Genomic DNA, 59514 nt, shown 5'->3' with positions numbered 1-59514 from the left:
CTAGTGTAATTGAATACCCAATTCAAAGTCAAATTTCCTGTCTAAAAAAATTTATACTATTAGTTTGTTTGTTGAAATAAGGATCTGAACAAGTTTCACTCTCTGAATTGAATTTATGTCTCAAAGCTCTTTTAAGTTACTTTTTTCTAGAACAGATCTTCAGTCATGTAGAACATCCCACATTCTAGATTTGACTGATTACTTCCTTGTTTCATTTTTAATTTGTCTATCCCATGCATTTCTTACAGACTGGAAATTAGATCTAAAATCTTGATTAAATTACAATTTGATCGGCTGGGAGGGCAAGGGGTGCCTCTTGCATGGAATCAGGATATATACAATGTCTGAATATCTCCACTTTAGGGGTGTAAAAAGACACAAGTGACTTCAGGAAGATTCACTTCCTTTAACTGCCCCATAAACGTATCCCTAGGAGAATCCACCCACACTCCCCCCCCCCAAATTGCTCTTCCTTATTTATTCATCTTCCAGACAAAATGTTCTGAGATATTTCGCATTCTTCCCTTTTCAATGATCCCCACATTCCAGTTGGTTTCTAAACAAGGAGCATTTCTTATATCGGATTCTTCTCTGTGCATAGCACACTGCCCTAGCCAGAGAAGGTTCCAGAATGGAGAATGTTGAGTAGGCTTGAAACAAATAGAACTAGGAACACAGGTTCATCCCTCTGACTCTCCCAGAGAGTCAGAATACTCATCAGCTTTTATTCCTCTGCGATTGGATTTATCCCATTATATACTTACTGTCTATTTCTCTTCATATCCAGCGTGGAAATCTTTCTAGAAGATTTATTCGCTGCCCTAAATTCCTTACACCTGATTGCGTTAGATGCTCACTGTTGAAAGACTGTTTCCCTTACAGACAATACTAACATGTGAATGAGTAGGATAAGAATTTGAATAAGTAGTGTATTTCTAGCTCTTCTTTATTAGTGATTGGATTATATTTAATATATTTATGTATTGAATATAGCTAATATAATAAAATGTTTAAAATCTTAAATTCAGTATGTGCTAGTAATCTTAATCTGATGTCAGACGTAGGAAAAAATTTACACGGCAATATTTCACAACTAGAACAAGGCAGACTAGAACAAGGATGCTCGGGAAGATATGAGGCCACATTTGTAATAAGCGTGAATGCGGTGTGGGTCCCAGCCTGTTGATCATGACGCTCTTGGCTGGCAATGCCTCAGGCACTTGCTCTACTGTATTACCCACAGGGCCAATGTTATGGCTGGACTGGCCCTTGTGATTCTTCTGATTGCAGGACGCACTTCAGAAAAAAAAAAAAAATCATTGGGGAACGTGGAGTAACAAGATTTTTCTTAAGTTTTTATTTTAATTCCAGTCAGTGACATACAGTGTTATATTAGTTTCAGGTGGACAATATAGTGAGTGCACATACATCGCGTGGCATTATACTCTCTAGCTCCATCCGTGTCCCCGCAAATGGTGAAGAACAAGATTTATCACTCACAGGTTCTGGAGGGTGCATGGTACATCCGAGCAAGGTCATGGAAAGCGAAGGAGAGACATACACACACATGCGGAGGACGCAGGTGCTGCGTTTCCTAGGGTTTTGTGGGTTCCGTCTTTATTAGCTAATTTAAAGTTGTAGGAGCAGGAATTAGGGTACAGGAAGGGAGAAGCAGGGTGACTCAGGAGGTCAGTTATCTAGGTTATCCAGGGCTTTCTGAAAGAAGGAACTTCAGGAACGGGGGCAGCCAGTTTCCTCATCTGGTTGTTTTGCCGTTAATTGTGTCATGCAACTGGCAATATATGGCAATATCCAATATGGACGCCTTTTGAAATGGGTGTCCCAGGAATAAAAGCTTAATGTCAGCCACTTACTTCACAATCAAAAAGCTTATGTCAGGCTCTTACACTACAGTTAACTACAAGGTCCATAGGACTCCACAAAGTTCCTGGTCATATTCAGAGAGACACAGGAGTTACTCTAGATCAGCAGCATATAATGGCCAGTGGGTACATGAAAAGACACTCAACATCACTGCCCCTCAGGGCAATGCAAATCAAAACCACAATGGGATATCACCTCCCACCTGTCAGAATGGCTATTATGAGAAAGAGGAGCTTAGTGCTGGGGAGGATGTGGAGAAAAGGAAACCCATCTACACTGCTGATGGGAATGTAAATTTGTTCAACCATTATGGAAATCAATATGGAGGTTCTTCAAAAAATTAAAAATAGATCTACCATATGATCCAGGAATTCCACGTCTGGGTATACGTTCAGAAGCAATGAAAACGGGGCATCAGAGAGATATCTGCCCTCCCATGTTTACGGTAGCATTATTCATAGTAGCTAAGATATGGAAACAACCTAAGCGTTCATTGATGGATGAATAGATAATGAAGATGTGATGTATGTAGCCTAAGAATCTGCCAAAAAAAAAAAAAAAAAAACCTTTTTGGATCCATAGGCAACATCAGTAATTTGTTGGATATAAAAGCATTACGTGTAAGTGAATGGTGTTCATATATACAAGCAAAGAATATTCAGAGCAATGATAAAACGCTAAGGCATTAAGGATAAATCTAACAAAAAATGTGCAAGGCCTTAATAGATAAATTTATACATTTTATTAAAAACTTTATATTTTAAAAAGTTGATTTAGTTATCTTGAGAGGGGAGAGGGATTAGGGGAGGGGCAGAGAGAGGGAGAGAGAGAGAACCCAAGCGGGGCTCAAACCCACAAGCTGCAAGATCATGACCTGAGCCAAAACCAAGAGTCGGACACTCAACCAACTGAGCCACCCAGGTGCGCCACATTTTATTAAAAACTTTAAAATGGAGTGATACAGAATTTTCATGGATTGAAAGACTCCATATTTTAAGGATGGCAACTCTCCCCGATTAATTTCTAAATTCTATGCAGTTCCAATAAAAACCACAGCAGGATTCTTTTTTAAATTTTTTTAAATATTTATTTATTATTGAAAGAGAGAGTCAGAGCGTGAGCGGGGGGGGGGGGGGGGGGGGGGAGGGGGGGGGCGCAGACACAGAATCCGAAGCAGGCTCCAGGCTCTGAGCTGTCAGCACAGAGCCAGATGCGGGGCTCAAACTCACAAACTGTGAGATCAAGACCCGAGCTAAAGTCGGACACTTAACCCACAGAGCCACCTAGACAGACGCCCCACAGTGGCATTCTTATCAGAACTTTAAAGCTGTCCCTGGTATTAATTTGCAACTAGAAGAACCCCAAACTGGATGTCTGTATTTTAGTTCTATTTTAGTTGTCTTTTCTTTACTAACTGCTTTTCTTAGGTGTTAGTGCTTCTGTTTATTCAATCTGGGGATTCTCCTTTGTGTGTCTGTTTTAATTTTTTTTGATATTCGTTAGTATGTCTGCTTCTTTATTTTTAAGATTTCTTGTTCTCCTGCCTCCTACTCCCCCTAAGCACCACGGGTTATTCAAATACAGCACAACTTCCTTTTCCCGGACATTTACACCAAAGGCCAACAAACTTTTTCTGTAAAGTTGCCGATAGTAAATATTTTAGGCTTTGCAGGCTGGATATGGTCTCTGCCATGTATTCTTTGCTTTAAAAAAAAAAAAGTTTTAAATATAAAAATGTAAAATGTAAAAAAACCAAAAAACCAAAAAAACAAAACCACCATAGTGAGCTCACAGCAAATACAAGATAGCCCCAGGAGAGTTTGGTCATGGACCATGGTTTGCTGACTCTTTTTCCGATTGTCCCCTCGTTCCTCCAACCTGAGGCAAATGCCTCTTTCCCGTTGCTTACCATAGGTGGAAGGTGAAAGAGAGGACTTCTCAGTTTCCTCAAAATTTAGTTTTCCAGCCAGTGACACTGACATTTGCCCAGAGCCCTACCTTCTTCCTCTTGGGCACTCCTGCTGTTTCTGTGCCTGGCCGTCCCAGGACCCTTCCTACCCCGACCAGAACGCATGGCTTCTATAAGCTTTGAACACGATTTACTGCTCTCTGTCTTCCAGAGGACGCCCTGATGTTACTCCTATTGTTTTCCAGTGTTGTCAATAACTGATTAAGTCTAAAAGTATGGGTCTTTTCTAAGAAAGAGAGAGATCTTTTCTGTCATGGGTAGGATTCAGGGCGGGAGGGGAGTGTCCGCAATGTTTATCCAATCTCTACTATTTTCTAGGAACATTTTCTTCCCAATTGCCCCGAGCCTCAAAGCAGTGTCCTCAACAGCGACTTAGACTTAACTGTGAGTGTAACTAATTTCTCTGGTATTTTTCCTTATATGCTATTTCTCTCTTATTTTTTCAAGTGGATTAATCTCTTTACTTTTAGTAATCTCTATGCCCAAGCTGGGGCTTGAACTCACGACCCTGAGACCAAGAATTGCATGCTCCTCTGGCTGGGCCAGCCAGGGCCCCCATTTTTGTCTTAGATTAATGTTTTATTGAATTGGAGTATATCCTTGGATAACTTTTAAATAAAGGTTCTGAAAGTGGTATAAACTATCTGAGTTACTGGGCTGATTTCACTCTTGGATGATAGATTAGTTGCATAGATAATTCTGAATTTAAAATAATTTCCCTTGGAGCTTTGCTTTGATCACCTTCAGCAGCAAGTGTCAATAAAGAGGAATGTGTTACCTATGAGACCTTTATCTTGATAGGTAATCTATCCTCTCTCCTTCTCTATATAGGATCTTTTAGGATTTGGGGGCACCTGGGTGGCTGAGTCAGCTGAGCATCCAACTTCAGCTCAAGTCATGATCTCATGGTTCGTGGGTTTGAGCCTGGCGTGGGGCTCCATGCTGACAGCTCAGAGCCTGGAGACTGCTTCCGATTCTGTGTCTCCCTCTCTCTCTGCCCCTTGCCGGCTCGTGCTCTGTCTGTTTCTCTCTCTCTCTCTCTCTCTCAAAAATAAATAAACATTAAAAAAAAAAAAGAATCTTTTGGATTTTGCCTTTGACCAGGAAGGTATAAAATATCGTTAGGAAATGACTTCATTTGTGTTAATGATGTGAGGCGAGAGTCTGAATTCAATTTTTTACATGTAGATATTAGGTTATTCTAGTATCATTTGTAAAAAAAAAAAAAAAAAGATTATTCCAGGGTGCCTGGGTGGCACAGTTGGTTAAGCGTCTGACTCTGCCTCAGGCCACAGTCTCGTGGTTTGTGGGTTCGAGCCCCGCATTGGGCTCTGTGCCGACAGCTCAGAGCCCGGTGCCTGCTTCGGATTCTGTGTCTCCCCCTCTCTCCCTGCTCCTCCCCTGCTCATGCTCTGTCTCTCAATAATAAATAACTATTAAAAGAACATTTTTAAAAATTAAATAAAACAAGATTATTGCTTCCTATCAAATTTTCACGGCAACCTCGTTGGAAATTAAATGACCACAATTATAAGGGTTGATTTCCAGACTGGCGATTCTTTTCTGTTGATCTGTCTGCTCTGGGACACTGCCACATAGTCTTGATTACTATCACTTTGTAGTAACTTTTGAAATAGGAAGTATAAGTCCTCTAATTTTTTTTCTTTTTCAAGATTGTGTTGGCTGTTCTGAAGTCATTGGCTTCTTAGGCTCAATCTACTCCTTTCTTTCTGTCCTTGAACTAAACATAATTAAAGACCTTTCTGGGTTTTTTTCAAATGTTTACAAGCCTTAGTTCATTCAGGATCACAATTTGTTTTCCAAGTGCTTACATGGGCTCACACAATTCATTTTTATTTGCATGTCCTTCTATAGCTATCATTTTTTAAAAATATTTGTACGCTTATTTATTCATTTTGAGACGGAGAGAACATGAGTGGGGGAGCGCCAGAGAGAGAGGGAGACAGAGAATCCCAAGCAGGCTCCGCGCTGACAGCGATGTGGGGCTCAAACTCACGAAACTGTGAGATCATGACCTGAGCCGAAATCCAGAGTCCGACACTTAACTGAGTGAGCCACCCAGGCACCCCTATATCTATCATTTTAGAACCAGGATCATCAAATGGTCTTCATATAAGTTTAATAAGCTACTTCTCACTTTTTTTTTTTTTTTCAACGTTTATTTATTTTTGGGACAGAGAGAGACAGAGCATGAACGGGGGAGGGGCAGAGAGAGAGGGAGACACAGAACCGGAAACAGGCTCCAGGCTCTGAGCCATCAGCCCAGAGCCCGACGCGGAACTCGCAGACCGCAAGATCGTGACCTGGCTGAAGTCGGACGTTTAACCGACTGCGCCACCCAGGCGCCCCTACTTCTCACTTTTCTTCACGGGAGCGTTTCATGGCTGTGTTGTCCGATTTTTGTTCTTTACAACTTCCCCTCTCCTTTTGAATCATCTTTCCTTGGAGAGCTTCCGGTGATAAAATTAGATGCTTCTATTTTTTTTTTTTCCTGAACTTTCTGAAATTTTATATCCTAAAGTCGTGCCCCAGGGTTCTTTCCTTCATTGTCATGGGCCGCTGTTTGCTAAAAGGCCCCTGACTCTGCATGTTCCTGGTCATGCTTATGAGAATTCTCTCTCCTGTAACCCGTGGCCTAGAAAACAGACACAGGACAGTCGGTTATGAAGCCCAGATCTAGGCCCTTCCATTCTGGTAATGGTGGACACAAATGGTGACCACAAATGGAGGAGCCAATAAGAGACAAACTAATTTCATCTTCCCTAGACCTGGGGGCTGTGTAGCCTAGGGAGCTTTCAGAAAGACCAGGAATTCCTTCACCGACAGTGGTAACATGCAGGGACTAAATGTAGAAATGCTGTCAATAGCCTTCCTTCTAGTCAAACGTTAGTAAATTATCACAACACACCAGATACCATGATACAAATTCCCTCTTCTTCAAGGTCTTGGACTCCTTTACACACCATCTGCTGAATACTCATTTTTTTTTTTTTTTTTTCAATCAGAGCCGAGGCCGACCAAATGGTTGTCTTGGAACTGATCAGAGGGCTGGGCAATCTCTGAGTTACCGGGAACCTACTGATTCCATCCCAACTTTATGTGCCTTCCTAAAAAGATGGACGTTAGTACATCTTACTTGGCTAAGTGAACTGCCTTCGAAATAAAAAGAGAGTTTGCAAAGTTGACCAAATTAGCAAACTGAAACATAAGAAATTCACTTGCTTTCTTGGACTATTTCTAAGAAACATAATGGGGGACGGTCTTCCTAACCTGAAGTATCTGTAAATAATCGGAACACGAAATGTTCACTATAAAAGGCAAGGTGGGAGGGGCACCTGGGTGGCTCAGTCATTAAGCATCTGACTCTTGATTTCAGCTCAGGTCATGAGCTGAACCCACGGGTTCGTGGGATTGAGCCCCACATCCAGTTCCCTGCTGACAGTGCAGAGCCTGCTCGGGATTCTCTCTCTCCCTCGCTCTCTGTTTCTCCCCCCCCAAAAAATAAATGAATAAACTTAAAAAAAAGGCAAAGTGGGAAAAGTAGTTTCAGCATATGTGACTGACAAAGATTTAATATTCTCTGTTTATGTGAAGAGGGCAGTTATGAATCAACGAGAGGACTGTCTCCATGGAAAATTGCACAAATGACATCAACAGGCAGTTTCCAAAAGAAGAGGAGGGTGTGAGGGGAGTTGAGTCCAGACCACTCCACAGATGCTGCCATGGAAATAACCAGGAGAGAGGAAGGAGACGGTCAAGTGGCAGATTTAGTATTTATGTGTGAAACTCTCTAGTTAAAAGGGAACCTGACAGGACCCAATCTCCCCAACTCCTTCTTTGTCTTCGAAAGATGATGTGTTTCCAGTTTGGGTGGGGGGAGTATTGTTGGGATCATTTCTTTTCCTCTACAGAATAAGCGTGTACGACATGTATTATAAGAATTCATCGAGATGTAGGGTTTTTTGTACCTCAGCAATTCTTAGATTATGTATGGTCCCTGGAGAAGCATCAGCACCACCTGGGAACTTGCTGGAAATGCAAATTCTCAGGTTCGAGCCTAGATTTATACAATCAGAAGCCCTAAGGGGTATGAGGAAAGTCATGTGTGTTTAATTCGCTAGCCAGGTGATATTCTGATGCATGTTCACCTTCGAGAACTGCTGTCATTGCTAAAATCTTCCTTTATTGTTTCATGAGAAATCCAACTAAGTGGCTTATGTGTTTGAATCCCTGTTGTATATATTAAGTCATATTTATTAAAATGCTAATGACATATTACATTTAAAAAAATGAAATCTCGGGGCACCTGGGTGACTCCGTTGGTTAAGCATCTGCCCTTTGATTTCGGCTCAGGTCATGATCTCATAGTTCATGAGTTCAAGCCCTGCATCAGGCTCCATGCCTGCTTGGGATTCTCTCTCTCCCTCTGTCTCTGCCCCACCCTCACTTGTACTCGTGCACGTACACTCTGTCTCTCTCTCAAAATAAAGAAATAAACTTTAAAAAATAATAAAAAATGAAATCTCTAATGTATTAAATTTCCATATCTCCTTAAGTAAAAGATGAACAGAGGTGGACCAGGAAGAGAGTGGTTCTGGGTTAGTTGGTTTGTCTGCTTTTTTTTTTTTCTTTTAAAGTTTATTTATTTATTTTTTTTAAATTTTTCTTTAATGTTTTATTTATTTTTAGTATATGTGCTGCCGAAGCGAGCACAATGTTTTATTTATTTTTAAGACAGAGAGAGAGAGCATGAGTGGGGATGGGGCAGAGAGAGAGAGAGAGACACAGAATCGGAAGCAGGCTCCAGGCTCCGAGCCGTCAGCACAGAGCCCGAAGTGGGGCTTGAACTCACGAACTATGAGATCACGACCTGAGCTGAAGTCAGACGCTCAACCGACTGAGCCACCCAGGTGCCCCTAAGGTTTATTTATTTATTTATTTTGAGAGAGCACACGTGCTAGCGGGCAGAGGGGCAGAGGGGCAGAGAGGGAGAGGGAGAGAGAGAATCCCAAGCAGGTCCTGGGCTGTCGGTGCAGAGCCTGACTTTGGGCTCGATCCCATGAACCCTGAGATCATGACCTGATCTGAAACCAAGAGTTGGACGCTTAAGCAACCGAGCCACACAGGCGCCCCACAGGGGATGTAAAGGCGTTTAGAATGATAGACTCTAGCTAGAATAATTGTCTGGGTCACGGAGCAAGTGGTCAAGAATGAACAGCTCTGAAAACATGCCAGCAGATCCGCAGTAACTATTTCATCTTAGAGATTTATTTATGTTTTTTTAATATAATTTATTGTCAAATTGGCTAACCAACAGCGAGTACAGTGGGCTCTTGGTTTGGGGGGTAGATTCTCGTGATTCATCACTTACATACAACACCCAGGGCTCATCCCAACAAGTGCCCATCCCCCATTTTCCCCTCTCTTATCTTAGAGCTTTAGAGTTTTAGGCTCTCGGGATCTTTGGAAATCCTCTAAACTTCCTCATTTTATCGATTTGGAAACCAAGAGACTAAATGACTCGCCGGTGAGAGGCAGAACCAGGAACAGAACGTGGCCATCCTAACTTGGAGTGTAGGATTTTGTCACTATAACGTGCTTCCCCTAAAATCTAGGGTTTTTTTGTAGTAATAACAACATAAACCCCAGAAATCCCTTGTACTAGGAGATCGCTGTAAATGCTAACATTTGACGAGCCTTCCCCACTCATGTACATATTTGTTTGATGCAGGACCATTTATAAAATTCTTTGGTATATATAGTCTTCTCTGCTCGGCATCCCCCTTAATGGCTATACAAATAGGAAAATGACCTCCTATTCGTGAAACACAATAGAGGTCCTCTCTGGTTTTGTTCTCAGTCACGTTCAAAGGAACAGTCTGTGGAAAGCCCTTCCTCCCTACACCCTTCCCCTTCCTCTCTGTGCCAGAACCCAATAACTCATTTTTCTCAGTCAGTGATTTTCACAGCTGGGTGACAAAGTCTCACTGGTCCTTGGCAAAATAAGAAGAAAAACAAAGCGTAGCAAGTGTTTTCTAAAGCTGGATTTCTTAGGTTTAAAGTGCTGTCCTTTTTTGAAAGTAAGTTCTTCCTCTTTTGTTTTGACATTCAGATGCCATATTTAAAAATGAAATGATGGGAGTGGATGATGGAAATCACTAAAATAATAAAACCAAGAGTTGGCCATTATATACAGATTTCACTTAAAAATTTTTGTTCTGATCCATGAAATCAAAATGTCTGTGAGAACAACATCTCCAGCCATTGGTCCTTTAAAAGTATTTCTTATAAAATAAAATAAAATAAAATAAAATAAAATAAAATAAAATTACATTAAATTAAATTTAATTTAATTTAATTTAATTTAAAAATTAAATTAAATTAAAAAATAAAATAAAATAAAATAAAATAAAATAATCTGTGATGAAAAGCCAGTTTTTTTCGCTCCAATCAGTTGCGGAGCGATGTCTTTGTAAAAGATAATGAATAAGTTATTAGAAATGCTGCAGCAATATTAGATTGCTATAAAACTTTCTGTACCTGCTCAGTTTCTGGGTTAATCTTGCTGCAGATCGGCGAGGAGTCGGAGGACCAGCACAGGTCAGCAGAACACATTTTCAGTACACTAAATGTTTAATTTACAGCATAACACTCTTTACAACACCAGGCCCTGCAAAGGTGTGATAGGTAAAGGGGTTCTACGGTCCAATCCATTCAGGAAACGCTCAGAGCCTTTCACCTGCTGATATGCGGAGTAATATTACAGTATTTCTTGAACTTATCTGGCCACAGAACTACCACTCCCTTCTTTGGTAGTTCATCTTTTTTTTTCTTTTAAGGTTTTATTTTTAAGCAGTCTACACCTAACGTGGGGCTCAACTCACAACCCTGAGATCCAGAGCCACGTACACCACCAACTGAGCCAGCCAGATGCCTCAAGTAACTTTTTAATGTCTTTCTCTGAACTCTGGCGTTCCATAGATCACAGTTTGGGAAATAGCGCTCTGGAACATAGCATATGCCTGTCACTTGGAGGAGACAACTCATGTCACCTTCCTCATGCTAACTTTCCATTTGGGGCTCCGAAATGAGCCGTACCGGAAACGTGTGGATGTTTTGGTGTGCCCACACTTCTTCCCATGACTGCACCTCATTAAGAAGCAAAATTAATCCAGTGTTTTCCACTCCCTGTGCCAACTGATATCACTTGTGAACCTTGTTTCACTTCTATTACTACACCTGCTGTTCCAGTGAAACTCCTGAGCCTTGATAACCTTTCCCCTTTCTCTTAGCCCAACCAGTTCCTTCCTGTAGCCATTTTCCCTCATGCTTTTCTGTTGTGCCCGTGAATTCCCCACTTGGTTGTCAGGCAAAGCCATCTTCAGCCTTTAAATTCTTCCTTTACACTGTTGCCAGAGTCTTTTTAAAAGCCCCAAATCCCGGCTCAGGTCACGATCTCACGGTTCGTGAGTTCGAGCCCCGCGTCAGGCTCTGGGCTGATGGCTCAGAGCCTGAAGCCTGCTTCAGATTCTGTGTCTCCCTCTCTCTCTGCCCCTCCCCCGGTCATGCTCTGTCTCTCTCTGTCTCAAAAATAAACATTAAAAAAATTAAAAAAAAAAAAAAAGCCCCAAATCCAAGCATGGCATGCCTCTGCTTCCAATGCTTCCCTACCTTCTCGTTAGAGTCCTTTGACAAGGGACAAGAGCATCTGAGCCCCATGCCTCCCAACTCTGGACTATCTCCGCCTGCCATTGTGTGGTCAGAACCTGGGAGCCCTTCAGGTGAGTTTCACCGCAGGGTAGGATGGCAGCTAAAGGAGTAAGAGAGATGAAAAAAGGCTAGAGGAGCACAGGACATTTTGAGATCAGACTTCCCAAGGGGCTAGCAGCATCACCTCTGGGATACCCTAGGTTTCTGTCAAGGTGGACAGTTGTGGGGAGGAAGAGAGCAATGGATGGCTTCTAAAGTTCTTCCAAAGTTCTACCTTGGACAGAGGAGGTACTTGACAAGAAGGGACTACAAGAAGAAGAGTAGCTTCTTTGGAAAGGATGTAATGACCTCAGATCCACTGGGAGAAGGGAAGCCCTTCACTTCCAAAACTTCCAACTATACACACGGCATAACTATTGTGCCGTCATAAAGCACGGTCGTAGGGGCCACAAAGCCACTGACAACTTTAAGGAAGTCCCCTCACAATGAACATCGAATCACCCAAACCCTTGCTTCCTGAACTATACAAAGATGGTTAGTTGAAACTAAGGTACAATCTGAGACAATAGAAAACAAAATAAGATCAACTACCTCCCATCGAGATTTATTTCTACACCTTGATCCCATTAGAACTCCCACAGCACTCTGTACATCTCTGGGGCATGCATTACATTTTATCTTATATTTTAGCCATTTGGGAAGTTTCTTCAGCTGATGAGCCTTTCCAGGTATGATCAGATGCCTGATTCATCTTGCAAATCTAAAGTATAATGTATAATAATACGTGCTTATCGAATAAATTAGTGCTATAAATTTCTGCGACTTCTCAATTTGAAACTTCCGTTCTCCACAGAATTCTATTTCAGATTCACCCCTGCTGCTCACACAAACAAATGCAGTTGATAGATTCACTTGCAATGACCTGTTCATTGAAAATGAAGAAAAAGCATATCTTGTATAATAAATTTACTCATTTTAGCAAGTCCAAAGAATCTAAAATGCCTTCTTTTTCAGAAATGTAAGATGTTTTTGTTTTGGTTACCATTTTACTGTGTGTGTCTTGATGTTGTGTTCATGCATGGTCACTGTTACCAAGATATGAGTGTCTACGGACCTGTGACTTAAAGTGGATCTGTAAATCTTCCAGCAAGTTTGCTAACAAGTTTGGATTGGAGTCATATCCATAGGAATGCCTAGAAGTGAGGATTCAAGAGAGAGCCCTAAATCAAGTTGAAGTCCCAGTGGAGCCAGATTGGTATTTGCTCCCAAATTATGAGCTACTTTTTCAAAAATTTATTTCTTTAAATTCCAGGTAGTTAACATACAGTGTAGCATTGGTTTCAGGAGTAGAACCCAGTGATTCATCGCTTACGTATAACACCCAGTGCTCAGCCCAACAAGTGCCCTCCTTAATGCCCACCACCCATTTAGCCCATCCCCCCACAAACCTCCCCTCTAGCAACCCTCAGTTTGTTCTCTGTATTTAAGGTTTGCTTGCCTCTCTCTTTTTATCTTATTTTTTCCTTCTCTTTCCCTGGGTTCCTCTGTTTTGTTTCTTTTTTTTTTTTTAATTTTTTAATGTTTATTTATTTTTTCAGAAACAGAGACAGAGCATTAGCAGGGGAGGGGCAGAGACAGAGGGAGACACAGAATCCGAAGCAGGCTCCAGGCTCTGAGCTGTCAGCATAGAGCCTGACTTGGGGCTCAAACCCACGAACCGCGAGATCATGACTTAGGCCAAAGTCGGACGCCCAACTGACTGAGCCACCCAGGTGCCCCGCATCTGTTTTGTTTCTTAAAGAATATGCTACAAATAATAATATACAGTAAAACCTTGAATTGTGAGTAACTTGTTCTGTGAGCACTCTGCAAGACAAACATTTCTAACAAATTTTAACTTGATAAATGAGCGATGTCTTGCTATATGAGTAGTACATGATGCCGGGTGTCACATGATCACAATGTTTCTTGAAATTCGCTTTGATATACAAGTGCTTTAGATTACAAGCATGTTTCCCGAATGAATTATGCTCGCAAACCAAGGTTTTACTATATTGCAATTAGAAACAGTAACTCTCATTTTGGAATATGTGCTCTATTTTCATCATAGATCTTGCCTACGACACATTGCAGACCTGTGGCCAGCCTGTGAACTTGCAGTAACAATATCTTCAAGGTCACTCCCAAGGCAGATAACATTACAACAAATTTCAATCTTCTGCACTTGGTACCTAGTCACAAGTGGCTTCTTCCTAGTGTTTAACTATAAATCTAACCCATTTAACCAAAGTCATTATGTATTTTGTGGGTTGTCCCAATGAAGGAGATAAAATTGGGTGCCTTTTCCCATCTTCATGAGAGGAGGATCCAACTATTTCATACATGGATAGAAAGTCATCATAAAGCAAAGCAGATCTTTCTGGTTGTGTCAAAAATCACTAGGTGACTGGATAGTCATAGAAGTACAGGCCAAGATGGGGCGCCTGGGTGGCTCAGTCGGTTGAGTGACCGACTTCGGCTCAGGTCATGATCTCACAGATTGTGAGTTCGAGCCCCACATTAGGCTCTGTGCTAACAGCTCAGAGCCTAGAGCCTGCTTCCGATTCTGTGTCTCCCTCTCTCTCTGCCCCTTCCCCACTCATGCTCTATCTCTCTCTGTCTCAGAAATAAACATAAAAAAAATTTTAAAAAGAAGTATAGGCCAAGAGCCTTGTTATCCTAGGAGAAAGGTCCTAGGAGAATTTTGAGAGCTTTGTGAAAATTGGTCTTACTTCCTAGCAGAAGAATTGGTCACCAGGAAGAAAGAAGACAGTGGAACTGGCCCTTGAGGTGGTGATCCTCTGGGTCCTTCCATGGCCAGATGGCATTTGGGGAGTGTGCTAGTGAGCTGAGAACACTGATGGCCAAGAGCCCTATTACTCGGAGCTCAGACCAATTTCTCCCAAGTGTCGTCATAAGAGAATGTAATTCCTAGACACTGCTTTGCCTTCAAAACCTGGGACATTCATATCAGCATTATTTGCAATGGCTGAAAGGTGGAAGCAAACCAAGAACGTCCACTGACGGATGAAGGGAGAAACAAACTGTGGTGTATACGCACAATGGAATATTGCACAGCCATAAAAAAGGATGAGATCTTGCCATTTGCAACAACGTGGATGAACCTCGAGGGCATTATGCTAAGGAAAATAAGCCAGATACAAAAGGTCACATATTATATGATTCCATTTATATGAAATAGCCAGAATACGCAAATCCATAGAGACACAAAGTAGAATGGTGGTTGCCAGGAGTGGAGAAGCAAGAATTGTGGATGTAGTATTGACGTACTGAGTTTTAAGTTTTGCAGGTTGAAAAGAGTTCTGGAGACCAATGGTGGTAATGGTAGTGTGTCAAGGTGAATGTACTTAATATCACCTAATTGCACAGTTAAAAATGAGTATGACAGGGGCGCCTGGGTGGCTTAGTCGGTTGGGCGGCCGACTTCGGCTCAGGTCATGATCTCGTGGTCCGTGAGTTTGAGCCCCACGTCGGGCTCTGTGCTGACAGCTCAGAGCCTGGAGTTTGTTTCGGATTCTGTATCTCCCTCTCTCTGACCCTCCCCCATTCATGCTCTGTCTCTCTCTCTATCTCAAAAATAAATAAACGTTAAAAAAAATTTTTTTAAAAATTAGTATGACAGTAAATTTTATGTTATGTGTATTTTACCACCCCCCCCCCAAAAAAAGAAGAAAATTAAACCTGCTGCAAAAAGTGTTCTGTTCCAGCACCTGTGAGGGCAGCCACTGCAGAGAGGTCAGTTCCCACCCCCCAACCTGGGCCAGATCTTCACTAGAGCAGGTGGGAGCTTTGCCACCCCGTAACCCCAGTCTCTACCTTTCTCTAGAGCTGAAAGCCCAAAACTTACCTTCCAGTAACAGCAGTAAATTCATGAAGCCATCCATCTCCCCTCTCCCATGTCTAAATCCCTCCATGGGAAGTGCATGAGTGTAAGCACCGTTTGATTTAATGTGACGTTTCTTAACATGGGTAAAAGAACAATCCTTTACACATCGGGTCGTTTCAGCACGCCTGTCGGCACAAAAGGTGAGTAATCAAGTAAGCGGGAAGGTGCACTTAATGTGAAGCTCAAAAGAAAGGTCTGTGCTGCAAACATATGTGTGGGCTTCTGGTACAGGAAGTGGATGAACACATCCTGAGAAAAATGTAGACAGAGCATGTGTCCTGGGAGGTTGTTAACTAGCAGAATGGAAATAGAGACCGCCACCCAAGTCTTTCTAACCTGCCCACATGGGATGACCAAATTAAGAATTTGATTAAATTCAGACACTTTGGGTTGCAATGAAGGAAGCTGAACCAACAAGGGAATTGCATCGGACATGTAGGGATTCCTGAAAACAATAGTGTGCAAAAAAGAAAAGTGAGAGAATACACAGCACCTGACTCTCTCCTGCTAGCCCTTCTATCTGCTTCTCTCTGTAAATTCACCATATCCCACAGTAGGAGACATTGCTACAGCAGCTCCTGGGCCCTATCTCTCCTAACTTCACCACCAGAGAAGGACTGTCTTCAGAAATTCGAGGAAAGATCTGATGGATTGAACAGGGTCGTGAGATCACTCTGGCCAATCAGCTGAGGCAGGTACTGTGGCTTAGGTTGCATTGGAGCCCAGGGATAGAACACTCATCAGTTGTGATCAAAAGGAAGGGTCACCAAGGACAGGAAAGACGTCACCAGAATCCCAAGATTTGAGTCAGAAAAAGATTTCCGAGAAAAGATAAGTTGACTGACAAAACCAAGTGCCGACTGTACAACATGCAGATTATTGAGTCAGAAGCCTGTTTATAGAAGGTACAGTGGAGAAAGGAGGTAGTGAGGCCAGCCACATTCCCTCTCCCTCGGGTTCTGAAGACAGATCACATCTCGGTAATTACGGGACTCCTGCTGGGCTGTGGCTTCTGCTGCTGAAACCCTAACGGAGTTCACTCAGGGAAAGCCGAAGCATTCCATTAGGTCTCAAAGCACCCCACAACGATCAGTGTATACCGCCAGATGCCCACCCCCTAGTCAGCTCTCAGCACCTCCTCCCTCTTGCATCACAAGAAGGAGCCTAATCTTCCCAGTCCCCATCTCCATGAAGGCTACTTAATGAGAGGCAAGGGTCCGTAGGTCCACACAATCCTAACCTTGCCTCATCAGACACTGGGGATTCCATCCCACCGGCCCCCTGGTTTTCTTTTTCTTCCTAGAGCAAAACATAGCAGCACCAGAAATTAAGACATTTTTCCAAGCAGTCATCTCTAAGAATGGAGCACAAGTTTCCATCTTTGGTTTTCTTACCTCTCTACTTGCAGCACGGAAATATCGCCTACCCTTGCTCTCAGGGGCTCATCTGCTTGGACACAATAACCACAAACAGAACTGCAAAGTCCACTGTTGATTACCTATGGCCCACACTGATCCACAAAATAGGCCCAATGGGGGTTATCACAACCAGTTAGATGACTGACTGTTAACCCCCAGCAGAAGGACTGAACAGGTCTGACCACACCAACCAGTGACTGATGATCACTGTTTACCCAGAACTTTAGTAGACGCATCTAACTACAGCAACCTCTGGTATTTATGTAAACAATGTTGATGCTCTGTGAAGAGCTTTTTGTTCCTCTCTCTCTCTTTTAGAATTAGAGCTCCTGCCCCTTTTTGAGGTTGGAATTTGTTCCAATTGGCAGAAATCGTTGCGTTTCACACTCCCTTTGCCACTGTCTGGTTACAATCACGAGAGGGGTCCTTTGCTGCTCACACTACACTTTGTCCCCATCATTGCTAATTTGAAAATTCGGAAGAATCTGTTCATCTCCAAAGGAGGTGTCAGGCTGTTCTTGCTTTCTCTGCCCCACGACCCAGCATTTGCTACCTCCCAAGTTACCCTCATTCCACTTGGTATTAGAGAATGTAAAGACATCCTCGTGCTTGGGCTGGATGTTTATCCTTTCACAGGATTAATAGTGACCACCAGAAGGAAAGCAGCGGCAGTCTGGACTATTCCAGCCACAGGACGGGAGACTGTTCACCATATGCATTTATGCTGATGCTTTCACTTTATCTTTCACTATCTTCTTCTAAATCTAGATCTTCTGAATCAAATGTCACCAACTTCTGCATGTCATAATATATATTGCCCCACCAAACCGAGCTTCAATTACAGAGCAGCCCCCAAATTTTCAAGCATAATCATTCTCCTGCTAACTTCTGGCCATCAATTGCCATCAAGCCAGATTATGGGATTCCACACTCTTTACCCATTTACACATCTATCCACTAATGCCCCAACCAGAGGCTCACCTCTTATTAAACCTATTTTCAAATGTCATTTAAAAAAAAAAGTTTATTTATTTTGGGAGAGAGTGAGAGAGGGAAGAGAGAATCCTAAGCAGGCTCCATGCTGCCAGTGCAGAGCCCAATGTGGGACTCGAACTCATGAACTGTGAGACTGTGACCTGAGCTGAATTCAAGAGTCAGTTTCTTAACTGACTGAGCCACCCAGGGGCTCCAAACCTATTTTCAAATGTCTTACAGTGCAGCTTACTCTACCATGATAGTTATGTGACCTCTTCTGGCATTTATTTAATATAACGCACTTCCAGAAATGGACATGCTGGTGAAGTTTATTTACATTACATTCTATCATGTCAGTCACATTTAAGTCCTGGTGATTTGTATTTACATATAGCATCGAGTACATTCCTGACAGATTTCTTTTTGTCTTAGCAAAACAAAAACAAAAGCAAACAAACAAACAAAAACCCCAACAAAACAAGATGCAATTGATCTGACAGTTGGGTAGCTTCATGAGCATCATGCTTCTTTGGGGGTCTCATCTGGGATTTTAGAATGAACCGTATCCAAAGGCTGCCAGTGGCAACTCATGAGAGAGTCATAGAGTTCCTCACTTTTTACCATAAACTCCTTGTTCAGTTCTTCAATATTCAAATGAAGATCTGGATCTGCAGAAGCCAATAACGCATATGGAAAAAAAAAAAGTGTTACAGGACACATATTAGAAATGGCTTGAAATGAGAGTTTCATAAAAACATCAGCAGGAAAATATTGCAGACGTTTCACGTTAGAGTTTTTAAACTGCGCGTTTCCTTTCAAGAAGATTTGAAAATACAAATGGGAGCTGGGAAAGTAGCATGACCAGGCTCAACCAGCATCCCTGTGGTGGAAGAGATGGAGAAAATGGACGGATAGAGAGATGTTTTGGAGATGGATGGACAGTATTTGGAAATGGGTTCAATTTGGGGCAAAAGAGAAAGGGAGGGTCAAGGATGAGCCCTAAGTTTCCAGCACGAGCACCTGGGTGGACAGGACACCAGCCAGCCAGGACTAAATCCCCAGAACGGGGCTTTGAAACAATAAACATGTTGCTTTATTTGCTTAATTAGCAGATTGACGTAAGTGAATAAATTGTTTATAGCAGCCCATTCAGAAACAGAGGGGGGCACAGGCTTCCTTCTCTGAAACCTGGAACCCTATGGTGAGGTGGTGTTAAGTTACCATGAAAGCATCAGACCTAGATATTCATTCCAAGTTGTCAGGTTTCCAAGGTGCTGAATGCCATCCGTTTTTTCCTCTCCTTGTACTGAATGTAATTGAAGCAGCCCTTGCTGTGTTCCTCTGTAATGTTTGCAAGCCTTAGCTCATTCAGGACCATAATTTTTACTTCCTAATACTCATAAGGGACCACACTATTCATTTGTATTTGTATGCCTGTCCTGGACTGAATATTTGTGCCCCCTAAAATTCATGGAGACACTTACTTCCAATGCGATGGTATTTTGGAGACGAGGCCTTTGGGAGATAATCAGGGCTGGATGAGGTCATAAGGGTTGGGCCCTAGTCTGATGGGATTAGTGCCCTTATAAGAAAGGACACCAGTGATGGTGTTCTATGTTTCCCCCACCATATGAGGACATAATGAGAAGGAAGGTGGCCGTCTGCAAGCCAGGAAGAGAGCCCTCACCAGGCACTGAAGCAGCTAGTACCTTGATATTGGACTTCTCAGTGTCCAGAACTATGAAAAATAAATTTGTTATTCAAGCCACCCCGTCTGTGGTATTTTGTTACAGCAGCCTGAGCTGAATAACATCCTTCTGTGATTTTTTTAGAACCAAGATTATCAACCGTCATCATAGGCCTAAAGCATCATATAAGTTTCATGAACTACTTCCCACTTTTCTTCCCTGGAGTCATTCGTGACTGTGTTGTCTGATTTTTATTGTTTAGAGCTTCCCCTCCCTTTTTATCTTTCCTTTGAGAGCATCTGGTCATAAAATTAGATTTTTTTTTTTTCTGAGCTTTCTGAAATTCTCTTTCTTAAGGTCATGTCCCAGGGTTCTTTCCTTCACTGTTATGGGCAGGTGTTTGTGAAAAGGCTCCTGACTTAGGTTCCTGGTCACAGGAAAGGTGTCAGGGCCACATCCATATAAGTACTGCCTGTCCTCTAACCTGTGGCCTAGAAACAGACACAGCATGGTCAGCTATGAACCCCAGATTAATGATTTAGGTCCTTCCAGTGACATTGACCCTAGTGGTAGAAGAAGCCCATAAAAGACAAACGAATACATCTTCCCTAAGCCTGGTGGACCTCTAGACCAAGCTAATCCAGCAGCCCCTATCCACATGTGGTTATTGAGCACTGGAAATGAGGTTAGTCCTTATCAGAGAGGTGATGTAAATATGCACTGCATTGCAAAAACTTGGTATTAAGCTTTTTAAATTCCTGGGGTGCCTGGGTGACTCAGTCGGTTGAGCATCTGACTTTGGCTCAGGTCATAATCTCACAGTCCGTGAGTTCGAGCCCTGCATCAGGCTCTGTGCCGACAGCTCAGAGCCTGGAGCCTCCTTTGGATTCTGTGTCTCCTTCTCTCTCTGCCCCTCCCCCACTTGTGCTCTGTCTCCCTCTGTCTCTCAAAAATAAACAAATGTAAAAAAAATAAATTAACTAAAAAAAAAGATTTTTTAAATTCCACTTATTTTTATATTAATTACATGTTTAAATGTAACCTAATATACCTGAAATATTTCAAGCATTGAAATTAATTTCATGTTCCTTTTTAGTTGTTTTTTTTTAATTTGGCTACTAGAAAATTTAAAACTCTCTATGTGGTTGGATTTGTGTTTAAATCACATTTGCCCTGGACAGAACTCCCCCCACTCTACGAAGAGCTTATACTAACCACCAAAATTGCTATTATCTGCCAGATGAAGTTAAGACACTTAAAAACAGTTTAGAGCTATTGTCACACTTTGTAGGAGGTTCGTTTTCACATCCCATTCCACAGATGGGGCCCTGATGTCCTAGAGGGGAATTTGCCTGGAATTACAGAGCTTGTCAGGGAGATTTGAACCCAGGCCGTCTGCATCCAGAAAGCACACTTATTGTGGGTCTTTCTCTGTCATTTTTATACCGTCCGCAGGACTGGAGAAGGCAGGGAGAATGGATTCAGGCTTTAACCAGAATGAAATTCCCCTGAGAGATGGAATGCATACCTTTTATTCACATTTCAATCAAATGTATTTGGATAAAACTAGAACTCCCCCATAGCATTTAAAGATTTCTTTTAAACATCAGTTTCATTTCATTTGAACACTGAGCACCTGTTGACTTGCTGACTTTGTATTAGTCACTGGGACTACAAAGACAGCTGTTCTCACCTTTGATGCAGTCACGAGGCAGTGGGGGGGGGATTGGTCTTGTGGGGGTCCCCTGGGGGTGGAGGAAACCATCAGATGGCCATGTGATAACACAGGCAGGTGGTAAGAAACTGGCAAAGGTGTTCTCTCTGAGAGTCTCTTCTATTTTTCTTGCCTGTAACTTAAGTAAAACAAGCCACACATTTTCTCCCCTTCCTCGATTAATAATAGGGTCCTGCTCTGGGCATTTCGTGCCCCTGCACGTTCTTTCTTTCAAAATAGATCAGGAACTACAAGGAGCACTGCGTAACCCTACAGATTGGGCCTGTGAGGTCCCCCAGGAACCAATAACCCTGAGGGAAGTTAGGAAGCCAAAGTCACAGTGATCACCTCCTACTTCTCCCCTTAAAAATCAAAATTAAAGCATTACTAATCCCAAAGTTTAAATTTATGGAGGAAACTGATCTTAAAAACAATTTATTGTCTTTTTATTGTTTGGAAATGTCCCCATTTCCTAGTCCTTCAGAAAGACCCAAACAGGTGGTTTAGCTCAAGCTTCCCACAGAAACAATTTCCAAAAAACAGATGAACTGCTGAAGAAAATGGCTTACGCAACCTACGTAGGAATTTTCCAGTAGAATCTCTCGGTTTCGAGCCAGTTGAGTAATGACTAACCTTGGGAATGGATTAGTTTTGTTTTCAACCATGGCAACACAGGGTTTACGTTACCTTCCAGTGGGTTTTCATCTTGCTTTTCTGCCAGAGCCGTGCTTTCCTACAAGGAAATCAGTATGTTAAGAAAAAAAATAAAGATTTACTATCAACACACGCTTTTAAAGAAAACACTGTCAAAAATAATATCTAAGACACTGAACTCCCTTTAGATCAAATTTGTTTTGAACTTTGATTTGAAGAATCTTTAAGTAATAATGACCACAGCTATGAAATAGGTAATCTGAGTCAACAGATGAAAAGTCACAAAGGAGGAGAATTCCCTGAAGCTTCTGGAACTAACTGGCATCCTAGGGCCTGGGCTAGGAACTAGACACCAGGGACCCTGGCATCCAGACTCCACGGTCCCTGCACTAAATGCCCAACTCTCTGTCTGGACCTCTGCCCCTATTTCCAGATGATGACTTGTAAAATCTTCACGAGCACATTCTCCCTAGAGCCTTCCAATCACACCCGGACCCCACAGCTCAGCTAAGGGCCACGACAATAGGTGCTTAAGCAGATAACAGAGACTATAGAAGAGCTAACCAGTCAATGAGAAGAGTAAATTCGAGAAGCACTCCCCAAATAAAACTTGTTTGGTTAACCCAGACCCTATGGGCTCTCCTGGGACAGGGTAAGTTTCTATGACTCCTCTCCATAGGCACCTGTTGGGAAGTGTTTCTGTTAAAGATGTACAGCTGTTCCGAGGAACCAAGCCATCCAGGAATAGCCCAGGTAGCTCCTGGGACCCAATGAACTTCATGAAGCCTCCCTTGCTAAGAAGAACAAGTTTATACTGAAAACCAAAGAGCCACTGTCTCTTATTTTCAGTCTGTCAGAAAGCATCCCTCCCTTTCACTCTGAAATAGGTCCTGGTTTGGAAAATAAATTATGTAGTTACCATAAGTTTAATCTCACCATTGGTGTATTTTTTCCTATTTAGAAACAGCTAAGACAGCCAGAATCTGGGCTTAAAGGAGGCCTTTCTCATAACACAATGCCCGAGTAACCTCACATTTCCTCCTTTGCAACGTGTGCTCAGGTAACTGTGGATCTCACCTGACCAGGATGCAGGGAGCAGGTGCTCCATGGAGACAGAGCATTCTCTCTGGTGTGAGGGTCACCTGGGCAGTAAGTACCTGCTGTTCTTGAAGAAGGGCACATCTAGTAACTTTTGCTAGTGGTTTTGCTAGTGTTCTGCTAGCAGAGTGCTAACTCTGCTGGTGGGAGTGTGGGACCATTGTGCTGAAGGAGCCCAAAGACCTGAGAGTCATTTTGAACACATCCACTCCCTCTGATCTAAAGACACAATGTCAAAACGCACAGGGCTCTTGGGAGGCTAACCTCTTACCCTGGAGACACAAGCATTAAGAACACCAGCGTGCCCCAGAGGGGGAAATGGACAATAGAGCTGGGACATCTGGCAGAGGTCATCCTTTCTTAGGCAAGAATAAAGCGAGGGCACTCGGGAGTGAAAGAGGCCCACGGCAAAGCCTCACCGTTGTGAATACTGCTGAACAGCTTCATAACTGGGGACTCCCGCCAGGAAAGCAGGCAGGTGGCACAAGTGTGCTAACCACAGCCACGAAAGTGGATAGATTTCTAATTCTTGACACTGCGTGTTAAGAAAGGAAGGAGGGAAGAAAAGAGAAAAGAAAAGAAAAGAAAAGAAAAGAAAAGAAAAGAAAAGAAACTGCATGTTATGGTAATAATTTGACAGGAGACTGGGATGAAAATCCCAGCAGGTGTCAACAAAAACGAGAAGAGGCAGGGGACAAGGAGACAAAAAATGGTTAATTTCTTTTAAAAATTTTATTTATTTATGGGGCACCTGGGTGGCTCAGTGGGTTAAGCATCTGACTCTTGATTTCAGCTTGGGTCATGATCTCAGGGTTCGGGGATTTGAGCCCCGGAGTCGAGCTCTGTGTTAATGGCACAGCGCCTGCCTGGGATTCTCTCTGTCCCTCTTCTGCTTGCCTGATTTCTGTCTCTCAAAATAAATAAATAAACATTAAAAATGTTTTTATTTATTTATGTTTCTTTGTTCCTTTGGTGGTGTTGTTTCTTACTATCTTTTCTTTCTTTGGTGTTAATTTTGTTTTCTCATGAGTGGGCAGAAATCAAGAAATACTTTCATTTTTGAAGTTGATAATGCAGTCAAACCTATACTTCTCTATTTAAAGATAAGGGTAACCACAGGAAGACACAGAGACTATCTCCCAAACTAGCGAAAAAGAGAAGGGGTAGAAGAAAAAAATGTGCTAAAACCTCAGGTAATATAGCAAAATTTTCTTTTTTAAGTGATGCAACATCAAACATCTGCTAACAGGGTAAAACCTGACCTGGGTTTAAAAAGAAAAAAAAAAAAACAAGAAATATAACAAGATATTTTATATAGAAGAAGGCATGCCTAAAACAGACTTGAAAAATTGAAAATGAAAGTTTGGGAAAAAAAAAAAAAAGAAGATACCAAGCAAATGTAAGTTCTAAAAACTGAGGGTTGAAATATTAAATCCAACTCTGGGTTTAAGGTACAGGCCATCCCATGAGGAACACTAGGAAGCAAACTGCAGAGAACACTAACACTTTGACTGCTCAGTGCTAATTTCCATAATAGGCAAGCATCTGCACAGTCAGATAAAAGGGGGTATAACTAACAGAAAGTAGACAAAGAACATCGATGAGGTCACAGAACGCAGGTATCATCAGGCAACAGCTTAAAAGGTATTTGCCCTCAGTGATAGGCAAACGCCTTCCACACCTGTCACGTTGGTAAATTGCACACGGAGAGGCAAGCACACTCACAACAGCAATGAGAAGTGTAAACGTAGGCAGGCTTTTTGGTGAGTAATTCGCGATCTGAAATTTTCAATGTTATATCCTTTAATCCCGACCTTCTACTTCCGGCAACCTATCCTTAGGCAAAGAACACTCTGACAAATGCTTGGAGATCGGTAAACGTTTGTTGAGTGCTAAGAACATTTAAAATGTTAGCCCTCAACGGATGAGCTAATATCACAGCTCGTCCAAATGGGCAACTTTTAAAGAAAGCTCTTTCAAAGGGGGGACATCTCCGAGAGGCTGGGTGGCTCAGTTGGTTAAATGTCTGAGTCTTGACTTCCACTCACGTCACAATCTCATGGTTCTTGAGTTCGAGACCCTCACCGGGCTCTGTGCTGTCAGTGCGCCTCTGTCCCTCTCTCTCTGTTCCTCCCCTGCTTGCGCGCATTTGTGCACTTGTGCGTGCGCGCTCTTTCTCTCTCAAAAATAAACATTCAAAAAAAAAAATTAAAGGGGAACATCTGCTGATGCCACCTGCCAGCAGAAGCAAGGAGTAAACCAGTATGTACTACACAAGCTCATTCTTGTTCAATTCTCCGCAAACAGAAATAAAGCCCAATCACCCTGACTTAGCAAGAGTAGAAGGGAAAAATCTAGAGGACATAGGTGCCCTTGAACAGGGGTTTCTTCTAACTGGGGAGGAAATGGGGAAGAGGAAAGGGACAAGGACGGGGGAAGCTTTCTCTTATTCTAACACAGAAATCTGTGTCATTTCAGAAATAGCTCGCATTAGTAACCAAAACATTAGAACAGTTCTTTTTAATTTTTTTAAAATGCTTATTTAATCTTGAGAGAGAGAGAGGCAGAGTATGAGTGGGGAAAGGGCAGAGAGAGAGAGAGAGAGAGAGAGAGAGAGAGAGAGAGAGAATCTGAAGCAGGCCCCAGGCATGGAGCTGTCAGCACAGAGCCCCTAATTCACGAGCTGTGAGACCATGACCTGAACCGAAGTCAGGCGTTTAACTGACTGAGCCACACAGATGCCCCTGGAACAGCTCTTAAAAGCATGTTCATGTTTTCTGCTATTACAAAACAAAAAACTACCTCTAGTCCTATTTTAAGTGTTTAAGAGTAAAATCAAGGGGCACCTGGGTGGCTCGGTGGGTTAAGCCTCTGACTTTGGCTCAGCTCATGGTCTCACAGTTCATGAGTTCGAGCCCCACGTCCGGCTCTGTGCTGACAGCTCAGGGCCTGGAGCCTGCTTCGGATTCTGTGTCTCCCTCTCTCTCTGCCCCTCCCCCAACTCACACTCTGTTTCTCTTCTCTCTCAAAAATAAACATTTTTTTTTTTTTAAAAAGAGTAAAATCAAATGAGTGGTAATCTAAAATTTAGCAGTAAGAATTTAAGCACGGACTTCATCAGCCTATTAATTTTGTTTTTGGAAGACAGTGATGACTTAAATTGTGGGCAAGTCATCAGCTTTTCCTCTCTGGCATTAAAATGGGGAGCAAAAGCCATGGCTGTGGGAATTTGAATGAGAGCATCCGGAGGTGTGAAGGTAGGAAAAAGATACTTCCATGCTGGGCTAACGGACGACACAGGATTCATTTCAGGGAGGGGTACCTTAGGTGTGACCAGACTTGCAGCTGGGCATCCGGAGGTCTCACGCACAGAAAGGTTGTGTCCATCTCTCTCTGCTGCACAGCCGTAGTCATAGCCAGAGAGGGAGTAACCGCTGTGCTGCTGCTCAAACCAGCTGCCCGATTGGTAACCCAGGCAGGGCTGGAACACGGGCTTCCCCCTAATGAGCGGAGGGGAGACAAGAATGACATCACCAAGCAAGGTAGAATCACTCAAAACTCTTTCTTCTTTCTCAGGAGGCTGTGGTAAAGATGATTTCTGCGTTAACTGTTTAAGGACACCAATTTCCAAAGCGATGGTTTGGAAATTGCCAAAAAGCACGGAAGAAACAGAGCATGGACGCCCTTCATTTTCACTGGGAGTAGGACAGACCAGCTCACCTTTGCCAGTGCCAGTAATAAGTACTTGGTTGAGCTATGCCACAGCCTGCAAAACTCTCCTGCCCAGCCATTTATCCAGAAACTTCGCAAAAAGAGACCAGGTATCCACAGTTTTTATTCGGGAGGCAATAACTCCAGCTCTGGGGGCTAAAGCCTCTCACCCAGCAAATCTCTCTCTCGACTGCCAGAGAGAGCAATTAACATAGGAGCAGTTCCTGCTGGGTGATGACTTGCTTGACTTTTGTTACAATGGGGTTAAGGCATGGGTGGGGTAGGAGTCTATAGGGGTCACCTGGGGGGACCTTCTGCACGCTAGCAGCTGGCTCTCCCAGCTCCAGGCCCAGGGGAAGGCAGCCAAAAGCCAGCGGGGACACAGAGGAGTGCGTGTCGAGCAACTGTGAAACCCACTGAAGTCTCCATCCCACCCTCTACAATTATTGAGTCATTTGTAACAACGAAAACCATAAAAGAAATACCACACGTTGATGTTTCCCTCCTCAGTTCACTTACCTGCTAACTATTGGAAGCAGCAATTAGTGGACTTTTTTTTTTTAATAGCTCTTGCAGGTTGAAATCATTACCCCGACCAACCGGTGGAAAGAAGTCCTAGAAGGAGCACGCGCGCACGCACGCGCACACACACACACACACACACACACACACACACACTAACCTACCCTCTTAATGTGGGTACAGGAAAACATTTTAAAGAAATAATACTGTGGCTCAAAATTATTTAAAAACACCAAATGCAGCATGCCTTCCCAAATTTCAACGTGCATATGAATCACCTCGGCACGTTGTTTAAAACGTAGGTTCTGATTCCATAGGTTTGGATTAGAGCCTCGCTCAGATTCTGCCTAAGTAGCCAGTCTACACAGTGTCCAAATGTGAGAAGGTAACTTTTGAGTCCAAATAGGGGCACTTCGGGTCTGGCCATTTCCCTGCAGCTTGTTAATAAGTGCTTGATGTAGTCTATATTTGCCGGTGTTGTAAAAAATAATAATCATGAATTCAAATCATTCAGTTATTCACCCATTATTTACTGAACAGCTACTTGTGCAAAGCAGGGTGATAGAGTGGGGCCTACACTCCAGATGTCCCCATGGTTCCTGGGAGAGGTTACTGATTAGCAGCTCTGCCTCACCTTGCTGGGTGCCAGCCACTATTCAGTTTCCTTTTCTTCCTTAATAACAAATCTCAGGGGCACCTGGGGGGCTCAGTCAGTTAAGCGTCCGACTTCAGCTCAGGTCATGATCTCATGGTTCGTGGGTTCGAGCCCCGCGTCAAGCTCTGTGCTGACCGCTCACAGCCTAGAGCCTGCTTCGGATTCTGTGTCTCCCTGTCTCTCAAAAATGAATAAACGTTAAATAAAAATTTAGGGGGGAAATAACAGCACCCTGATTTTTTTGGGGGGCAGAGATAGGCCTCACTAAAAGACATTTCCTAGTTCCCCAAGCGCAGGTAGATGTGGCCGAGCGGCCAAAGTCTGGCTAATAAGATGTAAATAGAACTATTATAAGAGGATTGAGGACAGCTGTGTGGGCCAAGGGTGTTTGCTTAACTGGAAGGAGGCGTGTGGTACTCCACCCTTTCTCTGGACCTAGTGCTAGGATTAGAGATATGATGGCTGGAACCCAAACGCTGCACCTATTTTGGCCTATGAGGTGACATAAAAGGGGAAGCCATACACCGGAATATAGGATCTGAAAGAGAGAATGTGTCTGGGTGCCTGATGACTGAGGACTCCTTGTACCAGCACTAGATTGTCTCCCTCCAGATTTCTTTTACTTACGAGATAAATGTCTTGTTTAAGCCACGGCTGATTTAGGTTACTGTATGAAGTTAAACACAATTCCTAACTGCTAGAGCAGCTTAGCCTTCAAATAAAACCTATCTGTTGAGGATTCTTTTTGTAAAACTTTCATCAGTGTTTTGTTCCTTCTCTTTAGAGCTGGATTTTGTAAAAGGAAAATCAGAATGTTGCCCATAGATGGGTGAGCGATAAAGCCATCGCTGGAAAAGAAAGCAGAAGTTAGACGTTTATAATAAGGTGGTTACAGAGGCTGGGGAAGGGAGAAGTTAATGACGCGTGTCTGAATCCCCCAGCAGCGTGGCAGGACCTGGGGACAGAGGACCAGGAGCAAAGCTCCAGAGAAGATGGACACTCAGGGGCTTTGTTGATGACAGGGACAAGGAAGGGTTCACAAATGCTGTTTCGCTCTTTAAAAGCCCCAAAGGCCAACTCCTCATATTTCACCTTATTCCCGTGAAGCAGGTGAAGCAAATTTATACCAGGACAGACAATTGGCCAGTGTCCAGGGGGACGTAGCCCACTCTCGGCTTCTATGTGCAAAGGAGACAAAAAGTCCTCTGGGAATATGCACATGTACCTCTGTAGTCCTAAAAATTAAGACTTGCTACCTGCCACAGTGAGAAAGTGGGGGGGCGGGGAGGGGTAATTGAGCAGAAATATGAGACTCTCATATTTCTAACATGGCTGATTTTTCTCTGCTGTATCCTGCTTTTTAGCACAGCATGTCCACCTTACTACCCACCCCCCCCCCACCAAAAAAACTGTTTTTTCTTCAGCAAACCAAACAAAGCCAGGCACTCCATAAATATTTGTTGAATGAATGAATAAATCAACACACAGCTCAAGTGTAAAAAGCTTTTTGATCAATAATTTAAAAGCAAAACTAAAAAAAAAAAAATCCTGTTGTGCTCTAGTGTTAATGAACTCTTAACGGTTGTTTCTTGGCAACTGCAGTTTTCACAAGAAGAGGATTAAATGGTTTTTTTCATCCTGTGTTTGGAAAGAGACCAGGAGGTTTGCAGGAAGTATGCTCAGTTCGAATCTAGTTGAACAAGTATGTAATTTTGTATTGTTTTTCTTTAGACAGTGAAAAACTGCTTTATTTTTCTTCTTTGTTAAAGAGAAAGTTTGAGCCCAAGGAAATGTAAAAAGTAGCAGCATTATAGGTCTACTGTCCCTTAGCTGGGTGGTTTTGAGTTACCTTTCTAGACCTATTTCACATTTATAACCTCAGACTGGATTAGTGCATTAAAACAATTTTTTTTAATGTTTACTTTTGACAGAGAGAGAGAGAGAGAGAGACAGAGTGTGAGCAGGGGAGGGGCAGAGAGAGAGCGAGACACAGGATCCAAAGCAGGCTCCAGGCTCCGAACTGTTAGCACAGGGCCTGACGCAGGGCTCGAACCCACAGACTACGAGATCATGACCTGAGCCGGTCGGAAGCTCAACCGCTCAACTGACTGAACCACCAAGGTGCCCCAGGATTAGTGCATTTTAACTTTAGAGGCACTAATCCTTTTGAAAATGTAATGAAATTTTATCAATGCTCTCCTTCAAAAATGTACATAAACAATTGTGCATCTAATTTCAGGGGCTGGAGAGCCCTCAGAACTTATCCATAAACTGCCCTAGAGCGGGATCACCTGGATAAATGCTTCTCTATGGTCTTCTGAGCTCGAGAATCGGTTCCGATGATTTCTAACAGTTTTCAAGATAAAACATGAGACTTCAAAGAAATGTCCTATTCAGTCATTCTTTGTCCCATGCCCAGCCAACATCCACTGCACCTATTCACACCCCCCTCACTTTGGTAGGTCTCTGGTGGACACAGGAAAGAGATGGTAAATAGGAAAATAACTTAAATAGTAAGATAACTTGACTTTTTTTTTTTTTTAACATAATGAAGATAACCAGCACGAAGCGAAGGAATTACTTTAAAACAGTGAATGACAACATGTGTTTCCGAGACAGAGGGTTAGTTTGACGACAGCATTTTCAGTGCCTGGGGAGCGCTTACACGTGGAGTCGCTAAAGCCTGCAGAAGACAAAGCCTTCCCTGAGTTGCAATGACACCCAAAGCATTCAAAGAGTAATCATTTCTACAAGACCCAAACCAGCGGAAATTAAAACAAACACGAGTTAGACACGTAGCGACAGTTCAGAATACCAGAGAAACACATAGTCTTGAAAACAAAAGGGTCAAAGTGCTGATCCTGTAGGATCCTGTAGGATCAGCACTAAAGCGGGGGTTGAAGAACTGACGCCGAGGATGCCATCCGAAATTCCTGCTTGTCAAATTCACCTGCCTTCGCCTTTATGAGACTAATTATGACGCTTCAGGATTTACTCCGATTTGTGCAAAGCTGTCATTTCAACAGACCTCTGAATCTCCACACGTTATGAGAATTGCAAATGCTAATTAAGGCGATCTTGGCTTTCATGCATGTTTCATGTGGTCCCTAAACTGCGGGGCGGGGGGTGGTCAAAGTGAAATGGGAGATCTCCTTTTGGTACATTCACCTACGATGACTGCGGACTTCGTCCTCAAGCAGCTCGTGTTATCACTTCAGGTAAAGCGTCCTCTTCCCTCCCCGGGATGTGCGGCGACGCTGGCCAATGTGACCCCGAAGTCAGACAAACCAATCAAGCTAGAAGGAAAGGTGTGCGGCCTGCTTTAGAAGCCGCTAACCACGAATGCCGACCCCTCTCTGCCCTGTCACGAGAGAACGTGAGAGACAAACGCTTGCTTATGCTGCCTGCGCAAAAAGGAAACCCAATTCCTGCCCACCGTCTGACAGCCCACAGCACAGCGGGCTCGGCACTCAGCACGCGACACCGCCAGGGGCCCCGCCCAGACCGGAAGAGGCCCCGCCCTGTTCGTGACGTCACGGAAATAAGGGGCTTCCGCAGAGGATGTCCCGCCCCATTCCCCTTTAGACCTGCCTACCTCACAGCCACCTAGAATATGCCTGCTTGCCCCCAACATTTTTCTCCTCGCCGTGAGAACTTCCTCGTGTGACATCCTTTCTTTTTTTCCTTTTGGAAGTTCCGCGTGATCCTTGAGCGCTGAAACCGCTTCCACGGAGCCAGGCGCCCTAAAGGCAGCCCTGCGCCCATGACGTAATTTGAGCGCCGACGCAGGAAGGACCCTACTTGCTCTGGCATCCGCTTTCGTCACTGTCTCAGCTGAGCGGCGCTGGTTGAAGGGGCACGTGTACTGCTGAATGGAGCTGGTCGCTGGTTGTTACGAACAGGTCCTTTTTGGGTTCGCAGTACGCCCCGAGCCAGCTGCAGGCGGCGATCACGAGGTAAGAGTGCGCGCCGGGAGGGACCGCGGGAGGAGGGGCGCTGGAAGGTCTGGTCGGGTTCCCGCACGGCCGTGGTAAGCACATCATCACAGGTAAACACACTGATCTCTTAGGGATTAATTGATGAATCAAACTCAAACGTATAATTTAGCTTTTTAAAACCTGGAGTAGGCATTCTCGTAAAACGAGATCATGTTTGTTGGGTTTAGTAGACATTCTGGCCACGGTGCAGGAAGGAAGCTGGCAAATGAGTCCGTTGACAGCCGGTGTACGCGTTCAGGATTTAAAGAAAGAACAGTTCGCTTTTACTGAGTTTTTGTCCTTGAATTTGACAAAATGTTAGATCTGGGTCGGGTTAAACCTCTCGTTGATAGTGTCTCCAGTTCATTCAGTGTTTTTGAACCCTTACCACGGAGCCGTTAATTGGTAGTGGAGGTGCAAAGAAGCCAAAGGAGTGGGTACAGCGCTAGAGAGCTTGCCGACATAAGGGCAAAGGAGACACATGCGTGGAGGGAAATTACAACAAAATAGAAGTATTTTTACTGGATGTGTGAGCAGAAAGGTTAAGTAAATTGCCGTTAGTCAAACAGATAGGACATACCCAGGATTAGAAATAAGATCTCTTAACTTTTAATCCAGTAGTATTTTTCCCTAAGCAAACCTAAGTATCTCCTAGAAACCCATTCTTTTCAGTACTTCTTTGTGAAAAAGCCAAGGTGTCAGTCTTGAATTAACCAGAAAACTGGAGGGATATAACTTGAATAATTACTTTGTCTCCTCCTGCTTATTAATCTTTTTGGCTGGAAGGTGCCATCTCTTGAATCTTAAAGATGATGCTATTGTGTTCTCTTTGTAATAAAGTGACTACATTGTTCCAGACACGTAGCGGTCTTCCCAGCAGCCTCCTGAGGCAAATACAGTTATCCCCATGTTACAGATAAGGAGCCTGAAGTTGAGATAGGTTAAGTGACCTGCGCAGTGCCACACAACTAATATTGGGAGACCTGGGACTCAAGTCCCTAGGTGTCTCTGAAACATGAAGCTCTTATACTACCCGCTGCTGCTTCTAAACCGAGACAGACCAGAGCTCAGATAATCAACATTCTTTCTGTAAAGTGCACAAGCAAAGATCGTCTTTGATTTATGGTCATAGCAGCCCCTCAGGAATATTGTGCCTTTACTCAAAAGAGGCTCCCTTGGTCCTGATTGATGGAAGGACTGTCTGATGCTGTAGTTATTTAGAAATTAATTTGCAATGACACATCTTAAGTGTGTTCAAAGAAATCTGATGGATTCTTCTTCTTCCGTGGTTTGATTTGCTAATACTCCTTTTTTAAAAAAACTTTTAATGTTTATTTTTGAGAAAGACAGAGTGCAAGTGGGGGAGGGGCAGAGAGAGAGGGAGACAAGAATCCGAAGCAGGCTCCAGGCTCTGAGCTGTCAGCACAAAGCCCGATGTGGGACTCGAACCCACGAACTGCGAGATCATGACCTGAACCAAAGTCGGACACTTAACTGACTGAGCCACCCAGGTGCCCCAATTTGCTAATACTTCTTGATGCGTCTCCCTCAGTTTGAGGTGTGTGTATGTATTCAGCTCTCTTATTCCTTGCACTCAACCAGTTTCACTTATTTGGTCCAAAAGTTGCATATCAATAAGCGTAGAGTTCTTGAGATCTCATCATTGGTCATTCTCTAGGGCTTATTTTAGTACTAATGGAGACACAGTGTTTATCCTGTTTATTTTTCTTCATAAGACTTGTCATTTATACTCCTCTCTATGTGATACCGTATTTATTTGCAGTTTGTCTCTCCCACAGGGATGGCAGTTACATTAGAATTACAGCTTTCATGGGGCGCCTGGGTGGCGCAGTCGGTTAAGCGTCCGACTTCAGCCAGGTCACGATCTCGCGGTCCGTGAGTTCGAGCCCCGCGTCGGGCTCTGGGCTGATGGCTCAGAGCCTGGAGCCTGTTTCTGATTCTGTGTCTCCCTCTCTCTCTGCCCCTCCCCCGTTCATGCTCTGTCTCTCTCTGTCCCAAAAATAAACGTTGAAAAAAAATTTTTTTTAAAAAAGAATTACAGCTTTCTTCACTGTTACATATCAACTGTCCAAAATGATGCCAAGCACATAGTAGTCATTTAGTATTTGAACGAATAAATTCAAATCAAATCTGAACATTTGAATGAATGAATAGTGAAGTCTCACATATAAGTACATATATGAAGGAGTTAAGGATTGGAATAGGACCTTAAAGTAATCCGGTCTCCATAATTGTTTTGGAGTCTTGATTGCCTTCCTGTCTCCTTGCTGCCTGCCTTTTTTAATTCTCAGGGTCTTTGTTTTTCTTAGTCTGCTATCCTTGCATAGTTTTTTCTCAATTTGTAAGTATCCACTGGTAGTTTTCATGGATTGTGGAACCACTTATGTGTTTCTGGAGAACTGTGATGTGATTGTGACACTGATTGTGTGTTTTACTCTTCAGCAAAAATGGACTCCTGTGGCTGACTTCACTCACCATGCCCACACTGCCTCCTTGTCAGCAGTGGCTGTAAATAGTCGTTTTGTAGTCACTGGGAGCAAAGATGAAACAATTCACATATATGACATGAAAAAGAAGGTAGACCATGGGGCTCTAGTGCATCACAACGGTAAGAAAATTATATCCTTTAAGACAATGGTGAGGCGTCATTACTTGACAATTTGACTTGAGTTGAACAATTCATTAAGTGCCTATTACATAGTAGATTCTGTGCTAGGAAATACAGAAATGAAAAAAAACATGTCTTTTGTTTTTAAGTTCTTCACGGTCCATATTGAGAGACAGAAGGGGGGCACTTAACTGCATCTGGAGGGAGTGGGAGGAAGCAGAAAGTTCCCTAAAATGACATCTGACTGAATTATCTTAGAAGAGAAGTGCCAGTTGTTAGCCAGGTGAAGTTTTCAAGGTGGGAGAGAGGGCATCCCAGGCAGAGCAGGAAGTGCACGGAGCACAGTAGCAGCCTCATGCTGATGGCTGACTTCGTTGAGGGAGTACCACGTACCCAGCAGTTTGCCAGTAAGGTACAGTTGCATCTTCGGCTTCCTAGAAGAGAAAACCAAGACTCAGGGTGTTTTGTGAGTTGCCCATAGTCACAAAACAGTGGAACTGGAACTCAGACCTAGGTCTGGAGCCCATGTCGTTAACCACTGGGTGCATGGGGACCTGCAAGCAAGTCAGTATTACGAGAAGGTTAGAACAGAGGTTAAGGTGATTGGGGAATTAGACAGGCCACGTCCTGGATGGTCCTTGAGAAGAAGAGGTTAGGGATTGAATGGTAGGGAGGGGCGGTGTGGGCTTGAGGAAAGTGCTGGCACCTGGCATACAAGAGAGTTGCTGACCAAGGACAAGCAGAAGGACTAGTGAGCGTCTGCCTGATTGAAGTTGGAGGCTGTGGCCCGAGTAACATCCGTTTGCACTAAGCTCCAGACATTTTTGTGGGGAGCAGAAAGTTACCCGGTACCCATGCAACAGAAGGATTGATTTACAAAGGATTTTGATGAAAGATGGTTTAAGTTGTCAGTCTAGAGAAAATGGGGTGTTAAGGGCCTGCAGATCTCTGAAATAAAAAAGCAGGTGGAGTGAATGAAGGGGGCGAGAAGGGGCTGGTGAAAGGTGAGGTTGCAGACAGGGAAGAGATTCTTCAAGAGTTGTAATGTGGAGCAACTCTAGGTGGTAACATGTCCTGGGTGTAGGTGCGAGGGACTGAACTAGAGAGGAAGCAAAGGTCACTGGAGGGGAGGTCAGGGCCTGGTGATTCTCCAGTCATGCTTGGGTTTTCCACACTGATGGTGAAGTTGTCCAGGATAGTGGTAGGACTTAGGAATAGGAAGACTGAATAGGTGTGTGTTTTTCCAGTATTGAACATTATTCTGTTTTTATTGTATTTTCCCAAGGCACAAAGAATGAGGTTTAACACGTGTTCCAGGAGAAGGGAAATGGAAAGGAAGAACTCAAAATAGTAGAATCAGATATGTGCTTAGTTTGGGAAAGCTCTGCTCAGGTTGTTGATTTCCTGCTATTAAAGGGAGATAAGACAGCTACGCACTGGTTTCTAGCAGTAATTTAGAGTGTTCAGTGTCTTTCTCAGATGGTCCTTAGCTACTTTGACAAGTTTTTGCTTTTCAAGAGAAGCTAGACTTTGAGTGAGTTCAACATATGTTCTTTTTCCATTCTGCCTCCTATTCCCAGTTCCTACAAGAAAGTCCTCTCTCCCTTAGGTGTGGAAGAAATAATTTAAATCAATCTGGTCTGCCTAAAGCCATTGGTACAGGTGTTGCACAATAAGGATGGGACTTACTTAGAAGGAGTTTGGATGGGGGTGAAGTATGGTTCCTAACTTCCTTCATTCTTTGTATAACTCCTGTTTATCTAACAGTTGGTAATAGATCTTTACCAAGGTAGGAAATAAGTTGATAGAAAAGAAAACGGGCAAAAGTGGCTAAAGACTCCCACTTTGATAAAGTTGTATGTTACCCCAATATATTTGGGGATGGGGCTGGGCGGTGTGCAAAATTATATTCATCAGAGATCTTTTATTTTTTTTATTTTTTTATTTTTTTTAAATTTTTTTAACGTTTATTTATTTTTGAGACAGAGAGAGACAGAGCATGAACGGGGGAGGGCCAGAGAGAGGGAGACACAGAATCTGAAACAGGCTCCAGGCTCCGAGCTGTCAGCACAGAGCCCGACGCGGGGCTCGAACTCACGGACCGCGAGATCATGACCTGAGCCGAAGTCGGCCGCCCAACCGACTGAGCCACCCAGGCGCCCCTCATCAGAGATCTTTTAATCTTTCCATATAAAGGACAAAGTAAAGGACTCACCAGGAGGTGGCAGGTGAACAACAGTGACCCAAGGGTTCATATTCTTATTTGAAAAGGACAAGATAGTAAATATTTAGGCTCTGCGGCCATATGGTCTCTGTTTTGATTGCTCAGCTCTGCTGTTGCAGTGCAGAAAACAGCCATAGACATTTGGGAACTGAACAAGCAAGTCTGTGTTCTGGAAAACTGCATTTATCAAAACAGGCCACCAGTCAGATTTAACCTAGAAACAGTATTTGTTGACCACTGAGCTATAGGAAGAGTAAGCTGATGGACACAAGCTTTAAAGGATAGGGAGTTTTATTTGAGGGTCAGGGTATCATACGTTGTCCATATACAGGGACTGCTTTTGGGGGTCAGAAGAATGCTGGGTTCCTCTATCACCTTAACCTCCTTCCAGCGAGGTTAATATTTGAGGGTATGGAACATGTTTGTCTCTATCTCAAGAGCTGTAGAAGAAATTCATGGGAGATTCAGGTTTTAATTTTTGGGCAGAGGGGAGTGGAGGTGTTTGTAAAGAAGTTGAAAAGCTGTAGGAAAATTTGTGAACCATGCAAAGGAGATTACAGAAGGCATAATTGAACAGTAGAACAGTTTATAAAATTGTGTTAATAAATTCTTTGTGTTTTAAGATTTAAAAAAATTTTTAGTTATTTTTTTAAAGATTTTATTTTTAAGTAATCCCTAAACCCATTGTGGGGGCTCAAACTTACAACCCTGAGATCAAGAGTCATCTGCTCTACCAACTGAGCCAGCCAGGCGCCCCTGTAATAAATTCTTAGGACAGTGAATGAAAACTGTAGAAATCAAATAGAAAACAGCTCTGGAGTGATAATAATTGGATTGTGGATGATTGGGTAGCTAACTAACTGATTAGAAAGTAATAATCATTCCTCTCTTCTCTTTCAATAAAGAAAGAAAGGGAGGGAGCCAGGGTGCCTGGGTGGCCTCCAACTCTTGATTTTGGCTCAGGTCAAGATCCCAGGTCCTGGGATCCAGCTGCATTAAGCGTGGAGCCTGCTTGATGCCCCTCTCTCCCACTTGTGTTTTCTCTCTCTCTCTCCCCCGCTCTCTCTCTCTCTTAAAAAAAAACAAAACAAAACAAAACAAAAAAAACCCCACACAAAGCAAAAACAAAAACCAAAACAAAGAAAAGGGAAAGGAAAGGAAGAAGTCATATGGTTGTATATCTTGGTTTGTTCCCCAAATTAGCTGGTTTATTAGTTGGTTTTGTTTGACTTCTCAAATAATCCTAGCCAGCCATCTCCTAAATTTATGATTCTGGACCCATAGAGCAAGTAAATGAACTGATTAGCTCTAGTCTGTATCTACAACTGGAGAAATTCTGTTGAAAGTGTTTGCACAGCCTTGAAATTGTATGTTCTGATATGAAAAAATTAATTTCTTCACCTAAGACTTTAAAGTTTATTTCACTAATGCTAACGTTAGATTTTTACCTACCACAGCATAGCCTTCAAACCAGAAATGGAGTTTGCATTCAAAGTGAACATTAAGTTGGTCTATTTCGGTTTTTCCACAGGCACGATAACTTGCCTGAAATTCTATGGCAACAGGCACTTAATCAGTGGGGCAGAAGATGGAGTCATTTGTGTCTGGGATGCAAAGAAATGGGAGTGCCTGAAGTCCATTAAAGCTCACAAGTGAGTCTAGCCCTTTCCCATTGGTGGTCTCCAGGTACCAGTCAAGTTGGGGGCTAACTGTTGGTTTCCTTGTAGAGGACACGTGACCTTCCTTTCTATTCACCCATCTGGCAAGTTGGCCCTGTCTGTGGGTACGGATAAGACATTGAGGTAAGTCATTAATGCCAAGAGCATCTTTTCTCAGTTGTGGTCTTTGTTCTCCAAGTACAACAGCAGGAACCTAACCATCAGGGTATTTTTTACTACAATAATTAGATACACTTCTGTCTTGTGTCCTGGCTGTCAGCTACTTAGAGATACTGCAGTACAAGGAAAAGCTGAAAGCCAGTGAACCTTTTCATGACGGTAGAGAAAAAAAAAGGACAGACTCTGTGTTCAGACATACACATTACATCCCAGTCATTCATTCGGAGTTGGGAAGCAAAGAGGATGGTCCTAAAAAGCAATGTTTTAAGAGGTGAAACCTTTTGAAAATATATTAAACATTTTAAGTAGGTGAAAGGGGTGTGGGAATGGATGCATTAATCTTGCTTAATGGTAAATATTTCCAGTGTTGTTGTAAGAAACACGACAGATCCAAATAGCGGTATCTGTAGTAAATTGTCATTTGAGTAAGTGTTCATTACGCTTACCTTTACACCTAGTAAAAGTTACCATGCCATAAGTGAGCTTCCTGTTTTGCAGAACATGGAATCTTGTGGAAGGAAGATCAGCATTCATAAAAAACATAAAGCAAAGTGAGTACTTTTATTTGGAATGTTTTTTATAACTTGATGGACTATGAATGTAGACACACACATTCTTGTGTGCGTGCGTGCTCGCCTTTGTTTCCCCTGCATGATGGTGGTTACCTCCTAGAGCAATGCTTTGGGTTACTTTTCCCATTTTCTTTTTTTTCCCATTTTAGATTGGGATTCTTGTTGTGACTGTGTCACCTACCAGCTCTCCGACCTTTGATGATTCTTTAATCCAGTTTATTTTCTAAACCTTAACTCGCAAAATATGCATCAAAATTTCTTATGAAGGGTAAATAGGACAGTGGATGTGAAATGCATGGTATAGCTATTTGCTATTTTTGTTATTACTCTGATCATTGTTTATGAAATAAAAAAGGCTTTTTTTTAACTTGCAGATGCTCACATAGTGGAATGGTCCCCAAGAGGAGAGAAATACGTAGTTGTTATGCTGAATAAAATAGATATCTATCAACTTGACACTGCATCCGTTAGTGGCACCATCACAAATGAAAAGAGAATATCTTCTGTTACGTTTCTTTCGGTAAGTGATGAGAAATCAGTGGTGGAATCTTAGTGTATATGATGATGGTTGCAATTGTTGATGACATTCTGGATATTCTTTTTCTCTCTTCTAGGAGTCTGTCCTTGCAGTGGCTGGAGATGAAGAAGTTGTAAGGTTTTTTGACTGTGATTCACTAATGTGTCTCTGTGAATTTAAAGCTCATGATAACAGGTATTTTTTTTTTTCCTTGCCAGTCTCTATGTGTATGTGTGTATGTAAGTGTAGAGTCTCCAGTAAGTGTCACGTATGCAGTAGTTTCATAAGGTAGGGTGCATATGTATGATTTCTGGAGTCCGAGAGGATGGTAGAAATGTCTTGGCCTTAGTGCAAAAGTAGGGAAGTTGTCATCAGGACTAGTGATTTGCACAAGATGTTTTTCCAATAATATTAGGCTTGGGGCCTAAAATCAGTCATATTTGAATAGGAACAAAAAAAAAACGATCTTTGCCAGGATCTCTCTTGTCCTTTTATTTTATTCCTCTTTTCCACTTCTCCCTGTGCACACTACTTGTTTTTCCTGCAGGAGAAATATGTGACAGCAATGACTTCTGTTTTATGCCAGTCTTTCTTACCTGTCACTGCTCACTGTATCTCTGGATAGACACTGCCGTTCAGAGTAAACGGCTAAGTGACTTGGCCAAGGTTACCCCACTGTTGGGTGCTGGAGCTGGGATCCAAACCCAGTCCTGTCTGCCTCTGCTTTTTTTACTACAATTTTGGGAAGGGTGATAATGCACTGTTCTACTTTAATGTGCTTCATTTACTTGTCCTTTTATGTCTTAAGTAAGCCCTGGTGTTTACTTTCCAAATAGCAGTTTTTAAGAAATCTCTTGGCAATACTCAAATACTGCAGTGTACCGGCTCTGGTTTTCCCCTGCATTAGGAAGTGTTCATTCAAGGCCATGTCAAAGGTACTTAATAACACTAGTACACTTAAGCTAACACTTAGGATATTTGGCTGTTTATTCATTTAACAAGTATTCATTGAGCATCCATTAAGAACTGCACTTAGTATTTAATGATGAATGGAAAAGACAAGAAGTTGCATTTAGTGGCTCTAGTCGTAGAGCAACAGACAGACGATGAACAAGTAGGCAGGTAATTAGAACAGGAATAGAAATGTGTGCTTTAAGAATAACAGACATAACTTGCACAGTTTGATCCAGAAAGGGGGAGGGGGTAGGACTTGAGAGGGGTAAAAGGGAGCCGTTTCTGAAGAGACGAGCGATGGCACGCAGTCACCTGAGGGAGGAAAGAGCTGGATATATTTTAACAAGAGATGGAAGAACGTTGTGACTAGATCAGAGTGAGCCAAATGGTACATGGCCTTGTAGACTGGTGAAGAGTTTAGATTTTAGCTAAGGGCCTTTGTAGATTTTTTGTTTCCTACTGTGGAAAAATGTAAAGGCCAATAGACCAGTTTAAAGAAGCAACCCCCATAGACCCACCACCCAGCTTCAGCAGTTGTCAGTTTATGGCCAGACATGCTTTATATATACCCCCATACCCTTCCTCCTCTCCTGTGTTATTTAAAAAAAAAATTTTTGGGGGGCGCCTGGGTGGCTCAGTTGGTTGAGCACTGGCTTCAGCTCAGGTCATGATCTCACGGTCCGTGAGTTCGAGCCCCGCATCGGGCTCTGTGCTGACAGCTCAGAGCCTGGAGCCTGTTTCGGGTTCTGTGTCTCCCTCTCTCTCTGACCCTCCCCCATTCATGCTCTGTCTCTCTCTGTCTCAAAAATAAATAAACTTTAAAAAAAAAAATTTATTTTAATGTCTATTTTAGAGAGAGAGAGAGAGAAAGAGCCAAAGCCATGATTGGGGGAGGGGCAGAGAGAGGGAGACACAGAATCCGAAGCAGGCTCCAGGCTCTGAGCTGTCAGCACAGAGCCCGACATGGGGCTTGAAACCACGAACCGCGAGATCCACCCAGACACCCTTATCCTGTGTTATTTTAAAAAAGATCCTAGTTTTGTAGGATTTTAAGCCTGGGACTAACATGATTTGATTGATAGTTTTAAAAAATTGTTAGCAAAAATGGAAGCAGAGAGACCAGTTAGGCTCCCTGGGAATCCAGAAGAACAGGGGTAGTGGCTTAGACTAGGGTGGTGGCATTGGGGGGGGGGTAGAAACGGGTGCGTAGGAGGAAGCCCGTGGTTCATTTCCGTTGTCTTACTTGGCTCTTCATACTGAACTTGGAGTATCTTGAGGTGAAGGACTTTAAGTATCTTTATGTCATTTGTGATAACCTAATTACTTATGGTTATCATGATCATCTTTTCAATTTTTTCTTAACATATGGTTAATAATCCACTTTATCTTAGAACTTAGACCCTGAAAATGGCGCACTGACTGATGGGGATGTGAAGCACAGTTCTGTTTTAGCACCGTTCCTTGAGCAGTTTGGAAGCACTTGAAACATTGAAAAATCGAGAGATTGTGTGCGTAGAAGCTCTACAATGGTATTGTACTATCTGGAAGAAAGGATCCTTTATGGTGTTAATATTTCTATTTTAGGATAAAAGACATGTTCAATTTTGAAATTCCAGAGCATCATGTTATTGTTACAGCATCAAGTGATGGTTTCGTCAAAATGTGGAAGCTTAAGCAGAATAAGGTTGGTGTCTTAGCACAATGTGAATGCGCTTTAATGCAAGTCTTTATTATCAGTATTGTTTTGAGTTAAGTGAGGTGGAATATTTTCCAAAGGTCATAAGGCAGAGATCTTTTTAAAAACCTGAGATCTCTTCCACGCATGATTGATACTCATAGTTTTAAAGTTAGGGTTCCAAGAGCCACGGTGGGGGTTGGTGTTTTGAGTCTCAGCTGGCAGGATATGAGAACTCGTGCTTTTTCAATCAGAGAAATGCTGCTTTCTTCTCTTTTGTGTGTAGATTGGTGTTCTCTGTAAGATTTTGTTAGATAAAAATGCTGCCATTACTGGGGTGCCTGGCTGGTCGGTAAAACACGTGACTCTTGATCTCAGGGTTGTGAGTTTAAGCCGCATGTTGGGTGTGGAGCCTATTTAAAAAAAAATACTGCCATTACTAAAAACTCAAAAATTCCTGATCAGTAATCTTAGAATAGTTTTGAACCAGATAAGTGGAAAATTACTCCCTTTAGTGGTCTCACTCTTAACAGATTTTCTTGTTTTTACTTGTTTTGCTTGGTTCTCTTATAAACCCATTCTACAAATGTAGTTTGTCGAGTGTGTGCTTTGTGCAAGATTCTTTGTTAAAACCTAGAAATGAACGAGACACGATCCTTTTCCTTGGTGAATTTACAATTTCTGAATATTCAGAAAGTGCCTTGCGAAGGGCATAGTCAGACCAAACATGGATCAAGATAATGGAATTCTTCTAAACAGTGTATTTTATTCTCAAGAAAATATAGTAAGTTTTAAATTAAGTTCACTCAGGGTGCCTAACTGACTCAGTCAGTAGAGAATGCGACTCTTGGTCTTGGGGTTGTAAGTTTGAGCCTCACGTTGGGTGTAGAGATTACTTAAAAATGTAAAATAAAACCTTTGAAAAAAAGTTAAGTTCACTTGATTATGGAAAAAGAAAAGTATTTAAAATTCCCCCATGTTAAGAATTCTTCTTTCTTCTGTTTTAGAAAGTTCCTCCATCTTTACTCTGTGAAGTAAAAACTAATGCCAGGCTGACATGCCTTGGAGTGTGGCTAGACAGAGTGACAGACACAAAAGAAAGCCTTCCTCCGGCTGCAGAGCCTTCTCCTGGTAAGTGAAAGTGATTGTTTTTTAATAATTTGTTAGCTCTTGAATTGTTGAGGTGGAGGACATTCAGATAACTTCACTTCATCATCAGGTTGTGTTTATTTCAAGAAGGAAAAAGCAGTCTTTCAATGCACTGTCTTGGGGCACCTGGGTGGCTCAGTCGGTTAAGCATCTGACTTTGGCTCAGGTCATGATCTCACGATTCATGAGTTCGAGCCCCGTGTCAGGCTCTGTGCTGACAGCTCAGAGCCTGGAGCTTGCTTCGAGTTCTGTGTCCCTCCTTCTCTGCCCCTCCCTTGCTTGTGCTCTGTTTCTGTCTCTCAAACATAAATAAAATATTAAAAATAAAATAAATAAATAAATGCACTGTCTCTTGTGTTTTAGTAAGTAAAGAAGAGTCCAAAATCAAAAAGGAAGCTGGCAATATAGTGCAGGAAGAAGAAAGGCAGTCCAAAGCTAATACGAAGAAATGTGGTTTAACTGATGACAGTAATAAGCCAACGAAAGGAAATAGCCTGGTGTCAACCAAGAAGAGGAAAATGGTAGAAATGTTGGAAAAAAAGAAGAAAAAAAAGAAAATATGAGTGATACAGTCAATCCCACATTCCTTCTATGAGAAAAACTTATTAGATGGAATCATTCTTTTCAAATGTGCCTGCCTCGCCTCCACAAGTAAAAGCTAGAAATTTCTTCTTTTGGAGAAGATGTACAGCTTAAAAAAACAGACAAACACATTTAGATGTTTTCTATTTTTATTTTTTATTTTTAACAATGGTAAAACAATTTTTGGTAGGCAGTGTTCTATTATGTATTATATATCGTGATATATAATATATCGATATATATATCGTATATATCGTATGTTAATGTGTAATATATAATTTTTACCATTGTATAAAGCAAATAAAGATCTTAAAATATTTAGTTTAAAATATGCACAGTTTTGAACACATTCTTTACCAGAGATGGATAAAAAAGTTGTTTTTCAGATTTTTCTCCTAAATGGGGGAAGAATAAAACTTAGCCTTCCTTTGGCTTCTTCAGATGATTCTAGTACTTTTAATGCAGATTTTGATCCTTTTCGTAACCAAGGTATAAAAAGATTTTCATACCAGTAAGTATATATTAAGACCAACTCAAAACTCATGGACATGTAAAATATGTATGCATAAAGTGTATGCTTAAATTCAGGGCTATGTCCTTAAGAAGGTTCTTAGATTGCCAAACCTCATCAGACTACTCTGCTTCCACGCTGTGGATGAGAAGATAATTGAAGGTTTGGAAAATGACATTTTCAGGGTATGTTGTTTTTTTTCCCCCATCTGTTTCAGGCCAACAAAAACAGTCATTTAGTTAATCCAATAAAGATAATCTTAAATTCAGCCTGTTAATTATAATCTTGTCATCTCTCTCTTCCTTGCCCACCCCCCCCCCCCAGTAGATTCCTGGGTATTTTGAAAAGACACATTAATAGAGGATTCATAGATGTGAATTAGCTGACCAGATGTCAAATACCTAAGGCTGACAGGGGAATCCCTCCTGTTGAGGCAAATTAAAACCTCAAGCATTTGGGCACTGGAATTGCCACTCACTTCACAGGAGGAAATCATCTAGGAAGTGAGCCAGAATCCGTGTCTGACATTTCAGGCTACCTCCTCGTTAACTTCAGGCCTAAAAACAAAGATGAATAATATAGATTTGGGTTTTTTATTATGTTTTTGTTTAAATATTTAAGATTTTTTAGAGCAGTTTGAGGTTTGTTTATAACAAAAGGGAGAAGGTGCAGAGATTTCCCCTGTACCCGCTGCCTCTACCATGCACAGCCACACCTGATATCCACATCACTCATGAGAATGGTACGCTTTTTACCAGGGATGAACCTACACTGACGTGTTCGATTCACCCAAAGTTCATGGCTTACCTTGGGGATCACTCTTGGTGTTGAACACTGGATGGGTTTGGAAGAATGACCTATTATAATCCACAGAGCATTTCCACTGCTCTGCAACAACTCTTGTGTTCTGCCTGTTCATCTCTCCCCTACCCAACCTTCCACGATCACTGATCTTTTTATTGCCTCCATAGTTTCGCCTTGTCCAGAATGGCACGTACTTAGAATCCTACGGTACTGTATCCTTTTCAGATTGGCTTCTTTCACTTAGGAATATGCATTTAAGTCTCTTCTGTGTCTTTTCATAGCTTAATAGCTCATTTCTTTTTAATGCTCAATAGTATTCCATTGTATGTGCCACACATTACCACTCATTCACTGCTGGAGGACATCTTGGTTGCCTCCCAAGTTTTGGCAGTTACGAACTTGCCATAAACATTTGCAAGTTTTGGGGTGGATGTGTTTTCAACTCCTTTGGGTAAATACTAAGTAGTGTGACTGATGGACTGTATGGTGAGTGTATGTGTAGGTTTGTGAGAAACGGCCATCCTGTCTTCCAAAGTAGCTGTACCATTTTTCAGTCCAGAACATTTGTCAGTGTTCTGGATCTTGGCCAATCTTGTGTCTAGTGGGATTTCGTTATTTTAATTTGCATTTCCCTGAGGACCTACGTGGAGCTTTTCCTATGCTTATGTGCCATCTGGATATCTTCGGTAAAGCGTCAAGCTACTTGGCCTATTTTTTAGTTAAATAGTTTCCTTACTATTGAGTTTTAAGGGTTCTTTGTACTTTAGGGGTGCCTGGGTGGTTCAGTTGGTTAAGTGTCCGACTTCAGCTCAGGTCATGGTCTCACAGTTCATGGGTTCTAGTCCTGCATCAGGCTCTGTGCTGACAGCCTAGAGCCTGCTTCAGATTCTGTGTCTCCCTCTCTCTCTGGCCCTCCTCCACTCATGCTCTGTTTCTGTCTCAAAAATAAATAAAAATTGTGCATATGTATGTACACACCCACACGCACGAGTTCTTTGTATTTTGGATAGCAATCCTTTATCAGATGCGTCTTTGGAAATATTTTTTTCCCTGTCAGTAGCTTGTCTTCTCATTCTCTTGATAATATTATCTTTTGCAGAAGTTTTTAATGTTAATGAAGCCTAGCTAATCAATTATTTCTTTCACGGGTCATATTTTTGATGTATCTAAAAAGGCTTCACCATCCCCGAATGTCCTCTAAGTTTTCTCTTAAGTTTCTTTATGGGAGTTTTACAGTTTTGCATTTTCCATTTAGGTCTGTGATCCATCCTGAGTTAAGTTTTGTGAAAGATGTTAGGTCTGTGTCTAGATTTTTTTTTTTTTTTTTTTTTTACACATAGATGTTCAGTTCACCATTTGTTGAAGAGACTATTTTTGTTTGGTAGTATTACCTCTGCTCCTTTGTCAAAAATCAGTTGATTGTACAGTTGACTCTTGGACAATGTGGGTTTGAACTGTATGGGTCCATTTACCGATTTTTTTTCAATAAATACAGTATTGTAAATGCATTTTCTCTTGTGTTTTCTTAGCATGTTCTTTCTCTAGCTTTATTGTAAGAGCACGTATATAATTCACATATAACATACAAAATATGTGTTAATCAACTGTGTTATCAGTAAGGCTTCTGGTCAGCAGTAGACTTTTAATTAACTTTGAGGAGAGACAAAAGTTAATATGCAGATTTTTTGACTGCCTGAAGGGTCAGGGCCCATAACTGAGCTGTTCAAAAGTCATCTGTATTTGTGGTGGTCTATTTCTGGGCTCTCTATTCTGTTCTGTTGATCTACTTGTCCTTCCCCTCTATGTACAGTCTGCACATAGTCTTGGCCATCTACATATCGAATTACCCACTTTGATACTTGTGTCTGAGCAGATTCTCCTCCCAGATTCACTCTTTCCCAATTCAGAATGCACCATGTCACCTATATCTCCCCCTCCTTTGTTCACTAGCCCTGTGCCAGGCGCTACCCTAAATTCTGGGTGCTGAAAGGAAAAGTGTGATCCCAGCCTAAAGGACGAAAGTTGGCAATTATTAATTACACATTACGTGAACAGATCTGCCTGGATCACTCTCCTGTAGCCTGAAACCTTTTTGAGCACCCCTCCCTTCTTTCCTTTTGTTGAACCACACCCTTAAGTATACCCTCGGTGCATAACATCCTTGATCTGCCCTGCAAATATGACTGACACATACTTATTTTAAGAGAGAGAGTGTGCGAGCAGGGGAAGGGCAGAGAGAGAGAATCCCAAACAGGGTCAGCGCAGAGCCCAGCGTGGGGCTCGAATCCATGAATCGTGAGATTATGACCTGAGCCTAAATCAAGAGTTGGACGTTTGAGCCGCCCAGGCACCCAGTTACTTAAAATCTGAATCCAAGTTAGTTAACATACAGTATAATAATGGTTTCAGGAGTAGAATTTAGTGATTCATCACTTACAATAACACCCAGTGCTCATCACAAGTGCCCTCCTTCTTGTTCATTGCCCATTTAGCCCATCTTCCCAACATCCCCAAGCAACCCTGTTTGTTCTCCGTATTTAAAAGTGTCTTACGGTTTGCCTCCCTCTGTTTTTATTTTTTTCCTTCCTTTCGCCTATGTTTGTAAGTGAAATAAGTCAGAAAGGCAAAGATATGATTTCATTCATATGTGGAATTTCCGAAACATACCTAGTCTTTAACATCCTCCTCTTGAGTGGTCCCTCAGCACATACTCTGTTGCAGGATTTTTTTTTTTTTTTTCGGCCTCAATACCCTGGGGTTTGTTGTCTCGACGCTTTGAAGAATGAAGAAGTGGACACAAAATGAGCAGCAGGCAAAAGTTTATTCGCGTAGAAGATTAGAAAGTAAGACTAGGGGGCGCCTGGGTGGCTCAGGTCATGATCTCGCAGTTTGTGAATTTGAGCCCCGCATCCGGCTCTGTACTGACAGCTCGGAGCCTGGAGCCTGCTTCGGATTCTGTGTCTCCCTCTCTCTCTGCCCCTCCCCTGCTCACTCTCTGTCCCTCAAAAATAAAAGTTAAAACAAGTTTAAAAAAAATAGTATGAAATGTCTCTTTATAGACGGGGGGGGGGGGGGCATTTGGAGGTGAATACCCACAATAGGTAAGGATCTTTGTTTTATAATTCTGGTCAGCCCTCCCTCCCCTTCCCCCGGGTTCCTTCTTAGGTCCTCCCTTTATTGGCGAGAGAACTCTCGGTGCTGGGTTGTCCATTCCTGATTGGCTTGATTCCATTGTACGAGGGGTGCTATGTGGCCATATCATTCCTTGTGGGTCATACCTTTTATGGTCTGAGGGGAACCTGAGAGGGAGGAGGTGGTGACTATTACATTCTTAAGAGGAACCGTACGCTGGAGGGAGTTTTTCTGTGGTCAGATGCTCCCAGCATTGTCCCAAAATATGTGTTTCCACACCCAGGGACCTCCGGTCCTCACCTTTCCCTCTCTGCCTACTGAATCCTATCTTTTCCTATCATACTCCCTGCCCCTGGCACTCGAAAAGCAAGTCTTTGGGCGAGTGGGATCCAAGAGACCTACTTGTCTTGTGGTAGCCAAAGGAACACTCCGTCCACAAGCCCCCTACGAAGGGGCCATTTCTTGTCAAGCTAGACTTGTCGGACTTTTTGTTTGGTCTAGCGGCTCCTCTGGTCTTTGGGGGTCTTTTGGCATTCACCTCCCTTTCGCAGAACACCTGTAATGGCCTGGGATGGTCAGGGGCCGCTTGACTGAGGACTTTAATAAAAAAAAATGATATGTGAGTTTTTAGACAAGGATAAAAGGGCATTTCTGGCAGAGGAAATGGGGTGCTGTCTCAGCTAAGAGACACTTAGCTGCGAGACACAAAAAGCTGCTCTGGCTATTCTAAACAGAGGGCACGGGGCTGGAGTTTTAACAAAGACACAGGTGCGTCGGACAGAAGAGAACCAGAGCTCAGAAAGGGAGAGGGTGCAGTCAGGGCCATCCCTCCGTCTTGTCTCCAACTCCACGTGTTGTCTTCACGCTTCTCTCTGCAGACCAGCCTCTCTTACTCCACATCTGTGCTCACTCAGTCCATGCTCATTGAGCAGCCGTTGTGTGCCAAGCACCGTTCCAAGCGCCGCATAAACACCCTTCTCAAAGAACGTACGTGCTGGGTGGGAGGATGATTGTGCAGTCAGTAAGTTTTACAGCATACTGTATGTGGAGGTAAGCGTCATGGAGAAAAATGAGCCGTGGAGGGAACTGCGCAGGGATTGCAGTTTTAACCCAGATCATCCGGGAAGGCCTCACTGAGCAGGTGACCTTTGAATGAAGACAAAGGAGGTGAGGAAGTGAGCTGGGAGATGATCTGGGGAGAAGCTCTGGGCTGATGAAGCAGCACGTGCAGGTGCTTAGAGGTGGGCGCGAGAAAGGGGGCCATTGGAGGGATCTGAGCATAAGGATGACACAACTGACTCATAACAGGAGTGCTCTGGCCACTGTATTGAGAACAGACGAAAGGAGTTAGGGCAGCTCTGCCATTTATTAAGGCCAGTGGCCATGTCCCTATTAGGTAACCTCTTTCTCCTCTTGTGTTTGAAAGCAAGAGATGATAAGAGTCTCTAGTCCAAGGGTTGGTATGAAGATTAAATGAGTTCATCTACAGAAAGCACTTCATGCAGTGTCTGGCTTACAATGAACACGCCACATGTTTTCTTTCTGATAAATGAGGTCCCAGAAGCATGTGGCAGATAGGGTGGGTTGAGAACGCAGGCAATATTTTTCATAACCTCAGTCATCAATTTCCTGGGGAAAGGTTTTATTGATGGATGATGGTCCTCTTCAAAGCTACAAAATACATCCTGAACACCTAGACACTGGTATTGTAGATCCTCAGTAGACGTCAGGTGAAACACTGCAACCGGGAATTTGTTTTTGACATTTTTGTTTTGGGATTTCTTAATGTGTGAAGTCACACATGAATGAGGTTCCAAAAAGGGTCAAATAATGCTGAAACTGAGGCACTATTCCTTCTTCTTCACAAGCTCTTCTGTTTTGGCCGACGGACTTTACTGCTCTGGTTATGTGCGTGGCTACGTTTGTCTGTCTACCAAACATGGCCTGGACCCTAGGCCTCTGTGAAAGAAACAAACAGAAACAACCTGTTAAGAAGCCCCAGTGACCAGAGGACTAAAAACTTCTCCCTCACGCGATCTTGGTCACACTCCATTGACACATTTGTGGCTCAGGGGTTCCTAGCTGAGAACTGAGCTATCTCCTAAAATGTTAATGCCAATGAGAAACATTACTGAACACAAATCGTTAATTTGGTTTACTCTGTAACTAACTGAAACAGAGCAGAGAGCCAATGTATTTGACAATAAATTTTGGGACTACACACAGAGAAATGGGGTGTGCTACGGGTTGAGGAATGACGAGGCAATACAACATAAAGGTGAGGGTGTAGGTTTTGAAAGACCTTACTTCAAATAACAGCTCTACCAAGTACTACAGTTGTAGGTAATTAACTTAATCCTCTGTGGTTCAATTTAAGTCTAAAGGACAGGGGTAAGATCATGGTGGTGATAACTAAGGTTTACGTATACACCTGTATCGGGAGGCGTGCATCCCTAAGTCCATTCCGAGGTGGTTAAGATAGGTCCCGTTGTGGGTTGTTAAGCGGAGTCTTCCAGTAATTTGGTGAGGATCTGGCATACTAGAATTACCAATGGTTCTTCTTAGTCCTTATCTGCTTTGGCTGGTAAGAATCAGCGATGGTAACCACAGGGTTCAGTTTGGGTATCTGAAAGGTTAAGAGATGTTGCAAGTGAAAAGTTTTTGTTTTGGAAGATGTGGGAGCTGCGATCTCCTTTTTTCACTGAAGACTGTATTTATAAGATTTATCTACGTTGATCCTTACAGGGGATGAAGGGGAGAGAGACGTCAAGGATAACACCCAAATTCTGGTTTACAGCGATTGAGTGGTCGCGCAGGAAACGCAGGGAAGAGAGGCAGATCTGGAGAGGGAGTGGAGATGATGTTTCGTGGACACTGGCGCATACTGCGGTAGTAGGAAATTATATTTCACTTATCCTCTCCCTTCCTTTAAGTTGCTTCTCAGATAATAATAAAGCCACATTATTGTCTGGCTTGTGGCCACCAGCTCTGCAGGAAGAAAGTAGTTCTTAACCATGGCAGGCAAAAACCGTGATTCGGAGAGTGAGAATCCTCCCGGATGGCATGCCTTTGGTTTACACCAGGAAAACCTGGCCCAGCTCGCGAAGCCACTTGCGAAGACCCGACTCAAATTCTGGGTTTCAGGCGGGCTGCTGGCGAGCCGAGCTCCGAAGGCCGGTCAGCACGGCCGGAGCGACGATTGGAACACCGGCGTAGGGACTCTGGGCTCGCGCCGCGACTCACCGCCCCACCTCCCGGACGCAGAGCGCTCGCCTCGACGCTTCCCCTCAAGCCCCGCCCCAGGCGTCTCCCGTTCCTGGAACGCAGGCGCGCGCCGCGACACCTCCCCCTCAAGCCCCGCCCCATGCTCCTCCCCACCCCTCGGCCCGCCTTGCCCTCGGGACGCAGAGCACGTCGCGACGTTTCCGGCGGGGCCCGGACTCCCACGCCTCGCCGTTGGTACCCCGCGGTCGACCGGTGCAGTCGTAGGGGAAAGAGGTTCGGTGCTTGGGAATTAATTACTATTTTATATCATTTTGACTTGTTTGGGGTTATATAAGAGGCTTTGCTGCCGCCTACTCGTTGTCCCCCAGATCCAGGCAGGGGCTTTAGGCTGCGTCACAGTTTCCTTTCTAGTCGTGCATTTTCTGCTTTCCTTAAAGTAGTCGTGAATCTTGCAGAACCCCTGAGCTCTGGAGGCCAGTGCTTACCAGTGTAGCGTAGCGGTGATTAGTTTCCTGGGGGTTTTATTGCTCTTGCTGCTTGAAAATCTCGCTGAGTGCTACTTGCAATTAATGACTGGCACATTCCAAGTAGCCCCTGCCCGACAATTAAAAATTTAAACAAAAGGTTGTATTGCTTTCAAGTTAAACCATACCAGATGGATTTCTTTGCCAAGAGCGAAGTGTTCCACGTTAATTATGATTTGGACTTTCCTGTATTTTACCCCCCTCACCGTCCCCAGTCTAACAAGAGTTAGGAATTGGGTGCAAAATTAAATAGCTGTCTGAAAGTTTTGCACATGTTGAGTTTCGAAATAATTCAGTTCTTTGGGCAGGAGTGGAAAGGGGTAACTGAAATAGTCGAATTAAGGTTACAGGAGATTCTTAGTTTCCGATTCAGTAATAATTTGGTTAGCCGATGAAAAGGTAAACTTATCACCTGGACAGAGCTGGTCCGTGAATTTTGCGGTTTCCTGTAGTCCTGTGCTATTGGAATGGAGGTTATTACCACAGTGGTTGGTATCTGCTCAGCATTTACTAGCGGCTGAGCACTTTTACTTATTATTTTGTTTAATGCCCACAGCAGCTGTAGGAAATTTGTACCATTATCCTCATGGTACAATGAAGGAAACTGAGGCTTAGAGAGGATGGGAGCTTGTCCATTACTTCTTAGCTGCTAAGGAGTGGAGCTGGAACTAGGATCCACTTCTTTCTGACTGCTAGAGAGACGTGCTGTTTACCACCTCTGATCCAGTCCCTCGTTCCCAGGTGCAGCAGGTGTACTCTTCTGTCTGGTTGGAGTGGAAGAGAACAATGCAGAAGGACTCTGGCCCGCTGTAAGTACACAGTGAATGGGAGTAGAATAGCCAAGAACTTCTCAAAACCAGAGCTTCTTTCCTGATCTGAAAAGTGCACTAAGCGTAGAGTGCCAGACAGCCTGGGGAATCGGAGCATTGGTCATGTAGGCCGGGAACCTGAGTTTGAGTCCCGGCTCCGTCACTGACTCCAGGCAAGTCCTCTAACCTCTAGGATTTATTTTCATTTGTACAGTGATATGACTGTTCTGGAATGATGACGTTTTAGTCCCATCCTGTGATTGTGGTTTTTATTTTTTAGACATGGTTGGCACTGGTTTCTTACTCTTTCATTTTCAGAGTGCCTTTACACTGGATTGGCTTTGGCTATGCAGCACTGGTTGCTTCTGGTGGGATCATTGGCTATGCAAAAGCAGGTATGGTTTGTAGCTACCTGACCTCTTAAGGTCTTCACGTTGTTGCTGGTAAAGAGTGAGTCCCCGGGGTCTCCAGAGTTCAGTCTTGTTTGAGTCAGGTTTGCTTGAAGCCCTCTAGCTGGAGTGCAGGCTCCATTTCAGTCCCGTAGCTGCCCCTGCACTTGCTTTCCCATTATCTGGCTGACCTAAGTCAAGCTTCTTGTCTACTCCCTTGTTCTTGGTGTCTTTATCTAAGATGCCGGGCAGGAGTGGTAGTAGATTGTTATTATCATCGACTACCACACATCTGCCTTGACCCCAGGGTGTTATTATCTCTGTGCTCTTTGGAGTAGGCAGAAACCTCTTTTCTCATCAGGCATAGTTCTATCAGCAAACCTGCTGTTTCTATCTCTTTCCTAGCCTGCATTCCCCACCTTACACACACACACACACACACACACACACACACACACACACACAAATGCGCGCGCGCACCAGAATTCTTGCTCTCCAGGTTTTGTTTTGTTTTAATTCACTGCCCCTATTTCCTTCTCCTTTGGGGATTTGCCTGAGGTTCTGCCTGTGGACAGTTCCAACGCTTGACAGGTTCATCAGGCCTGGTTAGGAGCCCTTCTTTGCTCCCCAGATGCAAGTGTCTGTATATTAAAAAGGAGAGGAATAATGTGACGTTACCCCGACTTCTCCGTAAAATAGCAAACGCCGCAACACATTTTCCTGCTTGAGAGCTCCTTGGTTATGAGCTGTGTTGAGAGAAGTTCTCTTGGCTGTTTTCCCCTGGAGGGAAAGGAAATCTGGTGACTTCTGTTAATGAGTGTCTGACGTTATAATGCAGGACTGTTTGCTTCTCTGCAGGTAGCGTCCCGTCACTGGCTGCTGGCCTTCTTTTCGGAAGTTTAGCAGGCCTGGGTGCCTATCAGCTGTCTCAGGATCCGAGGAACATTTGGGTTTTCCTAGGTACGTCCGCTTCCCTGTCTCTCTGGTACAGTTATGTATCCAGAACATTCTACCCAAAGGCTCTGGTTCGGTGGCATGTGGCAGGATCTTCACATGAAGACAGTTTTACTACTTCTGCCCAAGTGCTGGGGAAGTTTTAAAATTGGGAGTGGGGAGAGTGGTGCTGATTTCTGTTTACTTTCTATGTACGGAATACGGAAAGGTTTTCATGCCTCCAGTTTAGGTCTAGCCAACAGAATTAGTATTAAGCTTGTACGAGGCAAGTAGACGTCTCGTAATCATTATGTCTGCCCACTGAAGAGCGTGTGCTTGACCGTTACTGGAGGATCACGTGCCTGGGTGAGGTTTGCCTCAATATTGCGTTTGTTTGCCTTTGCAAATCACGTGTTAGCCCTTTAAAAGTAAGCTGAATGTCTGGCATAGGCCTTGCCTTCGAGGAGCCTTTACGTTGACTGACACTGTTGGGGTGACTGCGGGGCTGCTGAAGTGCCCCGTGAGCAGCCCACACAGCAGCACCGGGGAGGAAGATCACTTCTTATCAGCGTGGCCTGGGGTGCATTTTCACCGAGCTCTCCCCACACATCAGCCATTCTGCTGAGAGCGTGGACATCTCGCCGTCTCCCCAGATACGCAGAGTGGGAACACGTGCGGTGCCGGCCCTTAGAAGAGTGGTGGGGAGAACAAGTGTGTTGACCGAGTGGCTCGTACAAGTCGGCACGGGTTGGGAAGGGAGGTCGCGGCGGCTGACTTGGGGTGTGCCCGTGGAAGGAGGAGGCGCCCCGCTCTCAGCTCTGCCTCCCAGCTCCCTCGCTCAAGCTCCTGAATGACTTTCAGGCTTCCTTTATCCTCGTGTCTGATTCTACTCCTGCTCTCAGCAACTGCCCTCGCTGCCTACGTAAAGGAAAACAACAGTCATCACACGGAGGCCTCCAGCATGCCATCATCACCCAGGCCTTCCACTGTGCTGTTTCTCTCTCAAAGGCCAGTCCCTCCACCCACGCTTTGGGTCTCTTCTCCCCACCTTCTTGGGGTGTTATGCTGCCAGAGATGTCATCTCTTATTTGTGTTCCGCCCTGCGGGTGGATCCCTCCCACTCACGTTCAAAGGTGTCCTCTCTTACCCATTAAAAAAGAAAGGACCTCTCGTGACCCCGCTTCCTTCTCCAGTTGCCTGCCCTTCTTCTTCCCCTTTAGCAACTTCCCTAAAACAATCCGTTCTACTCCCTGTTTTTACTTCTTCACCTCTCACATTCTCAACCCCCTTTTTGTGTCCTTTGTCCATGGAAATAGCTTTCCCTGAGCCTGTCAGTGACCTGGATTTTCACAATCCAGTGTATATACTTTTAATGTTTATTTATTTCTTAGAAAGAGCGTGCGCCTGAGCTGGGGAAGGGCAAGAGAGAGAGAGCGAGAGAGCGAATCCCGAGCAAGCTCCACGCTCAGTGTGGAGTCTGACACGGGGTTTAATCCCATCACCCTGGGATCATGACCTGAACTGGAATCAAGACTCAGATGTTTAACCAGCTGAGCCACCCAGGCAACCGCACTACATTTTTTTTTTTTAATTTTTTTTTCAAAGTTTTTTATTTATTTTTGGGACAGAGAGAGACAGAGCATGAATGGGGGAGGGGCAGAAGGAGAGGGAGACACAGAATCAGAAACAGGCTCCAGGCTCCGAGCCATCAGCCCAGAGCCCGACGCGGGACTCGAACTCACGGACCGCAAGATCGTGACCTGGCTGAAGTCGGACGCTTAACCGACTGCGCCACCCAGGCGCCCCAACCGACTACATTTTTTAATCCTCATTCTAGTTGGCCTTTTAGCTTTTTCAGCATAGTAGACCAAGCCATTTTCCAGTCTCCTGTTTTCCTTCTTATTTTCTCATTCTCTTTTGTTGACCCATCTTTCTTCTTGGCCATTAAATATTTAAGCTCTTAAGACCTGGCTCTTTGTATATTTTTTTGTTTGTTTTTAATTTTTTTAATGTTTATTTTTAAGACCGAGATAGAGCATGAGCGGGGGAGGGGCAGAGAGAGAGGGAGACACAGAATCCGAAGCAGGCTCCAGGCTCTGAGCTGTCAGCACAGAGCCTGATGCGGGGCTTGAACTCAGGGACCTTGAGATCATGACCTGAGCCGAAGTCGGACACTTAACCGACTGAGCCACCCAGGCGCCCCATATCTTCTTTATACTGTCTTGCTTGACAGTGTTATTGGGGTCTAGGCCTTAAATTACCATTGAAACGGAAAATTGATTCAGAAAGGCATCACTCCTCCAAGCTTTACTCATAAGTAAAGGTTGTGTGCTTGAAATCTTGTCTCCAGGCATCTGCCCAAACGTAACCTCATGTCCTTACAAATGTGTTTGGTGCCATTGTTTTCCATCCATTTAGATCTTGTCCTCCTCCCATCTTTCTGTCTCCTTCAGCAGTCAGTCCTATTTGCACTACCTCCAGCCCATATCCTGAAGTGTCTCCTTCTGTGTCTCCATGGCCACCATTCTCGTCCCAGTACCCCTTATCTGGCCTGCATTCTTGAGGAAGTTCTTCAGTGGTATTCCGACATGCTCTGGTTTCCCTCCGGATTGTTCTCCATGGAGCAGCTTGAGTTCTGATTTTACAGTCCTCTTATGTTCATGTATCCCTCTGCTTGGAATGCTTTGATGGCTTCTCATTGCTCTTGGGCTGAAGAACATAGTCCTCCGTATGGCTGTCAGGGCTCTGTGCTCTGGCCCCTCTTCCTCACTGGCCACAGTTGAGCCTTCGGTTCCCTCTCACCACAAGGCCCCACCACTGTTATCCCCTCTCTTGGAATGTGCTTTCTTCCCCCTTTTAGCTCTTCGCTCCTTTTCAGATCTTGGCTTTTTGGTCTTCATTTCCTCAGCAAATCCTTTCCTCGTTTTCCCGAATAGGCGGGACCCTCTTAGAGGCCTTTTATGATGGTAGTTTTGCCCTCCAGCACCTAGTGCAGTGAGTGCATGGGAATACATGTAATAGGTCTTCACATGCTGACTAGCAGTGCATACAGTTAAGGTAAATACATCAACAGGGAATAGAAGAAGACCTACCGCAAATGTGGAGAAAACTATGGCGGAAGAATGGTGGGTAGTGAGGCCGGAAAGGCAGGTTTGGCCCAGATGGTGAGGGCCTTATATTCCAGTCTTTGTACTTAGTCCTACAGGGCGCGGGTGGCCACGAAGCACCCCCAGCGCTCCCCCAGCGTGGAGGAGATGGTATGAGAGGGGATCTGGCCCTTGAAAGGTGGGTGGGACATTGGTTCTCCCGTATAGAAGGTGTAATGATATTCGATTCTTTGTCTTTCCTCTCAGCTACATCTGGAACCTTAGCTGGCATTATGGGGATGAGATTCTACCACTCTGGGAAATTTCTGCCTGCGGGCTTAATCGCGGGTGCCAGGTATTTTCTGTTCCCTTGCCGTTCGTCACCGGGATGGAGTTGAGTTTAGGGCCCCAGATATGCCGTACATTCCAGAATTTACTTGTGTTGGTATACCTGATGCTGGACATCAACCGGAATGATTTAATTTACACACAAATAGGAGAGGCTGCGAAAACAATAGTTGATTTGATGTCAGAATGAAGTAAGTTCATGGCTTTGCTGTCACGTTTGCAATCTGGTCCGTCCTGGCTCCTGCCTACGTCAGAAGGAGCTTCAGGCAGAGCCCTGACAGCGGCTCTTTCTGCGACTTTCAGCGTGCGTTCCAGATTTCTTAGACGTGTGGGTGTCCTTTATCACTGACCATTTTGTTAAAAGGGAGTTTTGATTGAATCCTGCTGGCTAACTGGAGTTACAAAACTCAGACCAGGTTGTTTTTAAAAACGTTTTCCTTACGTGTGATAAAGATACTCTGAGGACAGAATTTTAAAAAATCTGTTCGAAAGAAGATCACTAACCTGACTTCAGTCATAGTTATGCTGTCAGGCATAATGCTTTATAGTCCGTATACACCAAGGTCAAGAGCAGTAAACTGGGAGACTGGAAATCTACCATTAACTAGCTCGGTGACCCCGGAGAGACCTTGGTCTTTCAGCCTGCAGTTTGCTCATCTCTTTGAATTATTGGCTGTGAGATCAGGAACTCCCAACTCACACGTACCATTTTGAGGCGGGTGCAGGGCAAGACTGCCCCTTGGCATGTTTCTTTCATGTTTCCAAGAATGAAGGCTCCACCTCTGCCTGCTCGGCCTCGGCGTCTCCTCATGTAGTTGCGAAGGGCCTGTAGTCTTAGTTTCTTAAAAAAAAACAAAACAGTCGAGTACCTGTCGTGTTCTTTACCTGATGTGTTTTTATGTGTTTCTTTTGAACAGTTTGCTGATGGTCGCCAAACTTGGAATTAGTGTGTTGAATAGACCCCATCAGTAGTAGTCATGTCCCAGCCTGGACTCATGAAGATTTTAAAAACTCCTCCAATATCAGTGTATTAAGAGAAGCAAGTGCAGCATTTTCACATATTCTGACATTTTACTTAAAAAAAAAAAAATGACAGTGAACTTCGCAGAAGAAATCGTTCATTTCACTACAGCCTTAAAGAGGTGGTAGTTTGTAACCCAAGAGCTCCTTATTACAGTTTGATTCTTGTGTGTTGATGTTCTCTCTTCTTTCTGTGTCTCTAGGTAAAGCCTCAAAGGGTAAAACGTTAGGTATCAACTTTGGGGACCCCCCCAAGCCCCATGCCCTACTCAGAACAGTGTGAAAAACATCTGTTACGAGCTTTAGGGTTTCTGTTCTTTGGCGCATCTTAGAGCACAGACCTACTTTGAAATTATGTCAAATGAAATATCGATGAAAATAAAATTTACCATAAATAATATTTTCTATGGTGTCTTCGTTGCCAGAGTTGTCTAGAACATAGACTGGGATGTGAATGGCAGGAAGCTATGGGAACGTGGAAGTGTTCTGTTAATGTTTTATTTAGTAATTATGTATTTTGAATAATTTAAGAACCAAGGAAAGCTATGTATGATTTGATTGTACATTGCATCGAAGCTTGTTTTAAAAGTGATCTTTAGTGAGGATTTCTAAGGTTAGGACTGTGTAACAACAGCAACAGAATGAAAAAGA

General features: G+C 43.4%; 3 protein-coding genes across 4 annotated transcripts; 2 read left to right on the top strand and 1 right to left on the bottom strand.

Moving 5' to 3' along the window:
- Positions 1-18251: 18251 nt before the first annotated feature.
- Positions 18252-31467, bottom strand: CB2H6orf52 (chromosome B2 C6orf52 homolog). Of its 2 annotated transcripts, XM_047857801.1 has the most exons (5): positions 31402-31467; positions 26400-26577; positions 22013-22058; positions 21305-21464; positions 18252-18591 (listed from the first exon to the last, which is right to left on the bottom strand). In XM_047857801.1, exons 2-5 carry the CDS (start codon positions 26489-26491, stop codon positions 18443-18445), a joined length of 447 nt encoding a protein of 148 aa, XP_047713757.1. In that variant the 5' UTR covers positions 26492-26577; positions 31402-31467; the 3' UTR covers positions 18252-18442. The 2 variants fall into 2 exon arrangements, with proteins under 2 accessions (XP_047713757.1, XP_047713758.1); XM_047857802.1 differs by lacking the exons at positions 21305-21464; positions 31402-31467 and adding an exon at positions 26798-26964.
- Positions 31468-31763: 296 nt separating this feature from the next.
- PAK1IP1 (PAK1 interacting protein 1) lies at positions 31764-46266 on the top strand. Its single transcript, XM_047860091.1, has 10 exons — positions 31764-31921; positions 34406-34571; positions 38327-38447; positions 38523-38597; positions 39132-39184; positions 39580-39725; positions 39820-39917; positions 42261-42360; positions 43359-43482; positions 43864-46266. The coding sequence occupies exons 1-10, from the start codon at positions 31838-31840 to the stop codon at positions 44061-44063; spliced, it is 1167 nt and encodes a 388-aa protein (XP_047716047.1). The 5' UTR covers positions 31764-31837; the 3' UTR covers positions 44064-46266.
- A 5642-nt stretch (positions 46267-51908) lies between these two features.
- On the top strand, positions 51909-59263 carry LOC125165312 (transmembrane protein 14C). The gene is made up of 6 exons (XM_047858034.1): positions 51909-52027; positions 53020-53087; positions 53406-53482; positions 54335-54436; positions 57763-57850; positions 58761-59263. Exons 2-6 carry the CDS (start codon positions 53065-53067, stop codon positions 58813-58815), a joined length of 345 nt encoding a protein of 114 aa, XP_047713990.1. The 5' UTR covers positions 51909-52027; positions 53020-53064; the 3' UTR covers positions 58816-59263.
- Positions 59264-59514: the final 251 nt, after the last annotated feature.

This window comes from Prionailurus viverrinus, chromosome B2, assembly GCF_022837055.1.
Source record: "Prionailurus viverrinus isolate Anna chromosome B2, UM_Priviv_1.0, whole genome shotgun sequence".
Taxonomy (NCBI): domain Eukaryota; kingdom Metazoa; phylum Chordata; class Mammalia; order Carnivora; family Felidae; genus Prionailurus; species Prionailurus viverrinus.
This window is presented reverse-complemented; position numbering and strand designations above follow the sequence as displayed.

Excerpts from the sequence above, each read along its gene's own strand:
- CB2H6orf52 (XM_047857801.1), bottom strand. The coding sequence starts at position 26,491 with ATGACTACGGCTGTGCAGCAGAGAGAGATGGACACAACCTTTCTGTGC. Across the intron at positions 22,059-26,399 it reads CAAGTCTGGTCACACCTAAG|GAAAGCACGGCTCTGGCAGA; the intron begins GTACCCCTCCCT and ends ATTTCCTTGTAG. Across the intron at positions 21,465-22,012 it reads AGATGAAAACCCACTGGAAG|TTACAGGCAAGAAAAATAGA; the intron begins GTAACGTAAACC and ends GTTTTACTTAAG.
- PAK1IP1 (XM_047860091.1), top strand. The coding sequence starts at position 31,838 with ATGGAGCTGGTCGCTGGTTGTTACGAACAGGTCCTTTTTGGGTTCGCA. Across the intron at positions 42,361-43,358 it reads GGAAGCTTAAGCAGAATAAG|AAAGTTCCTCCATCTTTACT; the intron begins GTTGGTGTCTTA and ends CTTCTGTTTTAG. Across the intron at positions 43,483-43,863 it reads GGCTGCAGAGCCTTCTCCTG|TAAGTAAAGAAGAGTCCAAA; the intron begins GTAAGTGAAAGT and ends CTTGTGTTTTAG.
- LOC125165312 (XM_047858034.1), top strand. The coding sequence starts at position 53,065 with ATGCAGAAGGACTCTGGCCCGCT. Across the intron at positions 53,088-53,405 it reads CAGAAGGACTCTGGCCCGCT|AGTGCCTTTACACTGGATTG; the intron begins GTAAGTACACAG and ends TTTCATTTTCAG. Across the intron at positions 54,437-57,762 it reads GAACATTTGGGTTTTCCTAG|CTACATCTGGAACCTTAGCT; the intron begins GTACGTCCGCTT and ends CTTTCCTCTCAG.